The sequence below is a fragment of the Rattus norvegicus genome, chromosome 3 (assembly GCF_036323735.1).
Source record: "Rattus norvegicus strain BN/NHsdMcwi chromosome 3, GRCr8, whole genome shotgun sequence".
Taxonomy (NCBI): Eukaryota; Metazoa; Chordata; class Mammalia; order Rodentia; family Muridae; genus Rattus; species Rattus norvegicus.
In genome coordinates, this window is record NC_086021.1 from 169,119,472 (window position 1) to 169,191,560 (window position 72,089).

The 72,089-nt window shown below is 43.2% G+C and overlaps 2 long non-coding RNA genes and 1 other non-coding gene across 3 annotated transcripts; 2 read left to right on the forward strand and 1 right to left on the reverse strand.

Moving 5' to 3' along the window:
* Positions 1–5,967: 5,967 nt before the first annotated feature.
* Positions 5,968–10,203, reverse strand: LOC134486471 (uncharacterized). The gene is made up of 2 exons (XR_010065444.1): positions 8,060–10,203; positions 5,968–7,261 (listed from the first exon to the last, which is right to left on the reverse strand). It is a non-coding gene; the product is annotated as an uncharacterized LOC134486471 (long non-coding RNA).
* On the forward strand, positions 8,422–10,345 carry LOC134486470 (uncharacterized). The gene is made up of 2 exons (XR_010065443.1): positions 8,422–9,103; positions 10,174–10,345. It is a non-coding gene; the product is annotated as an uncharacterized LOC134486470 (long non-coding RNA).
* A 56,685-nt stretch (positions 10,346–67,030) lies between these two features.
* LOC120102133 (U6 spliceosomal RNA) lies at positions 67,031–67,137 on the forward strand. Its single transcript, XR_005503137.1, has one exon. It is a non-coding gene; the product is annotated as a U6 spliceosomal RNA (small nuclear RNA).
* The last annotated feature ends 4,952 nt before the right edge of the window (positions 67,138–72,089 follow it).

The window sequence follows — 72,089 nt, forward strand, 5'->3', positions numbered from 1 at the left end:
GAAATTCAGTCGATTCAGCACTTGCTACAAGCCAACAAGAACACTGGAGAAGCTGAGGCATGAGGAAGATTTGTATTAAGCTGGCAATGTATTTAGAAGAACACATCAGCCTTCCTGTCACCAGCTGATGCTTCTTCATTGGTCCCCATCACGGATGCTAAGTAACAGGAGATCCTTGTGGATACTCAACATGGAGTCAGATGAACACGCTCCCTTGCTTGCCCTGAACCATGTTTGCTGCTATTTACAGCGTGTTCCTCAAAGCCACTGGGGAATTCACCAAAGTCGAGACAGTCTGTGAGGCTCCTCACAGGGGCATGCCCAACGCCCGTTCCTTTTCCTGTTATCAAATCATGAAGGCAGAGAGAAGAAACGGAAGGATGGGATCCCTCCTGGGGTCCCCCAAGAGCCACTGCCCACTCATGTCCTATGTGAAACAACTTCCTCTTCTTGAGTCCAGATATGGACTCCTCACTCGTGACAGTAAAAGGGGCATGGCCACTGCTGGAGAGAAATGGTGAGTAACTTCCAAATAAACCATAGTGGTGCCAGAAACAGAATCTTTATCTCAGCCCATCAGCCCTCCAACCTTTCAGCAGCAGCAGTAGAAGGGAAACTCTACATGCCATGTGTGGCTGTGATATCTGAAAGGGCCAAGTCCTTCAGACCCTGCCGGTGCTGTGGTTCCGTGAAGACTCAGTAACCATCCAAAGTCTGCCTCCTCACTCCAGCCTTAGAATCTTAACTCTCATAATCAGCTCCAACTGGCTAAGTTTCTGAGATAAGATTCTTAGCCTCCTATCCCCTGGCCTCTTCACCCATAAACCACATGAAGCTGCTGTAAAAAGAAAAGGAAGCAGTGTGTTACACCGTCCTAAGTCTTTGACTGAAAGTAAGTACTCAAATGCTAGCAAGTATTCATTCCCCTACCAATACAGCCCACCTACTTCCCCTTCATATCTACTTTTTCCACGATCTGGGTTTACAGAAACACTATTCAATACCACAGCCATCTTTTTCTTTTCTCTTCTTTTCTTTTTCTTGTAATTTATTTTTCCCTCGGTGGTACAGCTAGGATCTCAAGATTTTCTAAGGAAATAGCCACTGGGAGTAAGTCTCCCTGAGTTCTAGAACAAGTTAACTTTGGATCGGCAAATAAAGACATCTGATCTTGAGAATGACATTAAACAGGGAGGCTAGTGTGTCCTAAGAGCTTCATATGAAGAAGGATCTCATTGATTTGTCTGCTAGTTATTCTGGAGAAAAACGGTCATATCCTTCACTGTCCCTGACAAAGCTCCTTCTTTACTCCAGCCCTTGGTCACTGAACTAATGAAGGAAATCATCATTGTGGGAATTGTAGACCAACTAAGTCATGGGAAGGGGTAGGTAGACAGTGTGAGTCTCCAAAGGGGTTGCAAGGAACTGGACGTTAAAGCTTCTTGGAGCAGAGAAAGGAACTGGCACATGAAAAGTATAGGGACTCCCTAGTATGAAGGCATGGAATCTCGGAGGCATATAATGTCCTTCTCTCTAACACCATCAGCTCCCCACAAAGCAGTTTCCACTCCCAAGACCACTCTGCTCTTCTTTATAACCCCTACCTCATGGTATAGACTCATGCTTCTCATCCTTGATCGTTTTTTCTAGCATGAGTTAACTTAACCCAAGTCGCCTTTGCACCACATGGCCTACCCACTCATCCCATATACTTTTGGAAATTAATCCAAAGGGATCACTTATCAGAATCACTTAGAAGGTATTAAAACATTGGCAACCATCTCCCCACACCTAGGATTTACTGAATCAAATGAGAAGGGAGAATCCAACAGGAGCCTGCCATTCACGAGCTCCTCGTGGACGCTACTAAACACTCAAGACCACTCTTCTTGTTTCATTGACATTGATACATAACAGCTTACCTCTCCTGGGAGTTCGCTGAGTACCCTTTATATACCAGGCGTACTGCAAAAGAGTTTCACATACATCATCTTTTCAAAGGGTCATTAATCTGTACCCTGGTCTGAGGCAGGTCCAAACATTCTTAAGCTTAATTCTCTCAACAACTGCATCAAACAGCTACAGTGCACGTCAGAGAAAGAATCCCTGTCTGTGTGAGACATGGGACCAGGGAGTTCTGAGGATAAACAGAACAGCAAGAAGCCTGTGGTGCTGTCCTGGGGTCTGGGTATCAACAGAAGACTGTCTTCTGTTTAGATTGCTGGAGGAGCATGAGACAGATGTTGGCAGCAGCACAACATAGGATCAGCTGTTTTCCCCACTGGAGCCTCTAATCCACTAAGAAGACTGCAACCCTGCTGGTACCCGTCCTTGTTAGTACCTAAGCTTCCTACTCTCTACATGCTCACACTTTAGACGCACCCAGCGGAAATCCTGACCTGTAGATGTTAAAGTTGCCCGGACCAGCAGAAGTGCTGTGAACTGAGGTCCCGGGGGCAAAACCAACAAATAACATTTCCTCTTCCCTACCCCACTAGAGGGCACAGCCTCCCTGCTGGGACTTCCTCCCAACTATACCTTCCCAACTACAACTTCACCACTCAGGAAACCGTGCAGGACCTTTGTATTAGAAGGGTCCGCTTGCTTCTATATCAAGCCTGACTGAGCTACACTTTTAAGTGCTGGGTTATGAAAAGTTGCCAGGTTGGGGCAGGTTTGGCACACCTCCACCCCCTTTGTTAGAAGTACCTAAGGCCCATGGGCTGAGCTAATACCTGGCAGCCATCAGAGTTGTGACATCAACTAGGTCGTGTTTCCGGAGCACTTACTATAGCCTGGGTCTGTGGAAAGCCCTTGGCTTGTATTACCTCATTTTATCCATTCTTCATTCGGCCGCCTGCACATAGAGCTGATCATAGAATATCCTTACTTGCACTCTTCAGTGAGTTCCCACTGTACTTACAAAACAATAAGACCCAGTCCTGCATACAGCCTCTGAGGCAATGCAGGCCCAGGTTTACATGTCTCTATCTGACCCTCTTCTCCTCCCCCTACTGCACTCTAGCAAGCTACACTCTGATGATCACTACGGCTGCTTGGGGATACTTCTCAGGGTTCAGTGTGAGCTCATGCTTGTTTCAGAGTCTGTGGCACAAGTTTGTGGGCTGCCTTGATATTGAGTGGCTGTCCCCACCTCCTTGGGTGTCATCCAGGCTGGAAAACACGAAGGAGCCCATTATTATTCACTGTGACTTCACACAAACCACACAACGACATAGACATCCACCCAGAACGCTGTTCTTTTTTGCTTTTAAGCTTCTTCGTTCCTCATGCTACTCCTTGCCAGAAACCCCTAGTGGATTCTCCTAATTAGTACGCTTCCCCGTAAGGGCGATATGACTAACTGCAACCAACCAAAGAGCCTCCTCCTCTAAATTAAAAGGGCCTTGGCTTCTCTGGGACCCACTGAACATCTACCCTGAAGGAAACACAATAATGCTCACTCTCACCCAGAAAATGCTTTCACGACAGAGGCCAGACAAACCACAGTCCATCTTGGCATTTATCAAAGGGGAAGACTGAGGCTCAGGGATCTGAGGCAACTTTCCCGAAGTCAACAAGAAAGCAAATTGCTCTCTAACACGAACTGTTCTTGAATGAGAGGCTGGATCTGCATTGGAGAGGCTGCTGTGGGGTGACCCGAGCCTTCCCCTTCTAAAAAGCAGCCATGACAGAGTCTCTAAAAGCTCAATTCTGTCTAGTAGCTCTGGCCAACCATGAGAGCAGCCTCTGCTTTATCTCTGATATCTCTAGTGATTTCCCATGTTTTCTTCTATATCTTTCATTTCGAGTTGTCCGAAGTTTCCCATCCATGACCGCACCGGAGAAAGGTGACACCAAGCACGACCCCAGGTTACCCCCAAAACAGAACCCATCCTCCACAACTTCAGCACAGTGTCAGGCTGGTGGTTTCTCCCCTCTCCTTTGCCCAGGGCTGCAGTTAACAGCATCTTTCATCAAGGCTTAAAGTTAAAGCCGCTTCTTGGCTTTTCTTCCCCCAGCCTCTACACTTTCAGTCCATTCTGGATATGAGCACCCTATATTCTGAGGCCTAAGACTCACCCCCCAACCCAGGGAAGACAGTGTGAGCTCTTACTCTCCATTCACTCTGACTCCTGTAATCCTTGTTTCCATTTTTTCTCAGATCACCTGCATCTTATAAGATCCTCAAGAGTTGCTGGAAACCAGGTTGGCTGGGCCCTGTTCCAGGATACCTGCTTTCATGTGTTTAGGGTCTACAACATGGTATTTGTATACACATATATAGGGACAACAACTATGTACTCATGCAAATTAGCATCTCCATAATTTTGCATGGTTTCCTAAAAATCTACCCTTTGAGGAATTCCTCCATATAATCTATAGTATGATACTATACTATAATACTAATATACTATATGATACTATACTATACTATCCCGTGTGTATTATTAGATACGAACTACAGTGACCTTGTGCTACATTTGCTCTCCAGACTGATGAGTTCTGTGTTACTAGTTGTACACAGTGACCTCCATCTTCTACTCCCAAGTCATCTGGTCACGTTTCTACCCTTTTTCTATGTGTTTGTTTGTCATTTTAATATTTTATATATAAGTGAGGTCCGGTCATATGTGTCTTTCTGTATCTAGTGTACATTAGTTAGCATGTCCTCTAGGTTCCTCCATGCTATGAAGGAGAGGCTTTCTTTTGTACGCACAAATAGCAATGCGTTGCCCACAGATAGCTACACTACAATCTCTTAACCCACTCACCTGCTAATGCACATTCATGCTGTTTGAACGTCTTGGGTATTGTGAACCGTACTACAGTGAACCCCATGGGCACAGATATTTTTATGTGCTGCTGACTTAATTTTCATTGGGATCACACCAAGCAGAGGTTTTGCTGGATGTATAGTAGTCCTACCGTTTACGTCTTTAGAGTCTTTCGTATTTTTTCCATAGTGTTGTATCAATCTCCATGGGCACCAAGAGTGGGCGTATGTTTCCTTTTCCCCCTGCCTTTGCCAGCCTTGCTTGTTCTTACCTTTTTGATGCTAGTGGCACCACACTAAGAGGTAGGAGAGGCCATCCTGTTGAGGTTTCTGTTTACATTTCTCTCGTGGTTCAAGACACTACTTCTTGATGAAGTATCCAGACAGTTCAGAGTCCAGGGGGTCTGAGAACCACTTATTATATAATATGGGTCTACCAAGGACTGAAGCCAACCTCCTTCTCTACCCTCACCTTCCTCATATGCCCTTGAAATGCCACTTTAGCCCTTTGGCCATAAGTCCTCTCTTGGTATCACTGAGGAATGTCTGTCCTTCTTTCCTGGCAACTTGCTTAGCATACTTTTAGAAAGCCTTCCTTGGCTTTGAAAGGCTGACCTGTTCATGCTCCCTCTGTGTTTCGAACATCCATTTGCTCATCATTGTATGATATAGCCTCACTTCTTCACTGAAGCCAGAGAATCCCGAGCCATCTAGGCCAGGTCTTTGGCTTTAGATTGTACGGGAGGGAGGGAGGATAGGTAAGAATTGAAATAATAACAGCCTATGTCTCCATCCACATTCTGCAGGGGAGGATAACAAAGCTTGCAAAAAAATAGTAGTAACGCACCCTTTGTGCTTCTGATTAATGGCAGAGCTGGGCTTCAACCTCTGGCCCTTCTGACTGCAAAGGTGTTGTTAACCACTGAGCACTTCAGACAATGGTCATTAAGCAGCTGATGAGGAACCAAAGACACAATTCTACAGCTGGGCATCTCCAGTCCCTTTAGTCCCCTTGTTCTTGCAGCACATGCATTCCTGTGAGCCAGGCCTGCTATCCTCAGTGACCCTGGTCTGAACCCCAGCATTATCATATGTTTGGGATCCATTCGCCACTTAAATTCTGCAGGCTTGCTTTCTACTCCCACAGAAACGTAGTCAGAAATGACCCTGCACCAAACACCCATCAGGAACCCGTGTGCAATCTGTCTTTATTACTATGAAGAAAGGTTGTCCTGAGAAGCACAGAGCAGAAGGTGGGGGGAGGAGAAATTAATTGAATGTCAAGTTTCAATTGTTGAGTCACTAATCTAATCGGTGACAACTTTAGCCTTTTCCGTGTACAGCTTAGCGTTCCAAAAATTAGAAATATCCTCTTTTCCAAAAAGCTATTGGAGAAGAGATAATTACCCCCAATACAATCTGGGCTTATTCTCAGAGTTGTGGGCTTTTTTTTTTTATTTCTTTCCTTTTAAACACGACAACATTTCCTACATGTGTTCAATGAAGCTGAAAATGCTATTTTGATAATGGGCCCACAGAACGTTTAACAGGCCGGGATGACAATGTGAGACTTTCTTAGGGAAACAGGAAGCAATGGAAAGCTATTATAAGAGTCATTAATGGGGACTTGGGAGTCTGCTGGAGACACTGGCATAATTCTCAGCTTTACTGTTTTCTTAATAAGGCCCTTTGGAGATCAGATTCAAAGTGTCATGTCACCAAAACCTGGGCCCTGGGTCCTGTCCCTGCACTCAACCAGAGCCTCCCAGTTGTCCAGATAGAAGCCTCTGTCCTCAACCCCACCCCTCAGTCAACCAGTGTTGCCTGGGTTCCTACCATGGGGCAGTTTCCCTCTGATGTACTGACAATGAGCTAAAAATAACCTTTGTCCCTATACTCCCCAGCCCAGAAGGAGACAGACAAAAAGGAGAGAGGTTTTGGAGATGGGCTCTGTGAACCAGTAGCACATGTTCTATGGGAGTAGAGAATAAGGAGCAGTCACGTTCATGGTCTTGAAAGATGAGTAGGGTTTTCCCAGTATGAGAAACTGAGCCTCCTGAAGCTGGCTTCACTCCCACTCTCCTCTCTGAACTGAGGCCAGAAATACGGAATCTACTCTGACCACGTAATCGCATGCTCCACCTTGGAAATGAGAGTGATGTCAAAGCCTTGGAAATTCACTGACTGAAAATAGTTCACTAAGGAGGAGGCAGAGCCATTCTATTCACCAGAGTGACCAGAGCAGATACCGGGCAGGAGAAAACAGGATCTGCAGACCAAGCAGGTAGCCTCTTAGAGCTGCCAGCAGAAGCCAGGACAGCTCTGAAACTTCCCCAGCTCCTGAAAGTCAGCTCTAAGGAAGTTGCTCCCAGCAAAGTGAGTCTCCGTTAGCCTTGGCTTCCTAAATCAAAGCCAGTTCTCTGCTAGACCAAGGTGCGCAAATGCGTCTTCGAAGACCTCGGTTCTCTTAGAGGATTCCAGGTCCTGAAACAATGAAAAGAAAACCAAAGCTGAGAGTCTATGAAAACTAAAGTGTGGTATTAACAACGTTCTAGGGGAAATGAAATATGTAGAATTCTGTGACCCTTGAGAAGGGAATGAGTAACTTCACTAAGCTGTGAGGCAAACTCAGAGAGGCAGTCATATGGGGCTAAACACAAGCTTCATACAAGGTCATCATGCTAAGTGGCCCCAGTTCAGAAAGCTGATAAGCGATCGTTTGTATGGTGAGCTGACATATTTAAGTACTCTCTCACACAAATACCTAATATTCCAAAGACAAAGATGCAAATAAGGTTGATGTTTGAGAAAGTTGGTGGTCCCAAAAAATAAAACTCCTAGTTAGCTTTAAGGCTGAGAAAAGAAACTCTAACTATGAAGTCCATGAGTGTCCGTTGCACTGATAAGATTAAACATATTCTAAAGGAGGAAAGAGGAGGCAGTCCAAACCCAGCCAGCAAACCCTCCGACGTGTACAGTCACATGGAGAATGGGACTCGCTTATCCCTTTAATTGAGGTCCCAGTCATGAAAGCCTCCTCCACCCAAGTTCAGCAAAAGCACATGGTTGACTTCTCCTTGTGGTTGTTTTGTTTTGGTATGTCAGTTCATTTTGTTTGGTGAAAAAAATAAAAATAAAAACATGAAGTGGCTGGTTCTGACGTCGAGACCTGTGTGGTTCAAAACAAGGATCGCATGGTAGGGAACAGGAGGCCGTGAGTCAGAGAGATTATGGACATGCAACAAGATGATGTGGAAAAAACATGGAACTGGGGGCACCTACCCCAATCTTGTGGGCTGCGGTCCTCGACATTTGAGTTACACAAGGCAAGCATGAAAAAAATATGTCAATACATTAGTGCAAAAAGCTCCTCATTGTAATATTTAGTGTCATTTGAAAAAATATCTCCTGAATTTTACATGTCAATTTTCAAATAGTCTTTTAGCTTTGTGCATGTCACTAACACGCACCCCACCTCCCCCCCCAATATCTCTGTTATTCGTGGAAAATTCTGTCTGTGTCATCTTGTCCTCATTTCCATAGTGATGGGGTGTCTACAACAGCATTTGATAGGAGCTGCACCGGAAGTCCATGAAATTGAAAACAAATACTGATAAAGAGTTCACACGTGGAGATGGGGAGAACAACAGACCTGGCATCACCTGAGAAGGGAGAAAGGCTCTGACATCACAGTATGTGGTGGTGACATCACATCTCCTGAGCTCCGTGGATATGGGAATTCTACTTATCCCATCTTTTCCCTCTCTATCCCCAGAATCTAGAGAAGCGGTTGGCAAAGCACACAGACACTGTCTAGAGCTCTGTGAATGGAGTCACACAGTGCACAGCCATGAAGACTTCATCATAAGGCAAAGTAGAGTCTCCAAGGCACAGAATTCCAAGGCCAGACTAAGAATTCAACTGAATTTGACTACAGGGCTCCTTGATTTTCAGAAGACACTGCTCTTCCTCCTTAGAGAGCTGGGCTTCCTGTTTCCTTGGTCCCGATTTGCTGCCTGCAGTGATAGAATCCTCAGCCCACTGCAACGCTTAAAGCAGAGGTTTCCCACAGCGAGAAGAGATATTGCATTTGGAGTTAGACAAAGGCGTAGGACCTGGGAGTCTGCTCGTTTAACCTGTGCCTGTGAAGAACCCCTCTTGGAAGCGCCACTTTAGTGATCAATTCAGATCTCTACAGATGCCCTCACATTGTGTGTTCTTTGACATGCAAAGAGAAGTTAAAATTGCCTCAGAAATTATGATCCCCTGGACACCTTTAACTACTGACTTGCAGGTGAAGTCCTGTGAAACTCACACTTGCTGGCAGTAAGTCAGGACACCTGTGCACTCTGCCTCCATCCCATTTCCCCAAGCCTTGTGCTCAGGAGCAGTTGGCCAACACAAGATGGACTCTATGGGCTTCTTTTACTGACGCTGCCGTCATTATTGGCAGTGGTGGTGGTGGTGGTTTGGTAGCTTGTTTCTTGTGCTTCTTTTGTTTGGTTTGGTTTGGGTTTATTATTGTTGTTCAGAGGGAGTGTGTGTGTGTGTGTGTGTGTGTGTGTGTGTATGTATCTTCTAATGAAGTCAAAACACTCTTCTCCCAAAGGATACATCCCAAACACAGTTTCCCTCCCTCCACTTCTCTCAGCTCTGCCTCCTACCTCCCCTTGCCCCCAGATCCACTCCCCCTCCATTTCCCTTCAGAAAGGGCCAGGTCTACAAGAAACAACAACCAAACACGATTGTTTGTTCATTTTAAGGGAGAGGAAGAGGGAGAGGGGAAAGGAGAGGGAGAAGGAGAGGGAGAGGGAAAGGGGAAGGAAGAGGGAGAGGGGAAGGGAGATGGAGAAGGAGAGGGAGAGGGAGAGGGGGAGAGAGAGAGAGAAGAGAGAGAGAGAGAGAGAGAGAGAGAGAGAGAGAGATGGGTAGGGAAGGGAGAGGCTCTAAGAAGAATTGGGAAATGAGAAATAATGTAATAATTAAAATATATAGTATAGAATGTTCTTAATCAAATTATTTCTTTAAAAAAGAGATTAATGTGAATTGACTCTTTGTTGGACTTTGCCTGCACCCTTACTTTGCTTGGCTTTTCCCCACTTCCTTGCCCTTTTCAATTTTCCTTCACTGGTTTATTGCAAGTGATTTCATACTTAAAGGTCTGATTCTGGGCGGTCTAGCTTAAATGGTATTTCCTTTGTTGTTTACACCCTACCCTACCCAGACCTGATCATATAGAGAACTGGATACAAGCACCCAAAACACAAACGGCCAAGCAACACAATGTAAACTTTTATTAAAAGGAGTCTCTTTTCTACATCCAAAAACAAGATAGATTTTGAGTTTGTTGTCCTTGAAATAACTGGAAACCAGAGAGGTCTGTCATTCTCTTCCAGAAAGGTTGGAGTTACTTTTGGGGATCATGCAGGGCTGAAGCCATCTTGAAAAGCACCATAAGAAGATCCCCCTCTATCTGGACAACAAAAACCAGACTCATATTCGCATCCTCACTGACATTAGCCCCTCTATTTCCTCATGTCCTTTGTAGAATAAACGCATAAAGATGAAGTTACTCGCACAATTTCTCCTTTCCTTTTCTCTTTTTAAACATTTTCAAAGAAGAATTTAGATGAGAGAAGAACATGTATTTCTTCATAGGGAACTGCATGACTCTGTGACACATCTCCTTGTTGTGAAATCCAAGCAACTGTCATAAAACAGCTAGAAAAAAGGGAAGAAAGGGACAAGGTGCCCTGAAGAGGAAGCACTGGCTGTGTACTCACATTTCTATGGAAACAGGCTTAGGCAGCCTGGGACTTGGTTGACTGTGGTCAGAAGGACTTGAAGTCAGGTGCCTGGCAGCTGGTGAGAGCTGCTGGAGCAGCAGTTTGCAAGGGATAGCACAGAACCTTCCAAACCCTTTCTCTCCGTGTCAACAGCAGATAGAGCTTCACGAAGTTCCTTCCTTACACAGTCCGGCTAGAGCCATGGCAGTCGCCATCCGTGTGTGCGTGCAAATGGGACCTCCTTCATGTGCTCTCCTACTTCCCAAAGTCCTGCTCCAGAGAGGATAAGATAGGCATCAGAGTGCAAACGATACTGGAATAGGACCAGTGACTAAAAGAGAACAGTGTTTCGTGTGTACTAAAGGAACTAGGTTTGCTTGACTCCTTGATTCCTGTACTGACAGACATTGCTATTAGAACATCAGCCAATTAGTAGCTATAAGAGGAGGAAAGAGGAGGAGAGAGTTGAGGAAGAGGAGGAGGAGGAGGAAGAGGAGGAGGAGGAAGAGGAAGAGAGAGAGAAAGAGAGAGAGAGAGAGAGAGAGAGAGAGAGAGAGAGAGAAGGAAGAAGGAAGAGAGGCAGAGAAGAGGAGGAACTTTTAGAGCTTGTGAGCAAACAGTAAGTACCCTACTACTGATTAGGAAAAAAAAGACATACTTTATTAAAGTAAAAAATGGAAGAAAGCATTATATATAAGTAAATTACTGGAGTTCTGTTAAAAAAACAAAAACTTCATACCTAATGGTTACATAAGTATCAGAGTCATTTACCCTGAGAGGAAGTACTCTGACATCTTTATGGTTTATATTATTGATCTGCAAGTCCTAATATCTGCAATAAAATAAGGGGGAGAAGTGATTGATTAAAAAAAATTATTGATAGTGACCAAAAGGCACCCATGTTTTCAGAAATTTTTTGTATATTGTAAAAAACAAAGTGATTTATCAAAATAATTTATAAGATATTTAAGGAAAGCAGAGAACTGGTGTTTAATGTACATTTATGTGGAGTGCCTACTGTATGCTTCTGTGTCACAGTATATCATCTTAGTACAGTGCACTGTCAATGCAGGCATAAAATTCTATTTATGGAGACAATATAACCCAAGCATGGATGGATTTAGTGCCTTAGGTGAAGTCACTGAGCTCCTAAGGGTTGGAATGTCAAACCTGGGAATGACTCCCCTACAACGACATTATTTGTATACTAAAACCTGATTCTTCTGTGGATGTGCAACAATATGAACAACACCTGTATGTAAACAGTGCCTTTGGTGAGCATTTCTTACCTGTCACCTGTTGCACGATGACGGAATAATGGTGACCTCTCCAAAGGTCACTATGTATTCTTTTCTGGGTCTATGCACATTTCTTCAATAAGTAAAAATTTAAGCACTAGCAAATCCCCCACTTCCCATAAATAGGGTTAACCACAACATCCATGAGCAGAGAAGCATTTGGAACCAGGGCTATTTACTTCTCAAGTGAAGAAATCAAAATTAATAAGGAGGAAGACCTCAGCAAAGTGGCAGAAGGGGGGTTCTCATCCTCATGGGATCATCAATTTGAACAATTATCTAAGTGTGAAAATAGTTTCACAGGAGCTAAAAGGAAAGAGTTGAAAGGCTACCCCTGGGGGCACTAGAAAAATAAAGGTATTTCGAGAGGTCAGGAAGGGACAGTTTTACATTATTCTCCCTGAAGCCTGAGCAGAGTAGAGAAAAAAAGTGGGAGACAAACCTCCACACCTCATGCTGCTTCCTACCTAATACAGGTATCAAGCCTTTCTGTTGAAGACCACCAACAGCAAACTCGTTCACAGGCATGACTGACAACAGACCCGGCATCCTTAGGCTGGATGACTGGTGATGTGATTATTCTGCAGAAGCTTCTCCACAAGAACATAACGGAAGCTTACTTCTTCATACAGTGAAAAAGGGAGCATGGCCATAATATCAAAAAATATGGAAATATAAGGCTATCAAAGAGAGGCAAAAGCACCCATGCCTCAGCTGTAAAGATATGAATATTTATGATTATTCAAGAAAGAATTCTAAATAACGACCTAAAGACAAGAATATGGCAAAATTCAGAAAATTCTAAAATGAAAATTGTGGTGAGCAAATCATTTTCAATCTCAATATAATAGTTACATAAAGTCTTAAAAATAATCATACCTGTAATGATTTGGTAACAGGAATCCAATACCTAAAACATGGATATTCTCACATCAAAATATAAAGTATACAAAGACTTTTTACATAAGGTTGAGGTTAAGTTTTAAAGTAAATTGTTATAACTGTAGAATGTTTTAGGTAAGCTTCATGTCAACACAAGGGGGGGGGGACACTGTATTAAAGACAAAAGCAAATAACACTTTAAAATGTTCAGCAAGTGACAGAGGACTGCAGCAAGAATTCAACAAAGGAACGACAAAACAAAAACCTCCCAAAATAGAGGCAGGAATCCCTTAGCTGTCATTAATTGCTTCCATTGTAAAATTATTAAAGTCTCAAGGCAAAAGACGTACATTTAAAAAGAGACACGTGCCAACTTTGTGCCGTCTACAAAACGACTCGCTCTAGCCTTAAAGACACACGTGAGCGGGAAGTAACAGCCAGTCTGTAAACGACATTCCGTGCAAATGAGAATCAAAAGGAAGCAGGTTTGACTGTTTCTAAATCAGACAGAGACAAAAGCTGTCACCAGACAGGCAGGGTCACTGTACATGGTGATAAGTGGTTCTAATTCTTCAGAGAATAACTGTGCATCTGTGCAAGCAGCCAACAGCAGAGCAGGCAGACATTAAAAAATAAAGATACAGCCAAATGGGAAGATAGATAACTACATTGAAATTTTTAACAATGATTAGATCATCAAAAAAAAGTCTTGGAAAAAATAAAAATCTTGCATGACACTACTGCAGAAACAGAGCTCATGCAACATTCCAACTTGGAGCTGGAGAACACACACTCTGCATTCTTTCCAAGTGCATAGGAATATTCTCTAGGATAGATCACACACGTCCACGGAGCAAGCATTAGCAAATTCAAGAAGGTAAAGGACATTTAAATTATCTTTCCTAATTGCAAGATCTGAGACCAGAAATCAATAATAGGAAAAAGCTTGGAAAATTCATAAAACCGTAGAAGCTACACGACATTCTCCTGAAAAAGTCAAAGAAGAAACGAAGGAGAAATCAAACACGTCTTGAGACAAGCAAAAATGTCAATACAACGTACAAAATCTCTGAGATGCAGGAGGAAAATAAATTTCAGGAAAGTTTATAGTACTAATTTCTTACTTTAAGATAGAACAGTGATATTAGATAAGGCTGGGGAGACGACTTAGGGGCTAAAAGAGCTTCCTGAGCATGAATAAGGACCCAAATCCAAATTCCTAGGGTGCCTGAAAAAGGCCAGACATGGCCATATGCAGGTCTGCAACTCCAACTCTGTATGGGGTAGAGACAGGAGGACCACTAGGCTTGCCGGCTGCCAGCCTTCTCCAGGTCCATGAGAGGCTTAAAGAGAAAAGTGAGAGAGCAGAGCACGAGGTGACCTCCTCTGGGTTCCACGTGTGACAAGCACACATACGTGCACCACACACACACTTCATACTCAATACCTTCTCTCCTCGCTCCACAAACGATACTAGATAAACAATCCCCATCAAGTCACTAAAAGAAGAATAAAATAAATCAGAATAAACTAGGTGGGGGAGGGGAAGAGTAAAGAGTCAGAGCAGTAATAAAGGAAGCTCAGTTTAGAAAAGCAATGAGAGGAGGGGAGCGATAAAATTGAGAGCTAAACCTTCGAAACGATAAATAATACCAACTTGCCTTTAGCTAGACTAAGGCGGGGAGGGGATAAAAGTAGGACTGGGAAGGTGGCTCAGCAGTAAAGGCACAGATTGTGCAAGCCTCGCAGCCTGAGCTCAATCCTTAGAACTCACATAAAAAGCAGAACCATTGTCACATCTGCAATCCCAGCACTCCCATGCTGAGACAAGAGGCAGAGAGACGGGAAAATCTCTTGGAAGCTGGGATACACAGTACAGTAGCTGAGGCAAGAGAGACTGCTTCAGAAGTGAGGTGGAAGGACGGAGGTGACTCCTAAAAAGCTGTGCTCTGACGTCCGATGGCTCCTGTGCACGTGCGCGTGCACATACTAGATAAATAATTACTTTAAATTAAGTGTATTATATTGCATTGCTATATATTGCAATGATATATGTAACTTAAAGTATTTATTTATTATATATTTATTTTATGGTATGTTATTTTTGTATTATATTTTATACATTAAATATGAAATTTTATCACACATTATATATGAAAAAATATATTTTACATAAAAATATACAATTAATTCAATACATACTACAAAGTAATATATTGTACATATTACACATCATATATTATATATTACCTATATTCTATAGATATTACAATATAACATACTGTAGAGATATTGCAACATAATATATTTAATCCAAAGTTTTATACACATACACACACACACACACACACACATATATACATACACAAAGAGAGAGATTACAGCTAACGACACAGATATGAAGGATCATAAGAAACGTCTAGGAAGAAGAGCTAAATAGCATCCTGCCCTAAAGTGTTGTCTATCCTTCCTGACCTACAGTGACCCCAAACATTTATGGAATAGGTCTATGTGTAAATAGACGTGAGACTAATGTGTGCTCATGGAAGCCCAGAGAAGTAGATCTGGTTACTATCATCACTAGGAGAGGAGCCTCACACACACTGTGGCAGAGACAAGATTTGTACCAACAGCTTTCTGAAGCTAAGCCACCCCCAGATGGATTCCATTTGGGACCATGCTCCACTGCAAAAATAAGTGTGATGGAAAATGGGCTCAAAATGGCTCTCGGTCTCTTCCCATAACTTTTATGGCATGCAAATGTCTCAGACCTCTCTCCAGAGGCTCTGATTCACAAAGGCTGGGCAAACCCCAGGAATGTAAGGATCCTAGCTATGATTGTTATGTTCATTAGTGTGAGATGTCCAGGCATGGAGAGCTGTACTCCAGGGGCCAGGGCTTAGTCACGAAGACTCACTGGGCAAAGAGAGTGAAGCCCACACTGATTTTCTCTGGAAGTCATAGCCTCTAATTTAGGTTCCCCATCAGCATATACCCGGATCATAAGATCTGGAGACAACTCAAAGTAGCGTCACTATTGGATGGCTAGCCTGGAAGGATCGCATCTCAAGGATAAAGCACCTGAGTCCATGCCTACCTAAGAAAGTGACTCTTCCTAATCCACTGTGGGAGCCAGTGCGATAGACCCACAGCCTGCCAATCTAGAGAAGCTTGGAGAGAAAGAGGAAGAAAATAGTTGTCTCTGAGTTCATAGTGAGCTGCCGGCCTGTATCACATGCGCCTTGTTTATTTATAAGGCAAGTTCTTCTGATAAACAGCGGTGTCCGCTCTCTCCTGTGGAAGAATCCCTGATATGAACTGTCTGCTGGACATCCACACCCTTCCTGTAATCCACCTCCTGTGCAAAGCAGAGCTTTCTCCTGGTAACAGAGCCCATCTCACCACCTTCCTGCCAGGTTGGCATTAGAGTAGTGGAATCTTGTAAACTGGAACCTGTGCCAAGGAGATGCCACCAGGTCCTGCCTTTCACTGGGCCTGCCTGTTCCAGTAAAACTGGCTTGTATGCGGTTACTGCCTTTCCCCGGCATGTCCGGGGGCAGGAAGAAGATGTCCTCCTGCCAGACTGCCCGGCTTTATTCTCTTCCTTTCTCTAGGAGAGGTTCAACTGGGTGGACTGACATCTTGATTTCAGTGTTATCAGTAGTAGTCCACAAAGAGAGAGGTAGAGGAGAAGAGAATATACTGGTGCCCAGAGCTGTCTCAGAATGACTGAGCAGTAAGTCCACAGCAGTGAATAATTCTTATCGAACTGTTAAGTCCAGTTACTTCCAGTTCCACACAATGAGTAAGAGCGAAATGCTCAGCTCTAACACTGAAGCACGGTTCAAAGGTTTTGGGACATGCACACACACACACACACACACACACACACACACACACACACACACTGCACACCAAACATCTATCGGCCTACTTTTATGGTGAGAACAGATGTCCACCACCGCCTTTATTAGTTACTAGGTTCTTGAGTAAGTGTTTCACTTTGTGAATGGAGGCTGAGAACAAGTCGAGCAGGGCGGATCCCAGAGAGACAGTGTGGGTCAATGAAGATGTGGCTCATTCATTCATTTATTCGCTCTACCCATTGAGCCAACAAATGTTTATTAAGTATCCACAGTGACTAAGATCGATATCGAGTCAACATAAGGAGGGTCAATGGTGGGGATACGGGCATCTAATCCAGTCTAGCTGTAAAGAATCAAGATGGTTGGAGGTGGGAGGTGGGGAGTGGCTGGGGGATGACATCAAGCCTAGAGCCCAAGAATGAAAAGGAGCATAGGGAAAGGCGGGGGAGGGGTAGGTGTGTAGAACTGGAGGAAGTGCATGGTGACTTCGGGATGGCAGCTGCTCCTTTATGAAAGGCCTCATTAACACTGCAGTGTGAGTTTCTGCCTGCAGTGGGGGAGTCAACAAGGTCTTGTTGAAAAGGGAATGTGATGGGTGTGGGTAACATGTTTAGAAAGGCTCCCTTGGCTGCAGTCAGGAGAGATGACTTTTAAAGAAATAATGCCATATCAGAGAAGGCGCCACAGTGATCCTAGTCAGAGGTAACTGCGTGAGAGGATAACCGAGTAGCCTGAGTGAGAGGATAACCGGGCGAATAGGGAGAACTAGGACATTGCTATTCATCTAGCAGGTACAGCTTTATAAGCCTAGCACGTAATTATTTCCAGGATGGCGTAATGGAATGAATGATTCTTCTCCAAGATGTCTGCATCTTCATTCCTAGAACTTGTGAGTGTATTCTTTCATATACCAAGAAGCCTGAAGATCTAGTTAAGCAAGATACAGAGATGAGAAGAGTAATATCCTGGATTCCCCGGGTTGGGCCAATGTACAAATGTCCTACGAGGGGACAGAGGGAGGGAGGCAAGAGAGGTGAATGGGCAGACTTCACTGCTGGCTTAAGGATGAAAGACGGACCCGGGAGTCCAGGAAAGGTACCTCTGCCAGTTAGAAAAGGCACTGGAACATCCCCCGCCTAGAGAAATTCTAGAGTGTTTGCAGAGTTAAGGAGAGCATGCTACAAATAGAAGACCTTCTTAAAGTTCACGGGGAAGGGAAATACAGTGGGTGGACGATAGCTTGAGCAAAGAGGTATACATGTGTTTGGTTTTTAAAGAACTACATTAAATGCTGTATGTAAAGTATTTGGTGTGGTCTCTGATGCCCAATAAATACTTGTCAAGTTTCCTGCTGTATCTTCAATGTCTTCCTTCTCAAGGTATCCAGAGAGTCCTGCTGGGAATAACCCTCTTCCCCAGTGTGTAACAGTTTCGATCTCCCTTCTTTATCCCCCTAATTTCTCGGCCTCCTTTACTTTCATCATCCTGTAATCTACCATATTAGATTAAAAACGACGTATAAGGAATGAGCACACAGACATCATTCCAGGAGTGTGGAGTAAAGATTTAATATGGCAGTTATGTGGGGTTCTTCATAATGCATTTTTGGTGCCATATATGGGCTAAATAATGCTGTGTTTCAGATGGTGGGTCATCTATGCTATTTCTATTATAAAAATTCTACTAAACAACCACCTTCAGGGTCAGACTTTATTTCCATTTACAGACTTTCAGGCTATGTGTGTTCATCCGATGGACTAGAACTGGCCCTTTCAGATAGTTCTTGAAGCTGTGAACAATGGCGTTTACATGCAGCCCCAGTCTGAGGCACAGGCTAAGAGCAGCAGCCACACACGTATATAGTGTTTTCCAGGGATGAAAACAGGGAAATCAAGTGCAACCACGCATGTGTAATACCCATCAATATCCCACTGGTCAAGAAAGCTGCATAGCTCGTCTCAATGTCAAGAGGTGAAGAAGTATATTTTGTTATCATGAACCACAGCAGGGGAATGGTCAGACATTGCTCTTGGAGAATATACATTGGAAACAATAACTTAACCAATTATAATATAACATCAATCTTCCTGCAATGGAAAAGAAATAATTATCCCTTATTTCTGAGCTCCTCTTCTCCAAAATACAGTCATAAGTGGTGAAAGCCAGGACCTAAGTTGTTTTCTTAATAAAAAGGTTTTTTTTAACTCTCTTGGCATATGACTCTGTGTTTAGTATTTGTGTTTGGCGTATAGAGGCCAAACATGGAATCGGGCATCTTCTTTGGTTGCTCTTCCTCGTATTCACTGAGGCAGGGTCTCTCAGTAGAACCCAGAGCTTACTAATACAGGCTAGTCTAGGTACGCAGCTTGCTGGGGGATTTCCTGTCTCTTCCGTTCTGAGCATTGCAGACGGGTTACCACATGCACCCAGCATTTACATGGGTTCTGGAGATCTAAACTCTTGTTCTCATGCTTGCTCAACCAGTGCTTTACCCGCTGAGTCATCTTTCCAGCTCTCCTTGATCTACCTTTTTTGATTGATACTAGCTCGATAATCTGGAATCAAGTTTATGTGTGTCATTAACCCTCTCAAATCCTTAGTAAGCACCATAGGCACATGGATATTATATGCTCATGGGGGATAGAGTCCAAACCTTTCTGCCAGAATCTTAGGAATAATTTAGTAACAAATTTTATAAGTAGCCATGGAAACCCATACCAAGAGCAATCCTTTATCACTGCATGAAGACTAGACTCAAGGCTTAGGATGGAATACGGGGTCTCCACTGGGCCTGAACCAGGTGAATCTGCCACAGTCTGCTATCCCAAGAGCTCCAGTGAGAATACATCAACTCACATTTCACTTCTCAGAACCGGTGTTCTCCCATCATCGGAACTGGTTCCACTCTGCCCTTCTCCCTTGCTTCCCAGCCAATCACCCGTGTTATTCCGTGTCAGAGATGGGGTGTGCGTGTGTTACTAGTGTTCTGTCCCATTGCAATGGAATGTAAGCCTCCATTCTTTCCCATCTTTTCCTCCGTCTTAATGTAGCATGTGACTTCTGGCAGAAGCCTAGTTAATAAGTGTGTTTAACGTACAAAACTAATGGATAAACAGTCATCACTGGAAAATGACAGGGGTAGCCCTCGACCTATTGGAAAATTGAAGAGTAATCGCTGGTAGCCCAAGCGTATGTTAAGAGGCACACACCTCGTGAATAGGGTAGGAGGGAATTAAGGTAGTTTAGCCATCTGTGTTTTGTTCCTCCTGTGACTGATGAGTGATTTGGTCCTGATGAAAAGGTATTTCTCCACCTGATGATGAGCACAGCCACAGGCCTCCTGCAGTCATGGTGGGAAGAAATCTATCTAGCACTCACCCACAGTGGGCTCCTACCGGTGTGGGGGCCCTGCATGGAGTGGGCACCCAGCCAAGGCCACATATGTTGTAACCTGTCAACACTATGAACAGGTTCGGGCAACAGGAGGATCTGCCATGGACGCTTGAGGCCCAGAGCAGAAGTCGTGCTGTGTTTGCCATGCTGGGGTGGAGAGAAGGTGCTGGAGCACAGACCTTCCAGGTCTCTGATCTTCACGTCTTCGGACAGGAAAGACTTCTGTGAAACCAGACACCCAGGTGTTTGAGACACCCAGGGTGTCTCTGGGTCCCGCTGCTGCATCTGGAGCAAGTTGCTTAACTTCCTTAAGCCTGGGTTTTAAAATGGGGATGATAATCCTTTCATCATAAGGAGGATTAAGTGGGATAACATGGGTAAAACATGAGTGTGCTGTTTGGCTCTGTAAAGGCCTCCAGCAAATGCTTCTTCCTTCTGTTTCCAACTTTGCTTCTTATATGCTCTCTCTAATGAAAAATTGCTTCTGTACATCAATACGTACCCACATGCCTTTCTCCATCAACTTAACAATATCGATGGTCAAAAGGAATAGGTTCTCAAGTATCGAGGGCTAAGGCTGAAGCACTGAATTCAGGTAAGTAAGTCTATTAACGATGAACTAGGAGTTGGGGATTTAGTTCAGTGGGGGTTGGGGATTTAGCTCAGTGGTAGAGCGCTTGCCTAGCAAGCACAAGGCCCTGGGTTCAGTCCTCAGCTACAGAAAAACAAAACAAAACAAAACAAAAAACAATGAACTACAAATGCATCTTTTCCATAATATAGTCGAACATACTGATTTCTGCACTGTGCTAGAATCGTATCATCTGACCAAATCTTCTATCTACTTTGCCAGGTCCTCTCGGGTGCCTTAGCCTGTGGAAAAGGAAAAGGCTCCTTGGCCTCTGAGGAAATAGCTCTGGAAATGAATAGTCAAAATACCTTACAAGGAAATGTCACAAAAGGCAGATCGGCTAGTACAGTTATGAAACCTATGTCACCTCCTCCAGTTTATTTTTGAATAACAAATTAGCTTGGGTGATCTCAAGGCTCACTCATTGTAGCATTAGCACATTTACTATTTAGCTACCACTCTTTTCCTTGTTCTCTGCGTATATACATACACACGTACATGCATGCTCGTGCACACATGTACACATACAGGTACACACACACTCACCAGAGCTTCTTATTAAGGACATTAAGGACAATGTTATTTTGCCAACCTGAGGAAGTCTGCTCGCAAGTAGTCAGTTCCAGCTAGTATTTTTCTTCTAGAAAGCATGCTCAACAGTTCTGATAATTATTTTCTGAAACAAACTCTTAAGAAGCCAGTGCTTTGCTATGCACACTCTTGTTCGGGGTTGATTGCAAAACCCCATTCTGCTAATGAGGAAGCAGAGATTCAGAGAAGTGGTTTGTTGAAGCGACACAGCTAGACATGCAGAGTCAGTGTTCGGGCGCCGATTCTGCTGAAATGTGCTCAGGTAGCTTTTGTATGGCCACCAACACTTTATCTTCTTTGGAATGGTCATTTTTTTTCACACATAAATACGCACGCATGCATACCACATGTGTGGTAAATGGAAAAAGAAAGAAAAGAATCATGAGCTAAATATTTGACCAAGAGACCATGATTGATTGGGGGAGTCTTGTTTAAATGCCCTTAATGTTTTATAAAACAGGAAATAAAAATATCGTATTTGTAGACGTGGATAAGTAATAAGTGACAAAATTATATATGGTAGAATAAGTCTGAGGTGCCCTGGGCTGTGGATACAAGAGAGGGGATATAGTTCATTTTGTTTGCTGAAAACTTTCTTAGAATCTTTAGTATGTCATAAACGGCTTCTTAGAAATGTCCATGGTATGATATATAAAGCTTTCCAAACCCCTCCAACACCTTGATCCAAAGCAAACTCAGGCTAATGTTCTGTAGAAGAGCTCAGAAAGCGCTGAGGCAGAAGAATGGTATGTACTGGCTTCACTTCAGTGTCCTGGGATTGTCCAACCCCCACCTACACCTGTTAGCTGGTCTTTCTTAGCTAGGACAGCTAGCTATACTCTTTGACCTTCAAGTCATCCTCCCTGGCTACCTCCAATGCAGAAGCATTCGGTCCAAGTGACAGCTGTTTTGATTGACAACCCCTGTGAATTCAAAGCCCATTTATAATGTGAAGAGCCCAAGACTATCTCTGTGGGAAAATAAAATTGAATCGAAATTGATCGGAGTCTTGATTCTTGTGAGGCAAATCTTCTTCAACTCTGAACTTGACACTGTCCAAGCTAAGCCATTAGTAAACAGCCGTGAAAGGAGAAATAGGGACAAACACACAGTTGGTAACTCCATAACTCCATAACAACGGTGATTCATTTTACTCTTCTGGAATACAAAATGTAATGTTACCTGAATCTGCACAGTGCGGTTCAGGGACTCAGCATGCAGAACTCAGTGCAAACATCCACTGATGTTCCTGGTTCCTGTGTGCCAGTCTGTTTTATGAACTTCTGGACCTTGTGCAAAGCATTCCAGTACTTCCATCCCTCAGATTTCTTAGAAGTTTCAATGACCGTAATCTCCTTTAGGCCAAGTCACATTCCTTGGTAAAATGATTCAGAATATTTTTTTTTCACAAGTTAATGGCCAACTAGGAGAAAAGATCCAGGGTTGAAGTGAGGAAGTAACTATGTAATTTGAACATTTGAAGAAAACCACTCTAGTTTCTAAATGCTTTGACTTTCCTCACGTTATGGGTGGGGTTGGGGCCAGGGAAGGGGGATGTTTGGAAACTGCCTACATGCACATTTATATAGTGGAGATCTCAGTCCACGAAAGCCATGTGTGCAGTGCCCTCCCCATAAAAGAGAGCAGCATACACTAGACCCTTCTGGACTTCTGCCTTTTGTCATCTACTGGACATTAGAATTTCTTTGCCTTCATTGCTCTGTCCTCGGTTGTGGAGCAGGAATAAGAATCATTTCCATTTCATCACATCGGCATCCAGGAAGAACAGCATCCAACTTGCCTGACGCTTGATGTCTTCTCTGGGACGTGAAGCCATGAGAAATGCCACAGCTGTCGATTTTTGGCCAATTGTCTAGGCACTGCTTGTGGAAAATGGGAGAGAAAGAAAATATAAAATCTCTTTCAAGATTTTGGACCTTCCTAGTGCCACTGAGACTTAAGATCCTGTCCAATTTCATTTCCTGTCTCTCTAGCTCTGACAGAGAAGCCAAATACAGAGTCAAAAGGTTTTGATTCATGTATGCTATTTTATCACCTCCCAGGAAAATCTAAAAAGCCTCAGTTATAATAATCAGGAGAACACCTTCAAAAGATGAGTTCTCTGCTTCTTGTGACAGAGAAGGGATATGGGAAAAGGTCTTAACATATGCAATAATATTAACCCTTTAACAGCACACATAATAGACAGAGATAGAAAATTTTTAAGTGGATTTGAAAGTCTGGGTAGGTGTAGATGTTTGAGGTTATACTATTCTGCAGAAACAAAAATTATCTAATTCGAAATAGAAAGGTGCAACAGACGCTTATTCCCTACTTAAGCAAAGTTCAGTTCTGATGTTTCTAGCCAGAAAGCTCTGCCGAATGGCTTCTCATTACACACTGACTGTAGCCTGGGCCAAATCGATTCAGTAGTTCCACTGTTCCCTAGAAACTCAGAATTCCCCCTGGGTCTTCAATGCATCTCCTTCACAGTGACTAACTGCACAGTGGAGAGATCTCCCGAGAGATTTTAGAAGTTAGCCAAGAACGGCTCTACATCATCACCATCCACACTGCACCAGCCAAAGGCTGTCTCACCCATCTTCACTGAACTACCAAGGAGGTCGTTTCCCTGTATTCTTGGGGGCTTTATACACTTCTAGTGTTTGCGGCTACAATAGGGTCAAACAAGGAGCCAGAGAAAGGCATCTCACTTTGTAAACGCAGAGCCCTTCAAGAAGATCCTATCTAGAAACACGTGAGGAAAAATAGAAGCAGAGCTAAGATTTTCTGAGAAATAGTTGAGTTCACCAGAAGCACACACTGAGACGCTCCACTAAGGGCAGCTCTTCCCTAAAGAGTAAACACATATGGCCTCTAGTCACCCCAAAGCATCGTGTGATCGATTATTAACACAAACTACACTTTCTTTTGTTTTTATGTGTCCAGAGACCCAGGGGTCAATGATTTAAAGATTTTTAGTGGATCACAGGACTTAATCCTCAATGCAGGTCTAACCACTGATAGGAATGCCATATTGTCTGCTGTCTCGAATTCAAAAATATAAAGTACCCAGGTCATGAGTCAAGAGTACAAGTGGGCAGCAGGTAGATTTTCAGTGTTGCATAATTTGTGACCAGTAAGTCGTTGTCTGAAACAGAAGTCAGGGGCCCTTCAGCACTCATACTTTGGAGGAAAAAGCAAATCATAGCCAATGTGTCCTCTCGCTTATTCTGTAGGCTTTGAGATCAGATGGGCTCAATGATTCTAACTCATAGTTTCCAAAAAGCATACACATTTCTTATTTAAGTCATTACTGACTAACACCTCTTAATAGCACAAGTTTATAATAAATAGTAAAGTTGTATATGGTACAGAAAAGTACCAAAAACGTATACAAAATCTCACCAGTCCAAAAAAAAAATAACATTGAACAAGTTTCTCTAGTTGTCTCTTCATGCATATATAATAAAAGGAAGAGAGGAGGGAGAGAGGGAGGGAGGTAAAGAGGGAAGAAGGAAGGTAATATATTAGCTTGTAACTATAATTTACATCTTGGCATACCATTTTACATACTTTGATACTTTTACTAAGAACAATGATATATATTAAGAGTTTAAAAAGCTTTAAGGAAATTCCCACATGTTGATGAGAATTCCTTTCACCTAGTCTTCCCACTGGAGTCTTTGGGCCTTTTGCCACCTCTCAGTCTGTTAAAATGTCTTCATTGACCAAACATTTACTAAGGGCCTACCACAGGCCAAGACACTTAGCCAGAAGGGAATAAGCCTGAGAAAGGCTGACATGGTCTCCATCTTCATGGAACTAACTCCCGTCTCTGTGGGGATAGTCACTGTCCCGGAGAAACTGCTTTCACAGTTAGAGTTAAGGTCTGAGTAACTGCATTCCTACCAATTCTTCAGGTGATTCAAATTCACTATCAACCTTGAGAAGCACTGTGGAGTCAAACCTTGACGTCAAAAAAAAATTGGAAAGAAAAGTTGTAGTAGTTGAAGACAACTCCTCTCAAGTCAGAAATCTAAGTAAAGATCAGGTAAAGGCCCAGGCTGAGGGAACTGGGAATGACCCACTGTGGTCTGGGTAACTATTCCCCAAAGCCCACATATTAAAAGCTTGGTCACCTGCCTGTGATACTTAGACTGGCTCATGGTAGAACCCTCAAGAGATGGGCCTGCGTTGGGCATTTTGTACCTGCCTGTAGCAGGTAGAGGCAGAAAGATCAGGATATCAAGGTCAACTTCAGCTACACACAGTTTGGCCAACTTGAGATACAGAGACCCTGTCTCGTCAAATAGTAAGATAGCAAGCAACAACCCAGAGTATAGTAGAAGGGAGTGAGATCTCTGCCAAGTAATATGGATGAGAGTTTGGTATCCTAGCCTCTTCCTCTTCTCTTTCTTTACCTATTGACTTCAGCAGAACATGAAGTTTCTTTAACCCACTTGTTCCTGCCAGCACCTTGGTACTGCCCTAGCACCACCCCCATACCCAGAGCAACAAGACCAACTGATCACGGACTGGAACTTCCAAAATATATGAGCCAAGAGAAACTTTTCCTTTGCCTGTTCTATTACCCCAGGTATTTTGTTACAGTAATAGATAGCTATGTTGACATGAACATTATGGTGTATTTACAAATCAGTCCTTATTCCTGTAGACTGGGCATTACCACTGAAAGTGAGGACCTTCCCTTCACAGTAAGTGTCATCATCGTCGTCATCATCATCATCATCATCATCATCATCATCATCATAGGAGATGAATCTTGGTAGATGTTTGGCATCCTTTGGCTGATCTCTTGGATATGCTTTTATGAATTTTGGTTAAGAATGTTGAGCCTAACTTCCATGATTATCCTCCAGCAGTGATTTCTTTGTGCCCTGGCAAATGTCACTGGGATTTAGATTTGTTAGTACAAATGTTCCTGGAGACATGGTGAACCCCTGAGGATTAAGGTCGACTTCCTGTAAGACGCTGAGTCCTTGGTTTGAAATATATACCGTTTTAAGAAATAGATTCCTGGGGCTGGGGATTTAGCTCAGTGGTAGAGCGCTTACCTAGGAAGCACAAGGCCCTGGGTTCGGTCCCCAGCTCCGGAAAAAAAAGAAGCAAAAAAAAAAAAAAAAAAAAAAAGAAATAGATTCTTCTCTCATCCAAACCACAGTTTCTCCCCCCTCCAGTTCTCCCAAGCCCCCACCACACACACACACACACACACACACACGCACACGCACACACACATGCACACACACTTCCCCTTGCCTTTGGATCCGCTCTCCCTCCATCTCCCTTCAGAAAAGAGCAGACCTCCAAAAGATAACAACAAAATGTAAGGCACAAAACAATACATAATAAGTCGAGGCAAAAACCCTCATGTTGAGGCTCAACTGCAATGCAACTGAAGGAAAAAGAGCCCCAAGAGCAAGCAAAAGAGTCGAAGATGCAGATGCTGCCACAGTTAGGAGTCCTTGGAAAACGCTAGGCCAACGCAAAAGCCACCAGATAGACTCAGGAGATCTGATACAGCCCCCCAGCCTGTCACTTCAGTCTCTGTGAAATGTATAGCTTTAAAACAAATGCCTGTTTCTCTCTGCTCAGGAGACTGAAATCTAAACTGGCTATGCAGAAAAGACCCAATATTTATCCAGAGAATATTCCAGAGAGGGAGGTCTAGATAAAGAGCAAACTGTGGTTTCCACATTCAAATGACATTGTTTAGCAGAATAGCCTGCAGGGCAGCAGGAATCCACTCGTGGGGTTCAGGCCATTGCACAAACTAAAGGAACATAGCAATTGGAAGATTACACGCCATGGGCATCCTGTATTTTATCTGGCAACCTTACCAATGACCCCAAAGAAGCCTAATGTTGCAACTCAGAGTTGGTACATTCTGGAATCACGGCATTTAAGAAAGTCTTGCTGACCGGCTGAGTCAACTCCGTGGAGCTCTCAGAGGTTTACGAACCTGAATATGGAGCAAACTCCCCCTGTGACTTCCCTGTAGTGGTCTTACATTAATGAGATCAAAGCTGGAGATGCATTTGAAGAAGTTGTACAAAGAAGAGACACTCTGGGATGGAGATTTGAAGTAGGAGATTAATTCACTAGGGACCCTTGCAAAAACTGTCCCTATGAGACTGAATTCTGCAGTAAGGTTTTTGACACATCAAGGGAAGCCACAGGCAGAAGTTCACAGTTCTGATAACTAAAATTGCTACTGTGTTGAGAATCTGTCTCTGTATGTGTGTTTCTTCCTCTCCTCCTTCCCCTCCCCTTCCTCCTCTATCGTCCCCCCCTCTCTCTTCTCTCTTTCTCTGTGTGTGCATCTGTCTGTCTATCTATAATTTATCTATCTCTTTATCTCTCTCTCTCCCTGCCTTAGTCCTGACCCTCCTGGAGGTTCTTGACTCCTTCTTTCAGGCTTGGATAGCTGCTAGTTGCTCTTTAAGCACCCACCTTAACCCTTTCCTCACAATTCTGTAATACTCTTCCCCCCGTGCCCCCCCCCCCAGAGCTGAGGACCGAACCCAGGGCCTTGCGCTTGCTAGGCAAGCGCTCTACCACTGAGCTAAATCCCTAACCCTGTAATACTCTTTTAGTATAGACCTTTTGCCAATTCTGTAAATGACAATATGCAATCTGCTAGCCTTGCATTTCCAAGGACTAACCATTGCCTAGCATGCAACCAATTTGAACTATGTCAGAATGAACAGAAGAAATGGTAGGACTGATGATGATGATGATGATGGTGGTGGTGGTGGTGGTGATGATGATGATATACTATACTTATGGAGAGACAAATGATTAGCTCTTATGCTTATCGAAGAATATTAATGGTTAATTTTTTTCAAATCTGAGACAAATCCAATTCATTCACAAATGGAAAATAAATACGCTATGCCATATTTTGAAATACTGTGCTGAGAAATAGAAGACATAGAAAACTACATGGTACATGATCCCATTTTCGTAAACTAGGAAATGAGTTCATGAATAAAGTGGAAGGAAGAGTATGAGCAGCTGCCTTGGAAGGGGCGAAGGGAACATTCTAGATTATATTTTTCTATTTTGGTTTGCATTAAACAGACAAGATTTTGTACACTTGAGGTTTGTATGAAAGCAACTTTTACTTCATTAGGAAAGCAAATATGGAAATGGGTATTAAAGTCCACTTGTCCCCATAAGTATGTCGGAATAGTATAACGATGTTTGGAATTTGCTTTGAAAAGCATCAAAAAATAAATAAATTGATGTCCAGATAGAGGGAGAGATAAAGGTAAGATGATATAGGTATAGGAAATATTCCCCTCTGAATTCAAGTCCTGGACCATTCTTGTATTCTTTCCAATTTTGCTGTTTGAAAATTTTATAATAAAATGTTACCCAATAAAAAAGCTTTGGGTTCATGGAGAGAGTGTCACACTAGAGGAAACTCTGAGGTTCACTGAGGACACTTAAGAAGCTGTCTCAAGATGAGCTAATCACCTGAGGCTGTCTGAGAACCTGTTCAACTCTAACCAGGCCTTCAAAACCCAGTGTCCAAGCTGCCAACAACTCGAGAAAATTTGCTTCAGCCATGGTAATGCCTTCTCTCTTAAAGCCCCTTACTTAAGAGTAAAAGCATTCCCATGATCAGGGCACACTCCTTCTCCCTCCTATTGGTCTTTGCGGGTTAGTGTCTGGTAGAGAAAAAGCCTGCTGCTGTGGACAGCGGGTCGATCAGAGCTGACTGGCTCAGGGTTCAGTCAGGGCTCAGCTGCTCTCTCCCGCAGAAGTGTTGCGTGAAGATCACTCTCCTTGACACCATTCCTCAGCTGCTAAAGGAGAGGGATTTACTTGGGTGAAATTTAGACCCAAGGGGAACTCAAGCATCGTGCTCATGATTAGAAGCGACATGTGACCCCGGATTAAAGAGCTGCCTGCCACAGGAAGGACGGAGCTGACTCTGATTTGAGAAAACTGCCTTTGTAATTATACTTGTGGATGTTTTCTGGTGTCAGTCAATTGTTTCCTAAGTAATAATAAAGACGAGTTCCTTTAAAAAGTGAGACATGTCACAGGCTTCCCAGAAAATGGAGAGGAAGTCAGAGTGCTTTCTGATACAAATGTCTGTGGGCCCTGACATTCTATCTGAGGACAAATTCAGATTAGATTTAGACTCTCTCTTCTCACATGGGAAGGTAGTCTGTTTGTTCTGTGCCCCCTGGATTATTCAAGCACACTGGAAAAGATGAGGAAAGGTCACTAAGACCAAGGACAGAGGGATGTCCTAGACTGAATTTTGTACCTTTGTGCAAATCCATGCACTAGTGACTCACCCGTAGTATCACAGAATTACTAGTCCAGAATGATTGTAGGAGATGAAGAAACATATTAACTACTGTATTGAACTCCGATTCATACACAAACCACAGCTTTTCCATCCCATCATTAAAAACAAACAAACAAACAACAGGAGCACAAAAACAGAATTAATGTCTCTCAGACATTAACAAGTGTTATAGGTTCCCTGAATAGGGGTCAGGTGAAGACCATTGGTGAAGGTGTAGCCTCCTTTGCAACCCCATCGATATCAGAGATGCCAGGACCATGGGAGAGCAGCCGGCGTGGGGTGGAGCCACAGGAGATAACCTGTGTGTGCTACAGGGGGCAGAGCCAGAGAAGCAGAGCTACCTAAGCTCTTGAAAGTCCAGAAAATCATGGTTGAGACCCAGATGTCAGATCCGGGGCTGAGGGATATTGGGCTATGCTGTTGGCCTTGGGATTTACTTAAACATGATTGTTTTTACGTCTTGATTCTTCACCTTTGGAGTAAGAAAGTATTTAGCTTGGTTTTGGTTTGTTTACAGGATCTACAGATTGTATCTTTTTAAGGAGACCTTGGTCTTCAAAAGTGAATTGTTTAAAGACTATGAAAGATTTGAAGCTCTACCGTATTTTGCATTTTAAAGCTTCTGCCAGATCTTGAGGATAAACAAGAAAAGGAGAGTTACAGTTTAACAGTGACCTATTTTGTGAGGCAAGTTGAGAAAGGATCAATTTGCTGATTAGTTCTAGTCAACTTGACACAGCTTGAGTCATTAGGGAAGAGGGACTCTAAATTGAGGAACAGCGTCTATCAGATTTGCCTATGGGCATGTCTCGGAGGCATTTTCAAGATTAACAGTTGATGTAGGCGGGCCCAGCCCAGTGTGATGGTGCCATCCCTGGGCAGATGGTCCAGGGTTGCATAGCAAAGCAAGCTGAGCAAGTCATGGAGGTTAAGCCAGTAAGCACATTCCTCCATAACCTCTGCTTCATTTCCTGCCTCCAAGTTCTTGCTTGGGCTCCTGTTTTCAATGATGGGCTTTAACCTGAACGATGTCGTAAAGCCTCCCCCAGCCCCGTGTTGCTTTTGAACCGTGTTTATTTCACAACACAGACACAAACTAATAGGGAGCGGGCCTATACCTCTGCAGGACATAGACAACATTTTCTCTTGAAAATTGTCATGAAATTGAGGAATGACACCTGCACCTTCAGCTTTCCTGTGGACTGTCAACTGTTCTCAAAGGTATTTTTAGGAATTTTTATTGAGGGAAGTTTCCGACTTCCCTATTTTCAACACTTGACATAATCAAACCAAGCAATTCTCACTGGTATAATCCATGTGAAATTATCATTTCATTGGTTATTGTTTCACACATAATTGGTCAATTGAATTTCCTCCTCTGTGTGAATTTGGTAATATGTCTTTTTCCTACTTTTCTGTTAATAAACTTCCTTACCGATGGAACACCCCATTCGATATTATGATCTTTATCCTCGTTGGTCATGAGTTAACAGAAAATTCTCCCCATGTGTAAATGAGCGCTCAATTTGGTTGAAGATATTTTACGCACCTATATTTATCATTTTGGAATCACATGTATCTATTTTTTAGTTTATAACTTATGTTCTACGTTCTTCTCAGCAAAGTTCCCCTTTCAAAGTCACAGAGATACTTTTCCACATTATCTCTTGAGATGATTAATTCTGACTGTTAACCTTATGGGATGCCACAAGTAAAGCACACTTCGGGGTTTGTCTCTGAGAGTGCTTCAGGTAGTGTCTGACAATGGGTCAGTGAACCAATAGGGGAAGAACCACCTTGAATACAGGCCACACCCTCCTTTAGGCCTGGAGAACATGAAACATGGAAGGAAAAGGATGTTTCTTATGTGACTGAACTTTTGCCATTGCCCGTGGACATGAGTCCTGTTTTTCTCAGCCTTTCAAAGTGGATTCACAGCAGCAACTGTCCAGGGAAGGAACTCCAGCTTCAACTAGAGCCATATCTTTGGTTCCTCTTGCTCTGAAGATTCCGTGTTCTTGAACTAAACAGCCGCTGGCTTTGTACGGCACTCTAGCACACAGATAGCTATAGTGTGGCTACTGGACCTCTGCCCATGAAAGACAATGTAATAAATCCCTTCTGTTACTGCGTGTACATTCTACTGGCGGTATTCTTCTACGTGAGCCTAAGGTACTTCTAAATTTCACAGGTTTTCTTTCGCAGTCCGATCATTAAGCACTTAGAGTTTAAAGTTTTGGTACTTTTATTTTTCTCTGTAGATGTCTGATTGTTGAAACTCTGTATACTAAGAATTTGTTTTTGTTCCTTTTCGGGGAGGAGAGAGTATGCATGTGGAGGTCAGAGGACAGCTTGTGGGAATCCTTTTCTTAATCACTAAAATCTTAAGTCTTGAAGTCTGGTAAAATTTTATGATTCTTGCCATTCATATTCTCTCTCCTCTCTTCCTCTCCCTCTCTCCCTCTTCCCCTGTCCCTGCTCCCAAGCTTCTGTGTCCCAAAGACAGAAACTCCTAACTCTCTGAGACCTTGCTCTCTCTTCAGGGTTTGTAAGTGGCAACATGTTGTCCTCTGTGTTGATCCTGTACTGAATTTTCCCCTTTTGTGCAAAGCATCCAGGGATATTAATACTAGGTTTCCCCCCAAGATGCCAAGGAGAACACTAGGGCTGTTCCCAGCACCAGCCCAAGGGTCAGGCAGGCAGGCAGTCATGAACTGGACACAGGCCAAACAAGATTCAAGAGGATGTCTGCCCTTATAAATAAAGCTTCCTGTACAAGGGACATCACAGGTCACATGAGTCATTAGGGCAACCACCAGGTAACAGAAGTAGCTCAGGAAAGGAGCATTGTAAACACAACCTTCAGCATCCCCTCATTTCCTGTTAGAATGGCATTGCTAGCCACTGTGGTACAGAAACCGAATTTAGCTAAGTGGAGGAACGTCTGAAAACCCTCCAGTAGCCCTGCCTAGAATTCGTGCAAAAACAAACCGCTTGCCTCCAAATTCTCATCTGAGAGTCACGTTGCACAACAATCAAAACAATTCAGCACTCGCCACTGTCGCTGTTTTATATTTGTGTGTTTTGTGTCTTTGATTTATTTATGTGTTCATCATATACATGTGGATGCACATGTATGCTTCTGTGTGTGGAGGTCAGAGGTCAGCCTTAGATATTGTCCCTCAGTTACTGACTGTTTTGAAACAGTCTCTATGTGACCCAAACCTTACTGCTTTGGCTGGCTGGCCAGGAAGCACCAATGAATTCATCCATCCCTACCTCCCCCGAGTTTGGACTATAAGCATCTGTTTTTTTTTTTTTTTTGTGCAAGTTCTGGGTGTTGAACCCATGTCTTCATACTTGCTGACAAGAACTTCGCTGTCCTTGTAGTCTCTTCATCAGTATCTGCATCAATAGCCATTGGCTGGATAAAGAAACAGCCTAGTCATCCTAGAGTATTTTGAACTAAAAAAATTTTAAGAAAGAAAAAGATCAAACATCTTGCAATGTCCAGGAACTATTTTAACATCCGTGAAAAGCTGCCCTCCAGTGTTCCTGCTTTCTCCACCTTTGTTTGGGGTGACAGGAAGCAGGCTACACCAGGGACGGTAACTTGAATGCTGTCTTTGCAAGCTGCTGTCCTCTGATATTTGTAATAAGAGTGCTGTGTGGGGAAAATCATTATTAAACAGTGGCATAACTTCTTGCGTCTGGGGAAGCCATGGGAGCACCGTACTCAGTGAGTTGTTTTACATGACAGCATCTCAGACTTTCCCTAACTTAGTTTTCAAAAGGAGACTTGTACTTTTGTCTCCTTCTCCGAGGTGGAGAAAGAGATGAGGCATAGCCGCTCAAAGTAGAAGGTGTTTCAAAGACCATTCCCTTTATTCTTGACCTTCCCAAAATTCTCTTCTGATTTTTTTTCTTCCTTTTTAGAAACCTTCCAGCTTCATGACCATGCAGAACTCTCAGATGACAGGTTAATGCTGCCTAGCTGGCAACTTGAAAAGCAGTAATTGTAAAAGCTGCGTTGTAATAATGGGAGTCACTCACTTTGGAGCCTATAACTAATTCAAAAGCAATTGAAATCTCCCAAAGAGAGCATACTGCAGTGGGAAGCAATCCCCTGAGCCCCAGAGTAAGGCTAGGAGACAGGCTAAGTCTATAAGGCTGGGCTGCAAGCAAGTAAATAAAACCCTGAAGATAGGAAGCCCAAAATAGAATGAGAACATCGAGCCGATCACCCCAGAGTCAGGCCATCTCATCAACTCCCCATAAAAGTTTGTATAAGTACCACAGAAGCTCACCCTGACGCACTGTGCCCATTGCAGGCAGGGCTCATGTACTTGTGCAAATGTTTGTCAATCAACTAATATCAATAGACCCCAATTAAGCGTGGAGCATTCTGTTATGCACAGGAGAACACAAACCACAGAAAACCACTCACTGTTATTTTGAGCAATCCACAGTGATATCCTTAGACATAAAGTCGGTGATTTCAAAATATCTGATACAGGTCTGAGCGTGCTTTTCCCAACAATCTTGAGATTATTTAAAAAAAAACTGTACACTTGTGGAATAAAAGTATGTTCTTAGCAAGATAAAAGAAACATAGGTCCCATCAGAGTTGATACGTAATGAGTTCAGAAAAAAAGATGTTGTATGAATAAAAATATTCCCAAAGACAACAAAATGTGGTAACTTAATTAGGCAAAGTTAACTTAGGCCTCCATAAAATATTTGTAGGTGAGAAATAAATGCACTTCCTACATCCAATGTTCAGGGATCATTGTGGAAGAGAGACCAGAAAGGTTGTAAGATCCAAAGGAACAGAGGCTTGTTGTGAGATCATGTCTCCTAAAAGTATAAGAGAGGCTACACCCATGAAGCATCATCAATATGGCTGCCTGAACAGGACCTAAAGACCTGAACAATGGACATGCTAACAAGGAAGGGGAAAACTCATGGGGCCACAGCCCTGTACAAAGAGCTATGAGGAACCTGGGACTGCCGAGAGTAGAAGAAATGCTCTTCCAAGGGAAGAACCTAGCAACTGGTTATCTAACACCAAGTGGTTGACCCAAAGATCATATGCAGCTAAGTATAAATATGCATTTGCATATTTATAAGTGTGTGTGTGTGTGTGTGTGTGTGTGTGTGTGTGTGTGTGTGTAACAATAATAAAAGAAAAAGAGACCATGAACTTGGAAGACAGCCAGGAGAGAAATGTGTAGGAGAGGTTGGAGGAAAGAAAGGGGAGAGTGGAGTAATCATATTGTAATTTCTTAAATGTTATTTTAAAAAGTAAAGTTTGGAAGGAATAATCAAGTAGTAACTTGGAGACAAGAACAGCCATGGCTAAGACAGAAGGAAAATATGTCCACACAGGAAAGATGGATGTCTCTCAGGCAACCATAGAGTGCATGTCTGTAATTCCATCTCATGGTAGGCTAAGGAAGGATCACAAGGTAGAGCTCAGTCTGGGTTGCATGTTGAGTTCAAAGTCACCAGTCTAGAAAGAGAGAGAAAAGAAGAAAAGAAGGAACAGGAAGGGAAGGCAAGATGAGAAGGGGAAAGGGATGAGAGGGGAAGGGGAAAGACAGAGAATGGGACAAGAAGGAAGTAGAAAAGAGGAGAGAGGAGTAGAGGAAAAAAGAAGGAAAGACGAAAAGAAGAAAGGAATGAGGAAAAGCAGAAGGAAAGAGAGAAGGCGGGGGGTTGGGGATTTAGCTCAGTGGTAGAGCGCTTGCCTAGGAAGCGCAAGGCCCTGGGTTCGGTCCCCAGCTCCGAAAAAAAGAACCAAAAAAAAAAAAAAGAGAGAGAGAAGGCGGAAGAGGGAAAATGGAGAAAAGATTTAAAACAGAATAGAGAGATAAGAAAGTGCCAAAGCATTGAAGATGGTGCTTTCTTTTTTATTAGGAAGCACAAACTCCAAGGGAGAGGATTTGGATCACCCAGGAGAAGGCATGATTCCCCTCTCTCCATGCCATGAAGAGACATGAACATTAAACTTCATCTGGGGGGATGGGGAGATCAAGGTCAAATTCAGGAGAATCAGACCAAGAACCAATTCTCACATGAAGATGAATCCTAAGCATGACTACTGATACACTGGGAGGAGGTCACAACCTGGGTGTCTAAACCATTGAACACATAATGTCATTGTGCCCCACTGTCTGTGATAAATTCCAAGCAATTTGCCCTACACTAAGAATGTCAAGTTCCTCCCATAAAGCAATGGAGTCTACCTCTCCTAGCCTTGGGTCTAGGTGGCCTTGGGAAGACTGTGGCCAGTAGAAAGATAGTAAAGATGATGTTATCTGTGATGTAGGTCCACTGGGGTAACATGGAGAACATCAGTCAAGTCTCCCAAAGGTGGGAATCCTCACAGACATAAACCATGGAAGATCACATACTGAGTATAATCCACTCCAACTGCTAGACTTACAGATGCAGTCATCTTGAATCTTCAAGTCCAGGAGAGAATCTGACCAGCAAACCCATGGACTCTGAAGAAAATAAACTGTGTGTTAACTCACAAGTTTTAAGGTGGTTTGTTATACATCAACAAAGCAACAATCAAACACACCCTGTGTCTAATCTCTGACCAATGCAGTAGGAATCGTAAATTCTAGGGAGTAAGAATTTTAGAGACTCATTGAAGGGGCTGATAGAACAAAGCATCACTCCTCTTCCCAAGATCAAGCAGGCACAGGTTTAAAACCAACCTGGTCGATATTATGCTTACTGGGGAATGTGGAGAAGTGGATGTATCCTGAGCATCAGGATAGATGTATTCTAACTACACAGAGTCTTTGCCTGTATCACCTAAGCCACCTGTGTTCTCATGTCACCACCAGTTGAATAGCCTCATGTGCCCTGACTGTTTCACAGCAAGAGGAGAGCAGAGGAGAAGATACTTAGAGAACTCCTCTGCATGATGCAAGCATGAGCCATGGCTATAAATGAGATCCAGTGCTACTAATTCGATCCATTTTCATTTACTGAATCTATAGTCCCCTCAGATTACCTGATGGGATAAAAGGAGACATGTTTACACCTGGAAGTCAAGAGCACCATCATCTGCAAAGGCAGGCCTTCACAGAGAGGGTGTGGCTAGCATTACAACCCATGGCGGAATCTGAACTGTCCTAGAAGGATCCACAGAAATGAAGAAAATAAATAAAACGCAAAAATCTCAAGCTCTGTGTTGTTAACAGCTCTTCACAAACTCTGGGGTCAAAACGAAGTGGAGTCAGCCATCACTCATCATCAAGAGGATGTTCTGTGTATGTCTCAATAACTCTTTGCAACTACCCTGCGAGCTGGTAGAAAAGGAAGTTGATGGTAAGGACAGAGTGTGAGGCTCCAAAGTGGGAGACGGTCGGATTAGAAAAGGAAAGGTGCTCAGGATGACAAGGAATCCGAAGGAAATCCAAGGAATCCAACAGAAAACGTTTAAGTTAAGGATCTCACACTGTAACTGAAACAGAGCTGAGCTGGAGGAAGTGAGGTAGGGAGAGGTCTCAGGGATATGGCGTCCATGCCGTTGGAACTGGACAATTCATCTCTGTACAAGGCTGCTGTCTTCTCTTCTGTTGGTTTCCCTCAAAGATCATGGCAGACATTCATGAATGAGAGCACTGTAAAAATCTTACATTCAAGAAATAAAAAAAAAGAACAATTCAAAAGGCAAGAGAATTATCGCGATATACAAAATATAAGTGATCAATGAGCAGAGGAAAGATCCCCAGTATCGGGAACCATTGTGGAGCAGAAATCAGAACCATTATGGAAAGGAACAGGTTTGGACAGGTGAGCCTCAGGTGCAGCTGGAGCCTGCAGGTGATGAGCAGCCTAGCTGGATGTCAGGGGTTCCAGATGCTCTCTGAATCAGTCTTCATCAGGACCCTGGGACAATCGTTCTGGTCCCCAAGAAGGAAAGATGCACAGAGAGTCAGGAGGGCCATGGGAAGTCAAGTATGAGCAGTGGGAGAAATGGCAGGGAAACGAAAATGTCAGACATTGCAGAAATTAGCAGCAGAGGTGTAAGTAGAGATGGACAATTACTACCAAGGCTGAGGGGAGGACCGGGTATAAGATATGCTCAAGTAGCATACGATGTGAGAAAGAAGAAACCTGTAGACTGGCAAGTGGGATTCTTGATCAAGTCTTCAACTAAGAGCAGATCTTTCCAGTCCCTAAATACAGAGTTGGTAGACAAGATAAGCAAGCAGGGGCATGCGTCACTCTACAAGCAGAGACAGACATGTCTCAAAGTGGTGCTGACGGTACTCGGAAACCACACTTACCCAGTGGAAGGTTTCTGAAGGCCTCATTATGAAGGATCAAGAGAGAACCAAGATAGTAGCAATTGTGAAGGCATTTGACAGGACAGGTAGGCACCAACCACAACAGTCCCAGGTAACAGACTGAAGAGCCGCCGGAAAGTTTCACAGAATAGAGAGAGGCTGGGTGTCTTGGTAGCAAGCAGGATGGATGAACATCAAAACAAAGCTAGGATGACATCATCTCATTCTGCAGAAACACTGGGTACAGTAAAGAAGGCGATGGGTCAAAGATCAAATACAAGTGACCAATAGCATGAAAGGAAAAATGCTTAACCCCTCCACTCATTAGAGAAGTCTCAATTAATGGCTACAATGGGGGGGGTGGCGCAATAGATGCTGATGAGGCTGTGGGCCAATGGGAATCGGTATGCACTTCCCCTAGGGACGCAAACTAACACAGCCACTAATGGGAATCACCATGAGGCTTCTCAAAAATAAATAAATAAATAAATAAATAAATAAATAAATAAATAAATAAATATTAAAATAGAACTATCATGTGACCAAGCTACACCATCACTGGATACTTACCCCAAAGACTTCTAGTCAACCTCTCACAGAGATACCCATTAATCAATGCTTATTATGGTATTGTTCACAACAGCTGAGTTATGGAACCCACCCAGGTGCCCATCCACAGAACAATGGAGAAAAAAAAGTGGCATCTATACACAATGACATTTCTTTTGGTCATAAAGAAGAACTAAGTTGCATCACTTGCAGTAAAGTGGGTACAACTGGAGGTCATCATGTTAAGTAAACAAAGCCAGTCCCAGAAAGACAAATGTATGGTTTCATTTTTTTTTCTCACTTGTCCTCGTTTCTCATTCTTAAGCTTTATATAGCTATGAAAATTATGTATGCATAACTGGTGTGAAAGTAGACGTGACATTATCTAAAAGCAACTAACAGCCAGGGAGGGAAGAAGGGGGAGGGGAGGGACAGGTCAGGGGGAAATATGTTTAACACGCAGTATGTACTTGTATGAAAACATCCTTCCGTAACATGGCACCATGTAAAATGAGTGTGTACAGTAAAAATTAAAAATAATAAAACAAAAGAAATTAATTGGGTCACAAAGGTGAAGAGCCTTGGGGAAACACCTGGTACCGGAAGATTCTTCTCTGCGTGTCCCCCATCCACCCAGTCACCACCACCTTCTGTTGGCCAGAGTGCTGGAGCTCTTCTCTTGCTCAAGAGGAAGCCCACATTGCTATGTAGAGCCATTTCTCTCTAGAAACTTCCAATTCGTATCCCCTCCCATGCTCTAGAAATAATATCCCAATTGATTTTTAATCATTTTCATTTCTCAAAGTTAATTGCCTTCTAAAGGTAGTATTATGGACAACTCTCCTGCCCTCCCCTCCTCTCTCCATCCTTTCTTCTCTCCCTCCCTCCCTTCCTCTGTGTTTGTGTGATGTGTGTGTGTGATGTGTGTGTGTGATGTGTGTGTGTGTGTGTGTGTGTGTGTGTGTGTGTGTGTGTGTGTAGACTCTATTTGTCCCTTTTGGCTAAAAGCAGCATCCTCACAATCTTGAACCTACCCACAATTATGACTGAAAATGGGTTAGCATAGAAAAATAAAACATTTCTGAGAAGTCTATTCCTGTTAGTGTAGAGTAGAACCTTCCATATTTCCACAGTTTATTACAGCCTCACTAATAATTCTAGGTGAGGTGAGGTCAAAACAGAAACTTGCCGCCTTTGTTAAGCAGTTTGGCCCAAACAACTTAGTATTTATGTCCTGAAAACTTAACAACTATTTGCAAAAAAACAAAGACAAAAAAAAAACAAAAACAAAAAAAAACAAAACAAAACAACAACAACAAAAAAAAAAAAACCACAAAAACACACAAGTTCAAAGTAATCCGCCAATCACCTCCATCACCTGCCTTCTGGATTAGCACTGCCTTTGTTCTGCTGTATCTCTCTAGGTAAAGTACACTCCCACATCTCTCCAACACTCAAGACACCTCTCACCTTCCCGCCCTGCCATGCCCTCCATCCACTCTCCCCAGAAAGATGCTCGTATCTTCCTCTGCACTCCCAGAGGACGCTGCGCATGTCTTTAACACATAGCATCGCAGTTATTCTCAGGTGATAGACTGTGTACCTTAAAGTGAAGGGACATGTTTAATTCATAGCCCTTTCCTTGGCTCCTAATAAGGTCTGCCACCTCCTAGGTGCTTACTACATGTTTATGCATTGAATGAACGATCCATGCCACCAAACTCAACGAACGACTTTGAAGCGACAGCACGGGGAAACTGTAGGTGCCAGGCTACGAATAGATGCAAAGCCACACGGGCCTAGGCAAGTCTACTCACACTGGTGCATTTATATTCATGCTAACATAAGCAGTTGCCTGCATCATAGCTGCCTGAAAAGAGATCCTTGGGTCTCTCCACGGGAAATGCACAGATTTTAAGTGCCTACCTAAGGCCATATACTTAGCATGTAGCAAAGCGTACTTCAAACCATAGCACATAAACTCAGTTCCATTTTCTTGTCCTATCCATCTCTCGTTCCTCCTGGCTAAGCATCTTGGGAATGTAGACAGCTTGAAACTCTTCTCTTTTAAAGAAGTAAGGGATATGCTTATTGCTTGCCCCTAGCCTCATCCCTGATGCTCAATGCTGCTCAGACAGTGCGTGATTATAAAATCTATGAATTCAATAAATCCAACAAATGGATGGGTGGCCCCTAACTTGTGTATCCTCTGGAGAACTGATCTGAGAACAGCATAGTCACTTCAATGGCAGAGGAGGAAAGTCAGAGGCATTAAACACTGTGGGTTTTATAGTACCCTAGCCATCAAGAAGCATAGAATGGCACAGAGAACTCATTGTGTGAAGAAAGTCATGTAGATTTCCACAGAGCAGAACCCTGGGACCTTGGAAAATGGGGATCCATTCCAATCAGACAGGTGAAACTGATTCCCAAAGGAGGCCACACCCTCTCCGATATTCATCCACTCAAGACAGAACTGGTCCCCAGCTCCAAAAAAAAAGAACCAAAAAAAAAAAAAAAAAAAGAAAACAGAAGACCTGGACTCCCTCCAGCTTTACCACAGCCTAGAGCACAGCTCTGCTCAGCCCCCTCTCCTCTGTACCTGCTCTGTGGAGCATGCTGGACTGGATTATCTTTAGCTCCAAACCCACAGGCCATCCTATTTAGATTCCAAGTCTATCATGAAATATTTATACTCATTCTCCTAAATGAAGGAGAAGATAGACTTTAAGGTAAAAGTGGTTATTTCAACTTTTAGCAACGAAACTCAGAAATCTGGGGGAAGAGGCCAGTGGTCACAGAACCCATAAATATAGTCTTTTATATCAGATGCATCAATGCCCCCTGGAATAGCAGAGCAGCCGTGCTCTGAGTGCGCCCGGCTTCTCTAAGTGCTGCCCACTGCTCCCTTTATTAAAACTACCCCGTGAGCAGTGACTTACACCACTGAGCACCTTCCCTGGACCTGCCTTTGTGCTAGTCCAGCACACCTGAGTCATCTCATTTCATCCCTTAGCAACACTCTCAAGATAGAGTCATCCATCAGAGCTTGGGATAATAGGTAGGGGTCGCTCAGTAGGCAGAATGGTTACCACATAAGCATGGGAACCTGAGTTCAAATCCCCAGACTCCTGAGGAAAAGCAGTACCACAGTACCTGTAACCTCAGTGTTGCAGAGACACAAACAGAGATAGACAAATCCCTGGAGATCGTTGGCCAGTCAACAATTCAGTGTAGCCGAATCGGTGAGCTCCAGGTTAAATGGAAGAAGAAAATAAGGTGCAAAATAATTAAAGATGACACCTGGAGATACACTCTTGCCTCTGTATGCATGCGTACACACACACACACACACACACTCACACTCACACACACTCACACTCACACACACACACTCACACACACACTCACACACACAAACACACTCACACTCACACACACTCACACTCACACTCTCACACACTCACACTCACACACACTCACACTCACACACACTCACACACACAAACACACTCACACTCACACACACAAACATACACACACACACACACACACACACACACACACACACACACACACACACACACACAATGATTATCAGCCCCTTTCAAGATGAGAACAGACCGAGATCAATGAAGTCATTTGCTTAAGGTCACACAACAAAACTTGGTTGACCATCCAGATGGGTACTATGTATATCTAGTCTTCCTTCCACTGCAGCATGAAGCTGGCTATGACAGAGGCAGCAGAGTATGGGAGGCAGAAGGAGCTATGAGTCAGCAATAAGGATGCAAGGCCCAGAGAATCTGGAAACTTTATCAGCTCAGGGATTGTCTAGCAATTCTTTCTAGAAAAGCGCTGTTGAGTTAAAAATTAGAAAGGACTGTTTTTTATCATTTCCCTTGAGCCAGATCCGCTCACCCCAGCTGCTACTCTACTACAGGGTCCGAGAGCCACCATCTCCTGGCTGTCTCCCTTTTAGCTATCCTCTCCACACAGTCCCCTAGGTGGTAGTTACCATGCCTGGACACACACACACACACACACACACACACACACACACACACACACACACACACTGTTCTGCACACACACCATTCTGTGGGCCCTTGCCCGTTCTCACTCCATTTGGGTAACAGAACCGGACCCACATGCTCCAACTGCCTCTCAACCATTTTTTCACACACTGTCCTCTTTAGCCTGGTAAATAAAGTCCCAAGAACTTGTAATTTAGCAATTAGATTTACATATTAAATTCTCAATCCACAATTCATCCACACAATAAATTCGCTGCCAACTGATAAAGATATAAACCACCCACCGAGACAAGATAAAATCGATCTAGTTCACCTAAATTTGAACCATCCTCCTCCGTAGACTCCACCTTGATCCTTTGCTTTTCCTCCTCCTCCCTCCTTCCTAGATGTTTTCTCCACCTACCCTTCCTTCTTATCCAATGATAGGCTATGCCTTATCCTGGACCCACCTTGCTGCATAATGACATCATCCTACAAAGCATAGCTAAAAGTCTTTTATGCTTAACTTACTCACAAAGAAGGAGGCCTGGTGTCACTGTCCTCCCCACATGTCACTGTGCCTACCACACTATCTGCTATCCTCTTCCTTCTTCCAAGTTTGCTTGAGAACTTGCCATCACTTGGTATAAACTCTGAGAGACTGGCTCCTTTAAACCTGGAAGAAAGAATACAAACCATTGTCCTTTTTCCCACAGTCTGCTAAACCAGCCATTCAAGAGCTGTGAGTTTAGGTCCGCAGAAGAAAGACCAGGGCATAATTTAGAAGCATGGAGGATCCACTGCATGAGCCTTCTAGTACAAGATTGAAGGAAGAGACAGCATAAGACTTGAAGAGAATCTTCATACTCTGAGTCAGATAGGGCTCCGAGAAAGAGAGAGGAAGGAGAAAGGAGTGGGTTTCCGGTTTGCAGTATCTGTCAGCCATCCACATTTTTCACAGACTTTCCTGATAGGAAATATAAGAAGCACAAGCTCCCCTTGCTACCACACAGTGTGGCCATCTCAAAGCTTTTGGCAGAGCTAACCAGTCCTAAATTAGAGATAGAGGAGTGACTCTCTGCGACAAAGGCTACCTTCTGCAGGGTCTGTCCCATGAGACGCTAAATACTATTCTGACACTGAATTCGTTAAGAATGTCTACCTTTCTGACATGGCATGTCTCTCGTTTTAATACCAAATAGTATTTAGAGACTATTAAGGAGGAGGTTATACGATCCTTTGTAACAGTAATTTTACAAAAAACAATACAAACAAGAGGGGGGAAAGTGACCTACAAGAGATGGAGAATAAAAGCCCAATTACTTTCACTTAAAAGTTGTTCAGTGTAGGTTGAAAGAGTGAAGCTTCACTACATCCCATCTCTTAACCTCTGCTGTAACATCCTAGTGAAGGGTATTCATTTGTCAATGACACATGTATACCGCCTAGGTACTAAGTATTATTTTGGCTGACAAGAATGCTCAGTTATTCGCACCTCCTGCCTTCAAAGAATAAATTCTTCAGTGGTAAAGCACTCTGGTAGACTGAAACATGTGTTAACTATTCAAACAACAGGAAGCACATAAGCACATTCCTTGACCCCTGTTGTAGTCTGCATGTGATCTGTTGCAGAAATTTCAATTCAACTTACTCTAAACAGTGTGCCCTAGACAAGACATCTTGAAGGGAAGTTGCATTTTTTTTCTCCCTTTATGTTCAAGGACATCATCATCTAAGCCTCAAATACTTCTTGCTAACAGGATCCTGGATCTTATCCATTCAACAACCCTCTACTTTTTCCACCATATCTAATGCTACTATCTTGATGGCCTTGTTCCCACAGTGTTTGTGCAGTGGATTTGCCAAGTAGAGTCCTCCACAGAAGTTTTTATGTCAGTGTCAATCAACTTCTAACTTCAAGGTTTGTGATCCACAGTCCCCTGCTTTCTGGTATCAGGACCTCCACCATTTGAAATGACTTGAAATATAAATAATAGTTGTAAATTAACTCAACTGGTTGTTACATCAAGATGACATATGGGTCAATAAGGATATGGAGAATAAAGATATGACAAATACAGATATGTGTCACCAATGTGTTCTTCCCAAGTCTCCTGATGTTGGTTTCCCCCAAGGCCGGGTGTACTTGCTATGAGACGAGATGCTTGCCAATACCTACCAAAGGCTCCTATGGTCTCCACCAAGAGACAGGGTAAAAGCATCACAGTGAAAAGCTCTCTGAGGAAAACAAAGCATAATCCCAGAAACTCTAAGAAAATATCTCTTCCTTTTTTCATTGGTCCAAGTGGAACCAAGTGTCAGTTTGAATATTAAAGTCATTCTGGATGGCCTATAAAATATAGTGGATAATATCCATGTCAGATTGACGGAATCTAGAAGCATCTAGGAGACAAAGTTCTGTGTCTGTTTGTGAGAAAATTTCTAGAGGTGGTCAGTTGAAGTGAGAAAATCTCACCCTAACTGTAGGCTGCACCGTGCTGTAGACTGGGGTCCTGAGGAAATAAGGAGAGGGGGTGCTAAGCACCACCACCCCTCTCTCTGCTTCCTGACTATGGATACAGTGTGACCAGACACCTCATCATTCTGCTGTCAAATCCCCACTATGAACTGTATCCTCAAACCACAGCCCAAATAGACCTTTTCTTCCTTAAATTCCTTTTGTTAGGCATTGGGTATTTCATCACAAGAAAAGAAACCAATATGAAAAGGGTTGGTCTTCTTCCTACAAAGAGCATGAATTTGAGGAGAAGTGTTCGTCTAATGAAAAAGAGAATTCTTGTGAAGTTGTTGTTTGAAGGCTGATAGTAACACTGATGATGATGAGACCAAACGCTTACTGACCCATCCATGCAGAAGGCCTGACTAAGAGCTTCAGTAGCTAAGGGCGGATGTTTCTCTAACATAGCCTGTCCTCAAGAGGCTCAGTCTGAGCAACAAGAGCTTAGCTCTCCTGCAAGACTAAACCAGAAAACCTAGCCAGGCTCAGCTAAATCTGCTCACATCCCTCCCTCCAACTCTGGGCACCCTCATTTCATTGCTTTGCAGGCTTAAACCTTGGGGCAGACATAATTACTGAATTTAGGCAAGTTCTTGAAAGGACCCCAAAGGTCCGTTTTACTCAAATAGGAAAGCATTCCTTCTAATGAGCCCCACTCATCACCTCCTGACCTTGGAGCTCAATTAATTTAACACAAGAAAAGAGCTGGGCGTCTTTGACCCTGCCCTTGGAGATGCTTGCATTTAAAAGGTTATTGCTGCTCTCAGCAGGGATCTGACTAGAAATGGGCTACAAGGGCCTCTGGGAGTCTGGCGGAAAAACTGAGGTTTCTGTAACAAGTGGAGAAGCACTTGGGAAGGGGATGGAGAAAGGACAGGACATGACCGATCCCCCTGAGCCAAAGTGGCATCCCAAATCTGGACTGTTATTGTGTCACTGAAGTTTTCCAGGAAATTACAAAGAAAAAGGCCGCCCTGAACTACTTCTGTCATTTTTTTTCCCTTTGCACTTGACTGAGTTCATTTCTCTTCATCCATTAGTACTGAGCATCCTTCATTTCAAAAATCTTTTAAACTTTATGGATCCTCTAACCCTTAGAGATTAAGTGGATCCCTCTCTTGGCTTTCGCCATATTTTTAGCCCCCTTTCTTTCTATGATGCAGTTAATTTATGCTTAAAACTAGCCTAATTACTAATCTATGTCTGCAGAAGATCCGAGACCCAGAAGAGTGGAAATTGGCTCTGTTTTGTTTTGTTTTCAACCGTACCTTTAAGCTCCTGGAAGAGCAATAACAATTATGGAAAGACAAGAAGGAAGATGGATAGTTAGACACCCAAGAAAAAGTGGCATGGGTCTCCTCCTCTCCTCACAGCTCCACCAGCCTCATTCTAGAATCTTCTTGCCCTGACCTCTGATCTGTCTGCTTTCCAGTTCTGAAAAACTTGATGGGGAGGAACTTTGGCCTCCACCTCCCTCCATTAGTTCTAGAATCTGGGGACTCAAAGGAATAGTTAAGAAAAGAAGCCCGAAGGGGGTGGTGTCATTTCACACCCCTACTAGGTAAACCAGATGTCCTCCTCTTCAGGGTGTGGAATGCAACTGCGGACTGCAAATTGCCTGTCACTCTACTGTTAGGGACTTCAGCCTTTCCACCTCTCTTTGCTGCCTGAGACATTTAGGAAGAAAAGACTCAAGTGAAACTCTATGAGAGATGCCATGGCTTAGGCAAAAGTAAAGGAGTCATGGGTTTTTGTTTTGTTTTGTCTTCTAATGTGGTTTTGTTTGTTGAGAATTTCATACAATATATTTTCATCATATTCCTTCCCCTTCCCAGCTCCTCCCTATTCTCACCACCAAACTTCATATTCTTTCTCTCTTTTAAAGAAAACCAAAACTAAAACAAACGAGCTCACTGTGCGTTGGTTAACTACTTTTTCTTAGGATGGTGTTGATACACCCAGAGTCACTCCATTGAAGAAAATTGATTTTACCTTTCCCAGCAGCTACCAATTGAGAATAGCTTCTTGACTAACTGTGATATTTTGTGCCTGCTTCCCCATCTCCGTGCTGCAACTTTTGTCTGGCTTGAACCTGTGCAGGTCTTGCACATGCTGCCACAGTCTCTGTGAGTCCGTATGTGCATCAGCCCTGTTGTGTCTGGGAGTTGCTATTTCTTTGAAGTTGTTCACCATCTCTAGCTCCTACCGTCTTTTCTCCTCTTCCATATGGATCCCAGAACTTTAGAAGGAGGAGCATGATAAAGATAATGAATTACTTTCATGGAGAATATTATGGAAGTCTACTGCTCTGGGTGAGCACTATTCTATGGACTAGTGTTTTTTTGCAAATTGATTTGTCATGGAACAAGTTTGTTTCCTTGGTGTGTACTTTATCAATTAACATAGGCCAATGCACAGCATCACTCTGATCAGTCTACATGCCTAATAACTATACCCCATCATCCAGAGAGAGAGAGAGAGAGAGAACATAGATACACTGAGTAGAGAGTGAGCTGAATAAATGTCACCACCTTATGTGCAGTGCTCATGCATGGAGCCCATGCCATGCCTCCCAAAGGCTGAGCTTCTGGAAGAGGCCCATCAGTAGGGAAATGAGCAGCAACACTGCTCTGAGACTTGCCAAATGGCACTTCTGGGCTGACTGATAAAAAATGAGAAGCCCATCTTTTCTGGAATCTGTCTAGGAAATTTGCTTCAGACAAAAAGAGGTTGTGCAAGTGGGACCTGTCTTTGGAGAAAAGATCTTTCAGTGTGTACCTTCAGCCAAACAGTGTATCCTCATCCAATTAATAAACACGCCACCTATTGATGCATTAGCTTCAGGACTCTGAAAACCCTTTACCTTTCCCTTCTAGTAACTACCTGGAAGACAGAAAGAAAGCAACAGAATAAACATTTGTCAAGCAAGAATAGACCCAGCTCAACCTTGGGTAGCTTACCTTCCCCTCTGAGCCTTCTGGTTTGCGTGGACCTGGTTTTAGTGGGTAGAGACTCCAGCTCCATCCGAAGGCTAGGGCTTTATGACAAACCTCCACAGATAATAATCCCCTTTGCACCCAAGAGAAGAATCTTCCAGTATCCAATCCATGCCCTAGCCAGGACTCATTCAGGAAGTTCAAACTTTGCTCCTAATCTGGAATCAGTTCAGGGGGTTGGGGATTTAGCTTAGTGGTAGAGCGCTTGCCTAGCAAGCCCAAGGCCCTGGGTTCAGTCTCCAGCTCTGAAAAAAAAAAAAAGAAAAGAAAAGAAAAAAAAGAATCAGTTCAGACCTAAGTCCGAAATTCAGGAAGCAAGTTTCTTGACAGACATTTTCTATCAAGTCTTTTGTCTTCTCGTATATGATGTAAGACATGTACCCACCTTGGCACCAAGTAGACAATAGAAATCTGAACAGTAATGATAACCACAAAGAATATAATAATATACTAATTAATGAGTTAGGTACTTCACCAGCATACTTACATCTATAATATTAAATAATCTTGTGACAACTTCAAAGAGGGAAAATGTTTATCCTTATCTTGAAGATGAGAAACTTGAAGGCTAAAAATGCATTAAGTAGTCACCCAAAGTCATTGGAACAGTAGGATAAGTGACTGATCCTTGAACTAAAGACAACTTTCTTGACCCTGGATTCAACACATTTTATCACTGTGTTATATTTTCTCCGACTCCCACTCTGAACCAAAAGAGGTCCAGGGATGAAGTCCTGATGGAGTACTAAAAGTGACACTCTATCTTTCACTTCTTGCCCACACTTATTTCTCAGATGAGTGTCAAGGCCAATGTCAGTTCCAAAGGGATTGGCAGTGCTAAAGGACAGCCAGCCTGAAGGGGTAAGTGAGACACAGGGAACAAACTGTGCTGGGACCTTAACTGAGGAACAGTGATCTCATTTCTGAGGACCAGACAGGCTTACAACCAGAATCCCACGAGTTGGCAGCAGTGGAAGAATTCGTCATCCACCGAGGGGTCCTGCTCCTCTCCTATACGGATCCATGGCTACTGAGAAGTGTTTACTCCATCTTCTAGATCTTTTATGTTCCTGTCTGTTGCTGTGACAAATATTCTGACCACAGGCAACTTTATGGAAGGAAGCATAAATTTAACCTCCAATTCCACATCACAGTCCATCAATGAGGGCAGTCAAGGCAAGGGCTGGAAGTAAAAAGCTGAAGAAATGCCTCTTCACTATTCCACACAGCATTACTTCCAGCTCAAAAACTCACTTCACAGCCAAAGAAGTATAGCAGGAACTATGGAGGGTGCTGCTTGCTAGCTGATTCACTCAGCTAGTTTCCTTACCCCATTTAAGGCTGTCTGCCTAAGAATGGCCTAGGAATGGTACCACCCACAGTGGACTAGGGCTCCTACACCAATTAACAATCAAAGCAATATTCCATAATATGTACACGGGACAATATTATCTAGACATTACTCAATTGAGGCTTTCCGGTCAGATGATTCTAGGCTGTACCATTTTGATGGTTAAGGCTAACCAGGAATCCCACCAAGAGACACATTTTCTCAGACTCCTTTCTGCTTAGGAACATCACCACATTATAAAATGTGAACAAGAATGATAAAATTGAGTCCCCATCCCTCAGGAACCTCATTCACTACCTACACATTCTAAGTGCTCCTTCCTCCAGAATGATAATTAGGGCTTATTTCCAAGTGACATAATTAACCGTGAGCCCACATAACTCAACCACTGAGCCTGCCTCTTCCACATGAGATCCTATTTGGCTTTCTTTATATATACATTTGCATTTGTAAATACATCCCTAGAAGGCCACAGCACCAGGACTTTGATTCTTCCACTGTGGCAGCTAGCAGTACCCTAGCTAGCTAAGGCTACACCAGTTTGGGTTCTACTTAATTGCCAACAACGGTTTTCTCTCCAGCATCTCGGCCTACCCTCTGAGTACAGTCCCTAACTCTAACATCCTATGTATTTATCAAGCCCCATCTTTCCTCTCAGCACATGCCTTCCCAGTACAGACAGACCCAGGAGCCCTGAACCAGAGCCTGAGGGTCTCCTTCAACAGCATGAATGGAAGTTGTTATGCACCTGGTACCCTCACACCCAAACCAGTCCTAGGATCGTGTATCCTTTATTACATCATGTCACACACTGTCTGAAGTCAGATGTTCAAACTCTCTCTCCTGATCTCCTCCCTCCCTCAGAGGGCTTGACCAACTCCCCTCTCCTCATCTCCTGATACCTGATTTCACTCCTGCCTTCCTACTAATTTTATCTCAACCTCTGAAAAGGTTTTATTTTATCTTTTCAATCTCTTATGCAAGTGTTTTCTGCATGTGGAAGTGTGCATAGGACTGCAGGTACCTAGGGAGGCTAGAAGAGGGCATCAGGTGTCCTGGAGCTGGAGTTAAACACTTATGAAAAGCTCAACATGGGTGTGGGCACACAACTCTGGTAGCAAGCTCTTTTAACTGCTGAGTCATATCTCTCCAGCCCCTTACCTCACATTTTTTTATACAAACACACAGCATTTGTCTAACACTGCCGTAAACACCATATAAACAAACTTTCTTTTCTACTTTTTTTATTAGATATTTTATGTATTTACATTATCCCCTTTCCTGGTTCCCCCTCTCCTACTCCTCGTACCCCTGCCTCTATGACGATGCTGTCCCTCCCACCCACCCACTCCCACCTCAACACCCCAGCATTTCCCTATACTGGGGAAACAAGCCTTCACAGGACCAAGGGCTTCTCCTCTTGTTGATGCCACACAATGCCATCCTCTGCTACATATGTGGCAGGAGCCATGGGTCCTTCCATGTGTACTCTTTGGTTAGTGGTTAAGTCCCTGGGAGCTCTGGGGGTCTGGTTGGTTGATATTGTTCTTCCTATGGGGTTGCAAACCTCTTCAGTTCCTTCAGTCCTTTCTCTAACTCCTCCATTGTGGTCCCCGTGCTCAGTCTGAGGGTTAGCTGCAAGCATCCTCATCTGTATCAGTAGGGCTCTGGCAGAACCTCTCAGGAAACATCCATATCAGGCTCCTGTAGCAAGCACTTCTTGGCATCGGCAATAGAGACTGGGTTTGATGACTGCATATGGGCTGGATCCCCAGATGGGGCAGTCTCTGGGTAGCCTTTCCTTCAGTCTCTGCTCCACTCTTTGTCCCTGTATTTCCTCCCGTGAGTATTTTGTTCCCCCTTCTTAATCTTTATACCACAAGTAGGTACCGTTCTCTCCATTATACAGATCAGGAATATGAAACCCAATTTAGTATCTGATACTTAAATGTCTGATACTTAGTAAGTACCAGAGGTAAGAGTTGGTCCCACATCCTGTACCTGTAATCACCATTGCACATAACTGCGTTACTCCTTCTGCTTTATTTCTAAGTTCTATGAGAACACAATAGGACTTTTTCTTCCTGTTTAGACATATTGGTACCAAGGTTAGAGAACACTTTATACATACATATATATATATATATATATATATATATATATATATATATATATCAGTCTATATGCCCAGAAATAAGGCCCTGCCTGCTTCCTCTCTTTTCTGCTGAATAGAGTGTGGGTATACAAGCAATGCACCTTGGGACAAATTTGGGTAAACGTCTTAGAGTTTGCTATTGCCACAACTGAATAGCATAGACTGTGTACTGTATAAAGAAAAGGTTTTGTTTCCAAGCCGGAGGACATGCCATCAGCCTGTGGGAAGGGTCATTCTGCTGAATGGTAACGGGGTAGAAGGTATCACATGTCAAGACTGAGCAAGCCTGTGAAAAAGAGTTTCTTCATCTCACAGAACTCCTGAGATAACCCATTAGCATGTGGAATAATTATTCCATTTGTCGTGACCAATCACATCTTAAAAGTCCTATCCGAAAAGTTTAGAACAGAGGCAGAAGGAACACCCATTCAGAGCCTGCCCCACATGTGGCCCATACATATACCGCCACCAAACTAGATAAGATGGATGAAGCAAAGAAGGGCAGGCCGACAGGAACCTGAGAGACACAGCCAGAATACAGCAAATACATAGGCGAATGCCAGCAGCAAACCACTGAACTGAGAACGGGACCCCGTTGAAGGAATCTTAGAAAGGACTGAAAGAGCTTGAAGGGGCTCGAGACCCCATATGAACAACAATGCCAAGCAACCAGAGCTTCCAGGGACTAAGCCACTACCCAAAGACTATGCATGGACTGACCCTGGGCTCCAACCTCATAGGTAGCAATGAATAGCCCAGTAAGAGCACCAGTGGAAGGGGAAGCCCTTGGTCCTGCCAAGACTGAACCCTCAGTGAATGTGATTGTTGGGGAGAGGGCGGCAATGGGGGGAGGATGGGGAGGGGAACACCCATAAAGAAAGGGGAGGGGGATGTTTGCCCGGAAACCGGAAAAGGGAATAACACTCTAAATGTAAATAAGAAATACTCAAGTTAATAAAAAAAAAAGAAATACTCAAGTTAATAAAGATGAAGGAAAAAAGAAAAAAAGAAAAAGAAAATTAACACTAAAAAAAAAGGATGAGGATTGAACTGAGTTTGTATTGTAATGAGGAACTGAGCACAATTTTACAAGAATCATGATATAATTATCAATTAATAAATTATTGGAAATAAAAAATAAATAAATAAAAGTCCCATCCGGGCCCACCCCTTCATCCTTCACAGCAGGAGTTCCATTTTAATGCCAGTCTGGGTGGTGTTTGACCAGCAAACCACAGCCAAAGCAAGCAGCAGAAAACCCCAGGGCCTCTTAGGATCCAGAGCTACACACTGGGTCTGATGCCTACACTAGTCCTGGGCTCAGACAGAGACACCGCTCCTCTGGTCTCAGTCACCAGATTTGGGTTTTGAAAAGTCTCTGCAACACAGAGCCACACGGGCACTTTATCTCCATGTCTTCCAAACTGTGAGAGGCTGTCTGCTACTGTGAGACTGATTTGGATTTATGATATGTTTTATGAAATACAGAATAAAAATTTCAGAGGTTGCACCAAGGTACTTGTGTATCTCTCATCTCCCTACCTATTCTTCTATCCATCATTTAGCAACCCATCCATCCCTATACAGATGTACCTACACAAACTGTGTGTCTCCTGAGTCTCGATAGAAAAAGCATTTCTTAGTAACAGCTTCAGTCAACAAAATAATTTAGAAGTTGACATGTTATCAATACACTTTTTACCATGAGTATACAAAAAGTCAAGTCCTTTTGATTGGGATTTTCCTCCTTTGTCTAAGATCGTGCCTTTCCCCAAGTCTTTTCCATGAATGCTAAAGATACTCTTCTTTATTAAATCAGCCATGAATTCTCTTTTTTTTCCCAAATGACCTCAAAGCTTTTAACAATTTTAAAGTCTATTTCTGTTTATAATTCATAAGACTTGGTTTATTTTTTTCCTTTCTTCTCGGTAAAGTGTGTTTAAGTTTCATTGCTCTAGGTAAAAATGGTCCTGTTTATATTGCAGGATATTAGCTTATGCCTGTAGTTCTTATCTGTGAGCCTCGTAAATACAACCAAGTCCATCAGTGCACACTCCAGGACGGTCAAGGCAGAAATTCAGAGCTTGACTCACATATCACATAAGAATATGATGCCAGGAATAAATCACATATGAGCTAGGATTAGATACTAAAAATTTCATTAATGATATGCCCGTATATATAAGACTATGGACAGAAGAGAGAGAAGGAGGAAGAGTAGAAAACAAAGAGTGAGATGGGGGAGGGGTGAATGGAAGGAAGGAGCTGCTTCCGAGTGGCAAAGGGTGACTGATTTTTTAATTTTATCTTTTCTTATTAATTTTTAAGGTTCATTTAGTGCAACAAATATTTATTGAGCCACTACAGCAGAGCAAGCTGATGGTAGAAGATTGTATAAAGAGGCCCCCTTTCTCAAAGACCTTATGGTTTAATTACTAGAAAGTTGTTTATTGGCAATAAATGCAAGGGAGAATCAAATCTAAAATGATCCAAGTTTTTAATGGGGATTAACTCATCAACAAGCTTGACCTTTACTGAGGCGAAGTCTCAGTACTGCAATCCCTTCCCATGGTGGGAGTACTGGCTCTGGGCATGGCGATTCTCCTGCCCTCCGGGCAGGGGGAACTGGGAAAGGCTTGCTGTAAGCTCTTTCGCTCCAGAAGTCAAGCTAAGGAAGGTGATGAAATCATGGTGTGCTAAGGTTGCTGCCACAGGACTGTGGAAACTCGAGGCCTGGCTCCTAAGGAGTCCCAGACTCACGCCTACATCTGGGTCACCTCTCTCCTAACCAGCTGCAAGGTTGGCCTTGGAGGTAAAGATGTAAAGACGGCTGTCCTTCAATTAGCCAAGGACCCAATTACATCTTTCTGGAAGTGCAAATTCTATGGTGTTCCCTTCCAACCCGTTACATCATGGCAGTGGCTTCCCGTTACTCTTGGCAGAAGGAGGAAACCCTCAGGAGTTCCTGCAATGTCTTGCACTGATGCTGTCTGCTTGTCTCAGGACTCTTCCTGTCTTCTGGGAGACAACAGCATACTCCATGAATCCTTTCCTCTTATGTCTTCCAACATGCATTTTCCCTTAACTAGAATAATCTTCCAACCCTGCCTTCATTTCTTTATAAAAGCATTCAATTTCCAAAGCAAAACACAAACAGCATTCCCTTGGATGGGTGTTCCTTTACATCCTGGACCAGGATATATAACTGTCTATTAATTACTCCAATCGCACCTACACTATTTAGTCTTATCCATACAACTATAACACAGCATAGTGTAATTCACTTGATTAACATCTGCCCCTCCCATGACGGCATAAATGGTGTCTTTACATTCCCTTCTCTCATCTTCTTCGTTTCATTGATTACTTTAGAGCCTAGAGTTATGTGAGGCACCAAGTAGATCTTTAATTCGGTTGCTGGATGAGCCACAAGAACTCTGGGGCCCACATTTGCAATAGTGTAGCCCAGTAGAACAGGCTTTCCAAGGTTCCACTGGGGGAGGAAAGCTGAATGGAACCGAAAGGTGAGTACATAGGGTTATATGAGTAGATTTTTTTTAAAACTCCAGATGCTATATATTTATCATAGCAATAGATACCAAGTATCGCTGTGCAAAGGTTATGCACTTTCAAAACTTCTTTTAATCTCCCAAACTGCCCTAGAAGTTTAGTTCTCTTATCTCTGTCTTACAAACAGGGGAGTAGGAGCCAGGGTAGATTAGGTGTCTTGCCCAGGGCTCCTCCATTGCTCTGTGATAGAGCAAAGGCTTACTTGGTCAGTGGTCAGGGTCATGCACCCTCTTAATAGAAAGAACTGCATCTGGGATGAGCACAGGCAGACAGACAAATTTTTTCACAGTGTCCTTAGGTAGAATAAAAAACCTACATGGACTTTGCAACCTGCTTCCCACCAGGTGGCAAAGGCCTGGGGTACATTCCCTAGTGTGCTTCCTTCCTCCTCGATTCCCTTTGAAGTTACGGAAGACAGCACCTGGGGGCTACAGAGAATCACAAAGTGTTTGTGAGCCCATCCAACGTCCGTGGCATCTACATTTTTAATTTAAGAATCCAGAATCACTTCTATCTCTACTTACTCCCCGCTTAATAAGATAGGGCGATGTAATTTTCTAATTCAATGATAGAAATTAAGCTCTCCTTATGTAAAGTAGGTCAAAAGTAACTGTTTAATTATTTAAGAAATATTCGAAGAGGCAAACATCAAAAGAAACTCAAATTGTAACACAAAGAAAGAAGGGGGAAAAAAATCTTTGGAATCAGCGAGTTTTGTAAAGTACACAAGATGGCCCCAGACGCAGGCACAAGCTCCACTCTTGGCTTTCTCTATTAACAACAAAAAGTGCACGTTTATTGGTAACAAAGTCAACTCAACACGGCAAAAGCATCCCCTTATCAAATTAGCACTATAGGAGCTGGCTAATATTGTGGGGTTTTGATGTAGAAAAAGAGAGAATTAATTAGAAGTCTGGGAATTACAGGAAGGGCAGTGGCCAATCGCATCTCCTCTGCTTTAAACATAGTTGGCGGTAATGACCACTCCTTGGACTTCTGCAACACAGCAATCGACTTCATGCACTTTCTCCCACTGTGTGCTACTTCCCTGTATTCTGTATTAGTTTGTCGCTGTGAAATCCCCTGTTCTGTGTCTTCCCTTTTATAACCCATGAAATTTCTCTAGCCCTTAGAAAACCCACCCCTACCAGAAGAGCCAACGGCCATTGACGAGTACTAGAAAGAGAATCCATTTTCTTTAAGGGTGTGGCCCCTGGTGGATCAACCACATATCAGCAGCTGGTCCCACAGCCTAGAGCATATAGGTAGCTCAAATTGGACGTGATTAGTTCAAAGAAAAAGGATACAAACTCGGGTGGATAGAGGAGGCTGAGCGGATCTTGGCAGAGATGGTGGAGGGAAGTAAATATGACCAAATGCATTGTATGACATTCTTAAAGAATTACCAGATTATTTTTTTTAAGAGCACAAACAGAACAGCTCTCAAAGTTTGGACCCAGACAGCTACAGCCTGTCCAACGAAAGAAAAACAGCACACAACATTATGAGAACTCAAGGAAACTAAGGACAGCTTCCCAGAAGACATCCTCTCTAAGATTGGGTCCCAAGGTTGGATTAGAATTTACAGTAGGAAAAAGATGTATTTCTGACAATGCGGGTGCTGTGGAAGGCACTGAAATGACTATGATAGGCACAGTTAGGAAGTTAAGGGGTAGAATGGCAGGATCTCCTCAGGCTGACTGACTCTATTCCAGGCAACAGCACTCTAGGCCTTGCTTTTGTCTGGTAAGCCAATGTTATAAAGAACTGTCATTCATTGGTCTTCAACACATGAAGTCTAAAAGCATTTATGACTTAGTGAACAGGGGAACTGGTTAGGAATGTCTGCCATGAGCACAGTAGAAGAAAAAATAAGGTTCTTTGGATGGTTTGACTGAGAATGTCTCCCATAGGTTTCATGTCTGAATGCTTGGTTCTCACTAAGTAGAATTGTTTTGAAGGATATGATGGGGTAGCCTTATTGACGTTGGTGTGTCATTGGGGGTGAGCTTTTGAGGTTCTAAAAACCTCTGCCAGGCACAGCATCAGTCTCTCTCTCTCTCTCTCTCTCTCTCTCTCTTTCTCTCTCCCTCCCTCCCTCCCTCCCTCCTACTCCCCCCTCCCTTTCCCAACCTCCTCTCCCTACAACTTTTGGATCAGATATGAGCTCTCAGCTACTGATCCAGCACCATGCCTGCACACTGCCACGTTCCCTGCCACAATGGTCATGGACTAATTCTCTGAAACTGCAAGCAAGCCACCAGTTAAATGTTTCCTCTTGGAAGTTGTCTTGGGCATGATGTTTCATTAAAGCAATCGTAACCCTGGTAAAGACAGTCCTGTTTCTCTGTTGTAAGCTTTGCCTTTAGGAACTGTTAAGCAAGCTCAAATTTTGGATCAGTGAAGGTGAAGATCATACACGCACCTTGGGAAGTTATGGGATTATAGCCCTGACATTAATCCATTCAGCTAGACTGGCATCTGACGTCCCTGCCATGAATTGCCTGTGCATCAGAACCAGATGCAAGCTCTAATGATCTGGTGACCTGAGGAAAAGAGTACTTACCTCCCTCAGCCTCAGCCTTTACATGTGTACAATACACACACACACACACACACACACACACACACACACACACACACACACACACACACAGAGCAAGAGAGCTATTGAACAGGGGAATAGAAATAGGATAACATCAATTCCCATTCCCAGAAGGGAGGAGAAATCCTATGCACTTCTTCCTCTCCCAAGAGCTGTTGGAACAAGCATAGACACCTGGCAATGCAGCTACTTGAAGAAAGAGACAGCCCTTCCTCACAGCTCATCCATAGCCTCATCAGGTATCGGGAGGCCACGCCTATCAACACGCAGATGGTCTCTCATGACAGGAAGACTTCAGTGTGTAGAAATATTGTAGAAGGAAGGGCTCTTCTTGGTCCTGAGCATCACACTGATCTCTGGACTTGGACAATTTTAGGTCCCTTTTCCTTTGTCTATCTTACTGAGTATTTTGGAGCTGAAATCTCCCCCCACCCCCCACCCCCACCCCCTACCTCTGGGGTATCCTGATAAACACTTCCCATTCACTGTCTCAATTAAATCTCACAGCATTTCCATGAGGTACACACAATTATGATCACAATGCATAGGCATGGTGACAATAGTCTAAGGATAAAAATCTATCCCCAAGATCACAGGTATCATACTCTTCTGGTCTCCGAGCCTGGTCTTCCAGTCACCCCCAGGAGCCTCTTTCACTGGTATCAGTAAGCAGAAAAATCTAAAGGAATGAGTAATTACATGGATCAGAGCAATAAACCAGAACTTCATTTTTAAAGTTTGATATTAATTCAAGTTATCATCCAATTGCATCATGCAGTTTATACATAGGTATGCAGTGGTGACATATACCTGTAACTTGGGAACTTGGGACAGAAAAATTGTTGAAAATTCAGCAGGCTCAGGGCCAGCTTACGTGGAGAGTTCAAGACCAGAAAAGAAGGGAATTTTAAAATTTTATGGCTAAACATGTGTTGTTGAAAATATCACTTAAAAATCAATAAGAAATATATTGGTTTACTTGAAACTGAAAGTCACATACCTTTTATCTTTATACATTCAGCTTCTGCTTATTTGTTATAACACCAGATGATACTGGCTAAATTTACCAATATAAAATACAAAGGTGGACGTACTGTCCTGGGCAGTTGACGAAAAGATTAGGAGAGGAAGACAGTGAGCAGGACAGTGAGACCCACACCTCTGCTCTACCCCCACTGAGACTGAAGGCTAAATAGCAGAGGATCCCAGGACACTGGATTCTGCCCCATATGTACCTTGATTCACTGTAAAACTGAGCAGATCTCTTCTGTTCCTCAAGAATATGTGTGAATCGTCAGCATCTCAGAAGCCCTGGCAGCTCCTGATTCTTAGACTGTGTGGTGAGTTAGGTAGCCATTTACCTTGGAAATACTGAGCTCTGGGCCTTGGTTTCCCATACATGGTGGTCTATCCAGACACACACACACACACACACACACACACACACACACACACACAGAGGCACTCATGCATGCTCATGCAGGCACGAACACATACACAATGGAGGTGAATGTAACTCGTGGGAGAAAGTTACTGCTATGGTCTGAATGTGAAATATCCTCCCTAGATCCATGCACTTAAGGCAACGGTGTCCAGCTGCTAGTGCTATTGGACAGCTGTGGCATCTTTAAACCACAGGGACAAACATGACAGAGGCAGATCACTGGAGAGCCTTGAAGATATACCCACTCTATTTCCAGCCTAGCTCTCTGGTTCCTGACTCACAAAGATATGAAGAGCAATGACCTCATGTTCCCACCACAGCTGGGGAAGGCATCCAAGCTGCAGTGCCTTCCCTGCCACAATAACAATGGAAACTATGAGCCAAAATGACTCTCTTCCTCATTTAAGTTGCTTTTGTCAGGTGTCGTATTAATAATTTGTCTCATAGCTTTGGGAAAATACCTGATAACAGTGATTTAAGAAATGATGGGTTTATTTTGGCTTACTGTTTTAAGGGATACAGTCCACCATGGCAGGGAAGCCATGGCTGTGGGAGCAGTGGGCAGATGGTTACATTGTTTCCATGACTGAAAGAGAGTGGCGAATACCAGTGTTCAGCTTGCTTGCTTGCTTGCTTTCATTCAATCTAGAGTCCTATCCAATGTGATAGTAACACCCATAGTCAATGTGGATCTGGCAATTTCAATTTCACTTAATCTAATCTTGATAAACTCTGTCAGACATGCTCATAGGCTCACCCATTCAGTGATTCTGGATCCTGTCAGGTTAACAATCGACTAGCCACCACAAGTATTTTATCACAGTGATGAGAAAGTAAGCAATATGTAAGCCACATAGGTTAATGTCCCCTCTTCTTGACACTTCTCTACCATGGTCAGTCTGCAGAAAGCTCTTCCTGTGGGGAAAATGGTGTCTGATCTGCTGGTTATTCACTCTTCATCATAGCACAGGAATTTTGCCTTTCTTTGCTCATTTTTCTTGTCCTGGTCTGTACCTCCTAAGTCAGCAGCAAGTGCTGGGCCTGGTATAGAGAAAGTCTTATTTTGTCCAATATGATTCTTCATGTATAAGCTCAAGGCTCTCCTCAATAGCTGGCCCTAATAATGTCAACCTTAATTTCTAGTCCCATGCTTCCTGCACCCTCCTAGGAATAAAGAGTTGAGGTCTTTGTCTTTGGTTCCCAAGATGTAGGGCCTGAATTTCATCCTACTGAAGCTTCATTACCTCTGGGCGCAGATGTTGACATCACCCTGAGGAGTTAGCACAGGTTGAAGTCATAACAAGAGCAGACAGCTTACCACAAAGAAGGCTGCCAAGTCCAAAGGGTCAAAGAAAGGCAAAACAGTCATTGTATCCCCACAGGCCTCCCTACCCCTGAGTACATTCCCAAGCCTCTCCTATTCCTGCTGCCTCTGGTCTCAGGATCTTCACAAAGGGCCCCAGATGCCACCCGTGCAAATATCTTTGAGCCACAATTCAGATTCTCTCGGTCATCTGACAGACTGATTGTTCTAAATAGATTCACTCTTCCTCACAGAAGATGGGTCTCCCACATACATTTCCACAAAAGCATATAAATGATCTCATGGAGAAGGCTGAGCTCAAGTTTCCACATCTGGTGGTGTCCAAAGTAGGAACAAGAATCAGGTGCTGTGCCTCTCAGAGACCCGGGAGTTGCTGCCTGATGTGGGAGTTGTCTAAGGGCATGCATGGGGACTCTTCAGGGTCAGAGACCAGAATTCATCTGGGTCGAGAGTGGTCTAACCTCAGACAGCATGAAGGTAGAAGAGACACTACCTGAAGAAAGGAAGGGAACGAGAAGAAAGGGTAAGTGGTGTGCAAGTAGACACCATACTTGTATGTAGAAAGGCTTCAGAGTGAGATCCAGGTAGTAGCATGCACTACAATTAGTGCGTGCCAATGAGAAAACAGCCAGCTGCATGTACCTTTGTAGCTTCAGGATTTTGAACAACTTCGCTTCAGGCTCAATGGCGTGAGAGATGCTTGCTGTGTATGATTTTCATCCACCATAAATGGGAAGTACATCTTCCCTGGACACACATAATGCTTCAATTTTTTTTAGATGATGTGACTCCATGAATCCTAGCTTTTGTCATTTACTGGTAAACAACTTGTATCTCTTCTCACTTTCTTCCCCATCTGAATAAAGGGAACTGTAACCTTCACTTTCAAAGAATACCATGAGCCTGGCTTATAGCTCAGTGGTGGAGTGCTTACCTACGATACTTCCTAGCACTGCAAACGAATGAATACTTCAGATGTTGGAAAGGTTCACCCTGACAGGCAGCACAGAGAAGCTCGGAGATGTTAGTTCCCTCCCCTCCGTCTTCAGCTCTGTTATCTGAATCCACTGCTTCCTGGTACCACAGAACCACACTCGGTGTCTTGGGATCCTGAGTTCATCCTGACCAGAAGACTGTGCTACAAAGCCCTCAAGACCCCAATGAGGGAGTTCCCACTGTCACTCCAGCTCTGCATCTTGCTTGCTGTGTGACACAGAATACATTGTCATTTCTCTCTGCCTAGGTCTGTCTCTGTTTCTCTGTCTGTCTTTGTCTCTGCCTCTGCCTCTGCCTCTCCCTCTCCCTCCCCCCCACACACACACACAGACAAACACACACACACACACACACATACAGACAAACACACACACACACACAGACAAACACACACACACACACACACAGAGAGAGAGAGAGAGAGAGAGAGAGAGAGAGAGAGAGAGAACAGAAAACAGAACATGGGCTTTCAGAAAGAGTAATGCTAAGCAGAATGTCTCATAGTCCAGGCTTTCTTCTATGATTCTTAACATTACATTAAAATCCATGGGATCTGTTAACAGAACCTCATTTCATTTCAAGCATCCAGTGGTCTTCATAGTCCATCGCCAATACAATATGCCCTTTGAGGAGAAGTTACATTCGCCTGCCTAAACCAAAAGACCAAACTAGTACCAGACCCCTTAAGGGCTCTCTGGTTGTTCATTGATCACTAACGTTAAGGGCACGAGTCAAGAAGCCAGCAAGACCAAATCATTATGAAAGCACCGCTACATCATCACGTAGCAAAGTCAGGGTTATCTTTCGTGTGATATTTAAATTAAATCACATTAAAGCAATAAGCATTATGGCAAAAATTCTCTAGCAGTGCTCTGTGTATAATGTCCTAGAACCTGTGAGGATTTCAAAGTAGAACAAGAACGGAAGTGTGGTTGAGGAGAAAGCAAGGGTAGTGGAGTTACTTATTCAAACTGAACGAGCTAAGGTTTATTATGCAAGGCATGTAAATTAGAGAGAGAGAGAAAGAGAGAGAGAACAAAAGGCAAATGTTCCGAAATGTGATGAGAATAAAAAGTTAAGATCATCTAAATGCCTTACAAGTAAGTCATCAGTCAGAATCCAACTTAAAAGTAAATAATATTCACAATGACATGTCATGACAAACAGAAATCGGCAGGGATAGACAAGTGGGGTTTTCTTAAGCAAAATTTTGCGCTAGTGTACATGAATTAAAAATAATCATTTTCCTTGTCACATTTTTATGCACGTATATTAAGTACTTTGGTTTACTCCCCCCTCCACACTCAGCCTCCTTTCTAATTTATGTAACTCCCCACCCTTGTGTCTGCTTTTTAAGATGCCACACATAGCAGGAAGCAGGGGCGACTTGTCTTTCCACTCCTGACTTATTTCACTTAACATGATGATGGTCCTCAGGTCCGTTTACCTGTTCCAAACAGCATGACGCTGCACATCAGCTCATGGCACTGGCTGAATTCATGAATGGCTGGATGCTACTCCATTGTACGAACATACCATATTTAGCTTAGCCATTCATCTGCCTGCATAGATACCCTGACCTAGCTATTGTGAACACTGTTACAGTAAACATGAGAAGACCACTTTATAAATGACAAAAGTTCAAACATAGAAAAAATGAAACGATGTGAGGAATAACCTTAAAAGTTATGTGTTCCCAGTGGAAGGGGAAGACCTTGGTCTTGCCAAGACTAAACCCCCCAGTGAACATGATTGTTGGGGGGAGGGCAGTAATGGGGGAAGGATGGGGAGGGGAACATCAATATAGAAGGGGAGGGGAAGGGGTTAGGGGGACGTTGGCCCTGAAACTGGGAAAGGGAATAACAATCTAAAAGTAAATAAGAAATACTCAAGTTAATAAAGATAAAAAAAAAGTTATGTGCTCGGTGTTTAATACAGTGTTTACATTTTTCTTTCTTCTTTTGGTTTATGTGTATCTTCTTCAATGTTCACAAGGATAAAACAAAAAAACAAAAACAAAGCAAAACATGATTTCTTTCCCGAGTAACCCTCCATGTTCCCAAATGAGATGAAATAGTTCGGGTCCCTGTATGTTTTCCAAAAGATGATCTTCTGACATCACACATCCACCCTAAGTAGACCTCATTATGTGCCCTTCGTGGAGATACAACCCAGGCAGCTTTTGAAGCTAGAAGGGGAAGAGTGTGTGCATATCTTCCTGACTCTGAGCAACGACAGTGAGCTGGGAACCTGAAATCTGCAGGGTGGCAGTATTTTATATCATGGAAATTAATCAAGTTACTGTCCCAAGCCAGGCTAGCTGCCCAGCATCTGACAAGCTGTGTTTATGCTCCTGAAAGTCTGTGCACGCCCTTCTACAATCCCTATCATCTCAGACTATGTTAAGCTTCTTTTTCCTCCACTTAGTCACAAATATTTAGAAGGTAGGACATCTCATCAGCCATTGCTACATATGCTACAGCGTCTAGCCCATGCATGGAAGGATAAACAGAACAAAGACCTAGGAAGAAGGGACTGGAGAGAAAAGGAAGAGAGGTGGAGAAAAGAAACAAGTGAGAGGGAGGAAGAACCCCTTCTCCCTTCAAGTGTAATATAACTGGCTTTATCATTAGCTGGGATCAGCTGTGGCTCACAGTCGAAGCTTGAAGTCTTCCAAGTATCTCGAGAAGATTGGGCTTCACACCTGAGTCCCAAGAGGGCTTTAAACAGCCCTGTCAAGCTTCTAGTCAGACTAAGCAAAGAGGGGAGAACAAGGCCATCATTGGAATGACACCCCCAAGTCCAAATCAGGACAGCCAATGCAACTTCTGCTTAGGAGACTTCCTGAGGATTAATGCTTTTGGGTCTGTTTCCTCACTAAGTACATAGGAGCCCTGAGAACTCCCTCTCTGCATTGCCTGTCACCGAGCTAAGTACTTTATGGGCATAGAACTTGAAAGATTCACTCATTCAATTCTCACCCCCTTTTCAAGTGTACTGAAATTCCTCTCTGGGGTAGTTTGAATGAGAATGGCCCCCGTAGGCTTATGTATTTGAATCCTCAGTCCCCAGTTGGCAGAGCTGTTTTAGGAGAGTGTGGCCTTGTTGGAGAAAACGTGTCAGTGAGGAAGAACTTTAAGATTTCAAAATCTCACTCTATTCACAGCTAGCTCTTTCTCCTGGCTTACTATTGCTTGTGGGAGATATAAGCTCTCAGCTCTTGCTCTAGCACCATGCCTATCTACCTTCCTGCCTATCTGTCTGTCTGCTCCCATGCTATGCCATGATGGTTATAGACTCTAATCCTCTGGTGCGCTGAGCTCCAAATTAAAAGCTTTATTTCGTAAGTTTCCTTTGTCATGGCGTCTTAACACAGCAACTAAAAAGTAACTAAGACGCTCTTCAAGAGTTGTGGTACTATAATCTATTAATTACTTTGGAGTAGCGATCTATCAAAACATTATGCCCATTAAGTTCATATTCCATAATAGAAGACTCATTTTCCCCATGAATATATAAACCCAGGTCAGAGTGTCAGAGGCCAAGGAATCTGATGAAATTAAAATAAAACAGAAAACAGTAGCCCGGCTCAACTGGTTCAGCCAGTTATTTCGAGACTCACCAGACTCAGCCACTGAGTTGTTATTTCCATTGTCCATTGTCTTCTTCAAGTTCCTTCAGGTTGCATGTACCATCGTGTGTGTGTGTGTGTGTGTGTGTGTGTGTGTGTGTGTGTGTGTGTGTATTCTTTTAGAGGACAGAAGTGGAAACCGCTAAACCACTAACTATTGAGTGCCTACTGGATTCCCTCACTGCCTCAACAAATACTGAATGAATGAATGGTAGGCCTTGACTCAGCCCCTGGGGACTCAAACAAATGGGACAAGCTGCTAGAGTGTGCAGTTCCTTGCAGAGATGGGATGGAGAGAAGTAATAAACAAAGAAGTTAATCCCCAACTGGGATAAGCTCCCAAGCTCTGTCCAGAAAGGAAACTGGGAGTACTGGAAAGCATTACAGAGGAAGAGTGATTCCAGTCTTCCCAGGAGGAACCAGGAAAGCTTCTTCAAGGTGAAATCTTAAGCTTACATATTAACTGGAAGATATGAAAAAATGCTCACACAAGAGCAAATACAGATGTTGGGACATCATAGATCCTCTAGCTGAGGTCTCTCTCTCTCTCTCTCTCTCTCTCTCTCTCTCTCTCTCTCTCCTCACCTCTTCCTCGCCTCCCCCTCCCCCCTCTCTTTCCTCTCTGGCCATGCCCCCCCCAGTGTCTCTGCCTGGACAGTTAGTTGATAAGCAGGCTTACCACAACCGCATCTCCGAGTGTTTTCCCTCCAGCTGCAGCCCCAAGACAACCTTGAATTATAATTTTCCTTTTATCCATGCTTGATTTCTAACATGTAGGGCAGGTCACTTGATGTGGACCTTGTTCATCCTCCACTCTTCTGAAAGCCTGTAAGAGTCAGAAATTACCATTGTGTGAAGAGGCTGTATCCCCCTGAGACCTATCATGGCTGTCTAAGGCCATGAACAGATAATCCTCCTAGTAAAGTTGTTCTGGAGGGTAATTTTGCCTCAGTTTTCTTTCTAGAAACATCTGTTCATCTTTCTTTTACAAAATTATTTCCAGAAAGGAAAAAAAAATAACAGCAGAGGCAGAGACCTTAAAAACTCATCACACTCAAGGACTACAGCAGAGATCTGCGTGGCTGGAGGAGCTGAGGAAGAGGGAAGAGGGGAGATGGAGTTAGAGACTCGGAGAGTGGCAGACATGGAGAGCAAGAAGGAGAGTCTAGGCTTCAGTGCAAGCGGAGAACAGTGAAAGCAGCCAAGAGGTCTGGTCTGACTGTGACAAAAGGTGTCCTTCTGAATTATTATGTGAAGAGAGGCTAGGGACCCAGGCTATGAAATAAAAGGATAGTTGAAAAGCTACATGGGCTTTCTAGCATCCTTATATGGGAACACGAGGAAAGAGAAGGCTTAAGTTCCCACTTACTTAATCTACCATCAAATTTTTTAAGTGCTGAACCACTTGTGTAAAGGAAACCCTTGGATCGCCATGTCTTTCTCATATTCTGACTGCGAAGTGTTGGTTGAAGTACCTCACCTTTCTGAACCTCTGTGTATTCATTTATAAAGTCATTTAGTTGAATCTTCCAAAGAATCCAGTAAGTGTTATACTCCTGGGTTTCTAGGAAAGGAAAAATGACTCAGATCTGCTGGAAATAAACCTTGTAGCTCCAGACAATTATCCAGGCTGGGCCAGGCCACAGCCAAGCTTGGATGGAGCCTCAAAGGGAGCAGAGTGGAGACCCAGAAAAACCTGAGTACCTGCCTGTGCAGTACAAAGTTTCATGTCCCAGGTAGCAAACTGTCAGCTCAGGAGTGTAGCTTGTCTACCAATGACAAAGACAGCAAAGTAGAAACGAAAACAGATTAATATTTAAATATGTGTAGGGTGGGCAACATTGCTAGACTGGACTCCAAGTCATAAAAACAAAGATAGAATTTATCTCATCAAATATGCATGGTAATTCCCCCAAGTCAAAATAAAGTCATGGCTACACATTAAGACCCTGCTTCAAAAAAAAAATCCTCAAAATGATATTTGTAGTGCTCGCTTCGGCAGCACATATACTAAAATTGGAACGATACAGAGAAGATTAGCATGGCCCCTGTGCAAGGATGACACACAAATTTGTGAAGCGTTCCATATTTTAAAAAAAAATGATATTTGTAGATACTGGAACATAAAATCATAAGCAACCTAATTAAAAAGGGGCAAAGACACAAACAGGCATTTCCCAGAAGAATGAGTGCCAATGCATCTTTAGGGAGATAAACAGTGTTTATGATGAGGAAAATACAAAGTATGACAGGTGTGGTAAAATCTGAAGACTTTTTTTGTCCCGTGTCTCAGTGGGCACAGCATAGCATTGCTACCCTAGAAAACAATGAATTGTGTTTTCTACTAGTGGCTATGTATATATACTCTGAAACCCAGCCATTCTACTTATAGGTATGATCAAACATGTGTATCACTGCACATGGTTCAACACATTCAAAGTCATGCTATTCACAGTGGCGAAATTTGAAAATTACTCAAAAATCCTCAGATTAGTAAAATGTTGTATATATGCAAATCCACACACATATGAACTATCCCATGTGTTCAACTTATATTTTTTTTAATTTTGTGTATGGAGGTTTGTGGTATATGCACATACACATGTGCAAATGAATGCATGAATGCACATGTATGTAGAGGTCAGAGGATGATGGGTTGGGTTTCTTCCTTTTGTGTTATCCACCTCAATTCTTTCTCCCTAAATCTGAAGCTCATTATTTTGGCTAAGCTTGCTGGCCGGCGAGAAAGAAAGGGAGAGGGGAAGAAGAGAGGATAGGCTTCTTTAGTTGAAACGAAAACAAAATACAGTCCAAAACCAAATGGCAAACTTAGAGGAGACATCATACTATTTGTTTTATGTAACAGAAAGGTAATTAACTTTTGAACATGTAATGAGAAATTTCATAACACTCAAGGGCAGGGAGAAGTATTTTAGATGAAAGAATGAGAGAACAGTACATATATGCTTAGTGGCCCTAGGAGAAGTAACTCTCATAGCACAAAGTCCTTGGCTTCCAGATGCCATTCTTAGCTAGAAGAATGAGCACATCAGTAATGAAACAAGGGAAACAGAAGGTAAACCTAGATTACTACATTGCATCACAAAAGATTCAAAGAATGACGAGGACATGCCTGGGTCCCCCAGCCTCTCTTCATATAATAACTCAGAAGGAAATCTAGACCCCCATTTAAAATGGCTTCATTGTGGAATGTTGGGAACTAGTTGAGTGTCCAAACTCTATTATATTCCAGTAAAGAAGAAGCTGTATGTGAATGATACTGTGAATATGGATGGATGGATGGATGGATGGATGGATGGATGGATGGATGGATGGATTGGAGAGAAGAGAGAGGTCTTTCTTACTGAACATTACTAACTTGATAAAACATACCCAACATTTGATTGAGATTTAAAAAAAATAAAAATAAAACGCGAAAGGAAAAGATGAAGTTGTGTATCTTCTTGGAATCAACGTAACCATGCTTTTTCACATATATCAGAATATTCAGAGTTAGGTTTGCCATCAATTAAAAGGTTTACATATAAAAGGGGTGAGCTTAGAGATCCTGGAGATTGGGGTGAGCTTAGAGATCCTGGAAGGAATGACACTCCATACTGTGCAGATCTTGGCTTCCTACTACCCTTCACCACTACATCAATGAGAATGCCTTTTCTAAAAGTGGAAAATGTGTCAGTATATATGGAACCATTAACATTGGCCCAATAGCACAGGAATATTAACAGGGTTGCATACGAATCCAGAGCTATGATCATAATTACACATACAATCTGGGACAAATGATCTTAGCAAATGAAGGTAAGAGGAACCCATTTAAAATGGCTTCATTCGGCATTTGTGGAACTTGCACTTCATAGACTAGAAGAGGAGCTCTTAAAAGCTTTAGTGCAGAAAGCTAAGTTACACTAGGTCTGAAAATTTCCACCACTTATTAAGTGAAAAATGTTAACCTCAACATAAGAGAGGTATGTAATTTCAGCCGCTTATTGCCTCATCCCCACCAAAAGGTTCCAGCATGGTAGACTGTGGTGTATGGTATTGGCCCTAGTTCTTGACTCCTCCCTGAGTCAACACCATTTGCCTTGACTTTAAAGAGACTGAATTTGACCAACAAAATGGGGCAAAATGTGTTTGTGCCTACCCCAACCCTAAGCCGTAAAGGTCCCTACACATTTTCACTTCTTGTCATGCATGTCTGTGGAAGAACATAAAAACTGGTCTCTGTTCCCAGGATAAGGACAGTCACCACATGTAACAGAGCAGGGTGTCCCACAAAGTCCAGTGATGACCAATTTGCCTTTAATGCAAAGTCAGGTCTGGGAAGAAAGACCTAGACTGGCACTGGGTTTCTTGCATTGGCCACTTCCTGGATTTCTTAACAAATATTCCAAAGTTTCAACTTTTGCTTCTCATGAGAACATGATTTCTCATTTTTCTAATTTTTTTTAAAAATATTTAATTTGTGCCTCTAATTTAAATTGTGCTCTTGTAAAAATTAAAAGCTGGTTAGCAAAAGGTCAGGAGAAACAGCATAACAGTGACAGAAGTCGTCCTAACAGCCTCAGACTTAGTAGCTCTTGAAAGTGTCACGGAAAATTAGCTTGGACACTCAAACGAGTATATAACTCCAGTTTATTGAATGTCTGTTTTATTAAGTATCACCCTCCTTCAGATAGGCTGCTGGCATCTTCACTATTTGCAAAGCAATCAAGGTAGGTACCATTGTGTCCACTTTGTGATAGAGAAAGTTGTGATCTAGTTAAAGCAACACTCTGAAGGGTACCCGGCTGAGAAATATCAGCTCTGATGGTCAAAGACAACTCCATCTGTCAGGAATCCACCACCCAGGATGACAAGGGGGACCCCCCCCCAATCACTGCTCCAGCCAGAACTCTGCTACTCACTCTCAGAGCTTCAGGATGTGGGATGAAGTTGTATGGGGTCCTGAATGTGCAGCCCTGTTTGTCAGCCGAGCTATCGAGCTTGCGCTCCCACTTTGCACAAAGTAGAAGTAAGAGATTAAAGACAATGTCAAGGTCTTTGCTCCTTTTTCTGTTCATAGGTGGGAACCAGTCTCTCACCCTCTGAATCTGTGCTATCCTTAGGAGTTTGCTGGGCCAACAGAGTGATACAGAAATCAAGTCCAGGGCTTCTGGATGCCCCAAAGACACTACAGCAGTCCCAGCATGATCTTCTTCTTGGAACTTTACCACTTTACTCTGAGGAAGTTTAGTAAGCCAGAGAAACCCTTTTGAAGAGAACTGAGTCTGAGTCGTGACTGACAGTTCCTAGTGAACTCCCAGCACCATTATATAAGCCCTGTAAGGAAACCATCGTGAATGAAATCCACTGGCCACAGAAGAACCATCTCAGTGCACAGCATGAAGGAGACACAAAAATGATCTTCCAAGCTTTGACTTAATTGCTGATTCAGAATTATACGGAAGATTGCTCTTCCCTTAAGTTCCCAAGTGTGATGTAGTTTAGAAATAGATGACTGGAAATGGGGTGTTACTTCTCTTTTTTTTCTTTTTTCTTCTTTTTTTTGGATCTAGGAACTCATGCATGCTAGATGCATAGGTATCCCCAGAGCTGCTCTCCTTGTCATTAACAAGATGAGAATGGTAAACGAGAGAGAGAGAGAGAGAGAGAGAGAGAGAGAGAGAGAGAGAGAGAGAGAGAATGCAGTCCCCAGTAGAAACCTTCCCTTGCTCAGACATCTGCAAGAGCAGTGTCCAGAGCCAAGGAGGGGGCTTTTTATTTATGCATTTCTTGTGTATTTATTTATTCTGTCAAAGGCATTTTCAAACTTGTCACTTTAACCCTAAGGAATTTTTCATCCATTTTGGAATTTCAATCACCGTGTCACTGAGTGGGGAAGATGATATAGGGGCAGGCCCAGCTGCTTTGAGCAGCATAAATCCCATGGCCTTGGCCTCCAGGTAAGCTAGTTCCCTGGTGACCTGCTGCCAAAAGATATTCAACCGAAGGAGGCTGGACTCTGGCCCTGAGATGGCACTCCTGTGAAAGATGCTTATCTGAATGATGGCTTGCTTCCTGTCCTTGAGTCACGATTAAAATCTAATAAAACAGACTCTTTTCAGGGTCTCTAACTTCCAGGGCAGCAAATAAAACCTAAGAGTCCACCTGGCCCTGACACCAGGCTGAGAAGCATATAGACCTTCAGAGCAGCAGCGGTGCCCAGCACTTTCGTGTGCGTTCTCAGGCACGCTCCTCCGCCTGGCTGCGGAAGGCAGCGTATGGCAAATTATGTCTCCCAAGTTCCCCAGAACTGGCTTCACTAGCCAGTTCTATCACTAGCTCTCTCCCCTTCCGGCCACTGAGTGCCACACTTTCATGGCTCCCACCGGTGCACAGTGACCTTCGTGCCCAGGTTCCCAGGTTTTGTTAGCTCTGCCTCGTTCCTTTAGAGCACGCCACATCTAAGTGAGTGACGTCACGTCCCTGGCGTTCTGGCACCAAGATTCATGTAGTCACCACCATTTTAGTCTTACTGATCTTTTCACATTCACGCGCTTTAAAATTGTTATGATATCTTCGAGGCAGAGATCTCTCCTGATCTATTCGTCTTCGGCGTAGTGTAACTGGGTAGTTTCTCCTTCACACCCCCAGTCGTGAAGTCAATGGAGCTTAGACCTGAGTGGCTTAAGGCAATACTTAGTTCTGCAAAATGTCCTATTTTAGAGTGTAAGTTTCCTTCAGTCCCTAAGCAACTCCAGGTCCATTTACATGGGTGCCTAAAGGTTTGGGCCATTGATACACATGCATTTTACTTTATCATTGTTGGGTAGGGGAGGGACATTCTATTTGTTCTTTTCCCATCCATTCAGCCATCTTTCTACCATTCTCCATCTAATCCCTCGTTATCCTAATGATCTTATAGATTAAATGCTGGCATTCTTATTGAAAACATAGGGAGAGGAATTAGAACACACTTTACCACTTGCTTCAGATGTTTTCCTTGTCACAACGATCAAACACCTGACAGAAAACCTAGAGAAGA